Source organism: Callithrix jacchus, chromosome 4 (genome assembly GCF_049354715.1).
Source record: "Callithrix jacchus isolate 240 chromosome 4, calJac240_pri, whole genome shotgun sequence".
NCBI classification, from domain to species: Eukaryota; Metazoa; Chordata; class Mammalia; order Primates; family Cebidae; genus Callithrix; species Callithrix jacchus.
In genome coordinates, this window is record NC_133505.1 from 24028228 (window position 1) to 24100316 (window position 72089).

General features: G+C 41.2%; 1 long non-coding RNA gene across 1 annotated transcript; it reads left to right on the top strand.

The window, feature by feature from the left end:
• The first annotated feature begins 806 nt into the window (after window positions 1-806).
• Window positions 807-58692, top strand: LOC118152799 (uncharacterized). The gene is made up of 3 exons (XR_004741644.3): window positions 807-2092; window positions 53462-53615; window positions 56023-58692. It is a non-coding gene; the product is annotated as an uncharacterized LOC118152799 (long non-coding RNA).
• The last annotated feature ends 13397 nt before the right edge of the window (window positions 58693-72089 follow it).

Consider the following 72089-nt stretch of genomic DNA (forward strand, 5'->3'; position numbering starts at 1 on the left):
CCAAACGTCTGCTACTTTAGAGTGGGGCCCAGATCAGGAGAAGGCTCTGCAACAGGCACAGGCTGCTGTACAAGCTGCTCTTACACTTGGGTGATTAGTCCCAGCAGATCCAATAGTGCTTGAGGTGCCAATGGCAGACAGGGTTGCTCTTTGGTGCCTTTGGTAGGCCCCTATGGATGAATCACAGGGCAGGCCTTTAAGATTTTGGAGCAAGGCCCTTCCGCCATCTGCAGATAACTACTGTCCTTTTGAAAGTCAGTTCTTGGCCTGCCACTGGGTCATAAAAGAAACTAAACACAGCCACGGGCCACAAAATTACCATGAGACATGAACTGCCCATCCTGAATTGGATGTTATCTAACCCAGCAAGCCACAGAGTTGGGTGTATACAGCAGGACTCCATCTTCAAATGGAAGTAGTGTATACATGACCAGGCCAAGTAGGTCCTGAAGGCCAAATAAGTTACCTGAGGAAGTGGCCCAGTGCCCATTTTTTCTTCTTCTTTCTCTCTCTCGGCTTCAGAGGGAGTACCCTACAATGAAATGCCACAGGGAGAGAAGACTAGGACCTAATTTAAAGGTGATTCTGGGGCCGGGTGCGGTGGCTCAAGCCTGTAATCTCAGCACTTTGGGAGGCCAAGGCGGGTGGATCACGAGGTCAAGAGATCGAGACCATCCTGGTCAAAATGGTGAAACCCCATCTCTACTAAAGATACAAAAAATCAGCTGGGCATGGTGGCAGGTGCCTGTAATCCCAGCTACTCAGGAGGCTGAGGCAGGAGAATTGCCTGAACCCAGGAAGTAGAGGTTGCGGTGAGCCGGGATCGCGCCATTGCACTCCAGCCTGGGTAACAAGAGTGAAACTCCACCTCAAAAAAAAAAATAAATAAATAAAATAATAAAATAAAGGTGATTCTGCATGATATGCAGGCACCACCAAAACGTGGATAGACGCAGCATTACAACCTCTTTCTGGGACATCCCTGAAGGAAGGGAAGTCTTCCTCATGTGCAGCACTTCTTAGTGCACCTGGTTGCCTACTTTGTTTGGAGGGTAATCACCAGATGTGCTACTGTTTCATGGGCTGGATGGTCAGGGACTTAGAAGGAACATAATTACAAAATGGATGACAAAGAGATTTGGGGAACAGGTATGTGGATATACTTCTCTGAATGGACAAAGAATATGAAGAGATATGTGTCCCATGTGAGTGCTCACCAAAGAGTGACTTCAGCAAAGACTTTAATAATAAAGTGGATTATCTTACTTGTTCTGTGATGCTAGTCAGCCTCTTTCCCCAGCCACCCCTGTCATTGCCGCAGAGGGCTCATGAGCAAAGTGTCCATGGTGACATGAATGAAGATTCAGGGCTCAGCAACAGGGGGACTTCTCACAAAGGCTGACCTGGCTGTGGCCACCTGTGAGTGCCCAATCTGAGACCAACACTGAGCCCCTATCTCTCACCATTCCCCAGGGCTATCAGCCAGTGATCTGATTCCACCATCGTGGTATTCCACAAAGCATTGCTTCTGACCAAGGAACTCACTTTTCAGTCAAAGAAGTGTGGCAGTCAGCCCATGCTCATGGATTTTACTGGTCCTACCACATTCCCCATCACCCTGAAGCAGCTGGCTTGATAGAACCGTGAAATGAATGGCTTTTGAAGATGTAGCTGCAGCACTAGCTAGGTGAGAATACCTTGTAGTGCTGAAGCAAGGCTCCCCAGAAGGCTGTGTATGCTCTGAATCAGCATCCAATATATGGTAGTACTATTTGTCCCATATCTATGACTCACCAGTCTAAGAATCAGGGATGGAAATGGGAGTGACACTACTCACCATTACTCCTAGTGACCCCCTAGCAAAACTTTTTCTTTCCATCTGTTGTCCTAAGGGTCTTAATTCCAGAGGCATGACTGTTTCCACCAGGGCACACAACAATGATTCCAGTGAACCTGAAATTAAGACTGCCAAGCAACCACTTTGGGCAATTCATGCGTCTGAGTCAACAGGCTAAGAAGGCTGGTGCAGTGTTGGCTGGGGTGATCGATCTGGACCACCAAAAGAAAATTGGACTATCACTCCACAACAGAGGTAAGAAAGAGTATGTCTTGAATATAGGAGATTCCTTAGGAGATCTCTTAGGATTACAATGCACTGTGATTAAGGTCAGTGGATAACTACAGCAACACAATCCAGGAACAACTAAGAATGGCCTAGACCTTTCTGAAATGAAGCTTTGGGTCACCCTGCCAGATAAATAGCCATCACCAGCTGAGGTGCTTCCTAAAGGGAAAGGGAATATAGAATGGATAGTGGAAGAGGGTAGCTATCAATACCAGCTATAATGACGTGACCAGTTATGGAATTGAAACCAATAATTGTCATCAGTATCTCCTCCCCATTTTGCTAAGAATGTGTTCTGCTTATATACATGTATTAAACAAGTGTCTTTGTTTTCTTTCCACTTTATCATGTGACATAAGATATATTAGCTTTATGTAAGTAATTACTGTTAACTTTATTGTTATTAATATTTTATTTTTATTTATGGGATGGAGTCCACTCTGTCGCGTAGGCCAGAGTGCAGTGGCATGATCTCAGCTCTGCAAACTCTGGGTTCAGGTAATTCTCCTGCCTCAGCCTCCTGATAGCTGGGATTACAGGTGCTTGCCACCTGCCACCTAATTTTTTTTTATTTTTAGTAGAGACAGGGTTTCACCATGTTGGCCAGGTTGGTCTCGAATTTCTGACGTCAGGTGATCCACCTGCCTTGGCCTCCCAAAGTGCTGGGATTACAGGGGTGAGCCACTGCAGCCAGTCAAGCATTAACTTGACATCATAGCATTTAATTTATGGGCTATCAGGAGAAGAGAAAACACCACTCAAGGACTTTACTTCCTTTTCTGGGGAAGGAATTAGTGAATCTCAGCTGTACACAGGAGAATTAGGTGGAACTATGACTTTGTTGTTATCTTTTTCTGGAGATTATGGTCTGAAGAAAGGTATCTGGGTTGAAAAGGGATGGACTTGTGATGGTTAATTTTAGGTGTCGACTTGACTGAACAAGGGATACATGGGTAGCTGGTAAAGCATTATTTCTGGGTGTGTCTGTGAGAGTGTTGTGGAAGAGAATGGCATTTAAATCAGTGGACTAAGTAAGGAAGATCTGCCACTCAATGGGGGCAGGCACATTTCAGTCAGCAGAGGGCCCAGAAAGAACAAAAAGGCAGAGGAAAGATGAACTCTCTCTTTTTCTTCTGGAGTGGGGACACCCTATTCCTGCCCTTGGACAGCAGAACTCCAGGTTCTCTGGTCTTTGGACTCTGGAGCTTGCATCAGTAGCCTCCTGGTTCGCAGAACTACAACCCAGGACTGAGAGTTATCCCACAAGTTTCCCTGGTTCTGAGGCCTTCAGACTTGGACCTGGTCATGCTACCAGCTTTCCTGGTTCTTCAGATTGCAGACATCCTGTCATAGGATTTTTCAGCTTCCATAATCACACTAGCCATTCCCCCTAATAAATATCCTTTCATCTTTCTCTCTCTCTCCCACTCTTCTTCCTATTGGCTCTGTGTCTCTGACTAACAAACCATATCATCTAGCAATTGCCCTCCTTAGTATTTACCCAAATTAGTTGAAAACTTGTGTCTACAGTATAACCTGCACATGGATGTTGTACTAGTTAGTTCTTGCACTGCTATAAAGAACTACCTGAGACTGGGTAATTTATAAAGAAAAGAGGTTTAGTCGGCTTACAGTTCTGTGGACTGTACAGGCTTCTGCTTCTGGGGAGGCCTTAGGAAACTTACAAGCATGGTGAGACATGAAGGGGAAGCAAGCACGTCTTACATGGTGAGAGGAGGAGGAAGACAGAAAGGGGGAAGCTGCCATACACTTTTAAAAAGCCAGATCTCATGAGAGCTCTATCACAAAACAGCACTAGGGAGATGGTGCTAAATCATTAGAAATTACCCCGATGATCGAATCACTTCCCCGGAGGCCCACCTCCAACACTAGGGATTACAATTCAACATAAGATTTGGGTAGGGACACAAATCCAGACCATATCAGATGTTTACAGAAAGTTTATTGATAATTGCCAAAACTTGGAAGCATCCAAGATGTCCTACATTAGATGAATGGATAAATAAACTGTGTTGCATCCAGACAATGGGATATAATTCAGGGCTAAAAAGAAATGAGTTATTCATCCACAAAAAGACTTTGAAGAATCTTAAATGCATATTACCAGTGAAAAAAGCCAATCTAAAAAAGCTGCATACTATATGATTCCAAGTGTATGGCTTTCTGGAAAAGACAATAGTATGAAGCTATTAAATAGGTCAGTGATACCCAGGGGTTAAGAGGGAGGAAGGGAGGAACAAGCAGAGCACAGAGTATCATACAGAATGTATGATACTATAATGATGGATATACGTCAGCCCACATTCGTCCATTACACATTTGTTGAACGCACAACTCCAAGAGTTAGCCCAAAGGTAAACTATGGACTCTGGGTAATAGTGATGTGTCAATGTAGGTTCATCAGTTTTAACAAGTGTGCCATCCTGGTGGGGATTCTTGGTAATGGGGAAGGCTGTGCACGTGTGAGGGAAGGGGGCATATGGAAAATCTTTGTACCTTCCACTTAATTTTTCTGTGAAGCTAAAGCTGCTCTAAAAAATAAAGTCTATTTTATAAAAAGCCAAATAAAATATTTGAAAATTTTAAAAAAGGTGGTGAATTTTCATCTGTGACTTCTAAGGAGGAAAAAATCCCAAGCTTAGTGAAAGCAAATTCTTAACAATGAGCCTTGTTTTTTTAAAATCGCTTAATTCCATCTGTTGGTCTTAGGATGTACTCTGCCACTAACTTAATCAGGCCTTAACCTTCTGAAACACATTTATACAGGTATCTGTGGTTCAGGTCTCTTCCTCTAATAGGCTGGATTAGAATCCTCTTAGAATGTTCTTTCTAAGAAATAGATCTAATTTTTAAGCGATATTCCACGTTTTAAAATCCCTCAGAGACATCATAATTAGCTTAATTTAGGTTACAGATGGTTACATAAAGCAATAGTTATAGATATATGCATATGAAAAGGTTAGTATGCACACATATGAAACCCTGCTCTGTCAGCTGAGAGACCTCAAAGAAGGGCTGTGGTTATACCCCAGTGACAATGAGCACACCTACTGCCCAAATTTTGTTTTCTAGTACTAATAGTCTTCAATAAAAGACACTAGGGCTCCTTAGGGAAATGATAATTCTAGGACTGGGACAGGAAATATACAAGATGAGCTTGAAGTATCTTGCAGTTCTTGAAAGTAAGGGAAGTGTTTTTTAATATCACAAGGGGTGAGGTGAGTGGGAGGAGGGTGTCAAAGAGACACAGGAGTGAATTAAAAGAGCTCCCAGTGACCAAAATTTTATTTTGAGCAACGAAATAAGGTAGAGTGGATTATAAACTAAGGTATAAAGTAAATATTCATGAGTGTATGCGTGTATAAATAAGTTATTTACTGAATAAACAAGTGGAGGAAAACAGACACATGTCTTATGCGGAATTAATTTAGGTGGATACTCTCCCTTCAAGAAAGGTAAGCATAGCTCCTCACTCTTTTTTTATTTTATTTTATTTTTTTTATTGCATTTTAGGTTTTGGGGTACATGTGAAGAACATGCAAGATTGTTGCATAGGTACACACGTGGCAGTGTGATTTGCTGCCTTCCTCCCCTTCACCTATATCTGGCATTTCTCCCCATGCTATCTCTCCCCAACTCCCCATCCCCTGCTGTTCCTCCCTTATTTCCCCCAGCAGACCCCTGTGTGTGGTGCTCCCCTCCCTGTGTCCAAGTGCCCTCATTGTTCAACATGGTTCATTTTCTGTTCTTGTCAGTTTGCTGTGGCTCCCTACTCTTTAAGGGTGCGCTGCACATGGCAATTCCTTCCAAAGAGCATGGTGTGCATTGGAGAAGCCTGACAAACACTACCTTGTCAGATGATGAAGGTCAATGTCAGCAGTGAAAAGTCACATTGATAGCATATATCCTTATTATACTATGATGACAATGGCACTTTGCCTCTGCGGTCTTCCTCCCCCAAATCCACAATCCCAGCCTAATCACAAGATAGATGTCAGACAAATCACTTGATCAGTGCCTCTCAAAACTGTCAAGGTCATCGAAAAGCAAGGAAAGTCTGAAAAACTGTCGCAGCTAAGAGGAACCTAAGGAGACGAGAGGACTAAGTGTAATGGAATATCCTCGATGGGATCTTTGTACAGAAAAGGACTTCAGGTAAAAACTAAGTACGGTCTTCAGTTCATAATAAGCTATCAATATTGGTTCATTAATTGTAACAAATGCATTATACTAATGTAGGATAATAATAAGGGAGGGTCTGGTGCAGTTTCTTGCATCTGTAATCCCAACACTTTCAGGGCCAAGGTGAGAAGAATGTTTGAGCTCAGTTCAAGACTGCACTGAGTCATAATTGTGCCACTGTGCTCCAGCCTGGATGACAGAGGTAGACCCTGTCTTAAAACAAATAATCATAAATATGTAAATATAGGGGAAAATGAATGTGTAGCATGTATAGGAGCTCTCTGAACTATTTTCTCATTTTTTCTGTAAATATGAAACTATTTTAAAATTTAAAAAAAGTTTATTCAAAAACATCTCTCCAGAGACTGTGAAGTCCCTGGAGTCCATAGTGGTGGTGGTGGGTGGAACATCCCTATGCATTTCTAAGCAGTTTAAATGGTTGTGAGTGTAAGGCATTGTGAATGAATGGTGCACCTCCAGATGGAACAAAATGCTACACATATGTGTGCACAGGTGTACAGGGTTCTGTGTGTCCAGCAGTAGCTTCCATGCAGGAAAATGAGCAGGTTAATCAAAGTCAGAATATTCTCTCTGCCTAATGAATTAAAAGAGAATGTGTTTTAGAAACATGTAGTGTGCACTCACTCACACACAAACACACACACACATTAAAAATGACTCTGGGGCAGCCTCATCCCTAGAGCTTTTCCTTTAAACTGCCTTGTCACCATCACAGATGGGTGATCACACCAGCCTTTTTTTTCTCTACCAGAAAGTGACACTCCCTGGCGCCCACCCTTGGTCCCTCCCTGCCACACCACACCCCACTCTGCTTTATTCTTATTTTCAAGGCTTTCTGGCATCACCTCAAAATAAACTAAAATCTCTTCAAGTTGGATCTTTGAATAATTCCAGAGGGGAGAGGTTCTTTGTAAATTCTGTTTGCTTAGGGATTCCATACAGTGTTTGCAAATTCTACAGTGTGGGAAGCCTCCAGACATATTTAAATCCCTTTTCCAATTACCCAGCACCATCAAAGATGTCACTGACTTGAAGCAAAAATCCAAAAGGATTGTTTTCTCCACAGCGTGTGTAAAACTCCAGAATTTTTAAAAAACATGTTGTTTGCAGGGTAGCATCACCTGGACACCAAGATGCATAGCTTCTGGCAGTCTGTCTTGTCCTATTGGCTACTGAAAATCAGAGCTGGAGAGGCTGAACCCTGCCTCTTGCAAGTGGTCCAGTTTCCCAGCATGTAGAAGATTTAGAACAAATTGGAAAAGAACATTTTAGAGCTGTGCCACCCACATTCAGTTTGGGTGCCCCCAGGAGCCACAGCTTAGCAAGAGCTACAAGGAGTCCATAACAGTTGTCCTTCCCACCTCCTGAAAAGCTCCTCAGTGTTGGAAATCTTCAAATCTGATTATCCTGTGACCAGGTTTTTTTCCTATTCAAGAAGAGCAAGGTGACAAATTTCTAAACGTTAGGCCTGGGCGGCTTTGCTATCTTATTCCATAGCCCTTGGACTTTTGGGTTCTCACTTCGGAATGAAAATCTTGTGTTGCAGAAGTTCATAGTCAAAAAGGTATTCTATTGTCTCTTTGAGCTGTCTAGCTTCTAAGAGGATGAAGCCCTAAATAGTTCTCCCCAGGAAATCCCACTTTCCCCTAGGGCAGAAATGATGGTCCCATGCCCTAACATGAAGTCTCTTTAGGAAAGAAATCCAGTCACTCCATGCGATCTCCAGTGTATGTGCATTGATGTCCCTGCATCCCTGGTACAAGAGCTACTCTCTTGGAACCTTCCTTCACTGAAGACTTCTCAGCCTGCCCTGGAGGCATTCTCTGCTAAAGCAGGTGGCACTGCTGCTGACAGGGAGCCCATGGATTTTGGTGGCATGGTCCTCTCTGGGGTTACTTGGGCTGGTTTTTAGGACTCTATGATCAGGAGATCTAGAGCTTCTTCCTACTATGTTATCATCCATTTCCTGATTTGGAATTGTATGCATAATGCCTTCCATGAACATGGTTTCCTCTGAACGAGCTGGAGAAACCATCTACTACAAGGACCTCATTCTTCTGGAAGACATGTTTGCAATTCAAGTGTTTCTCCTCCTCCTGCTCACCTTGGCATGGTACAGACTCTTTGGCCTTGTATGCCTCTGTCCATTGAACAAGAATCAGTCCTTATCCCTAGGGTTCTTACTCTACCCTGGATGGCCTTGGTTTTAAAATTGAAAACCCTCATTTGGGGCACTTTTCAGTCCTGCACAGCTGGTCACTCTATTTGAGTGACCCCCTCAGATTCCCTCCTATGTTTGGTAGCTGGTTCAATTTCCTAATTAAGATGTGCCAAGAGATGGCCCCAGCATCCAGAAGTTGCCAAAATGCCTTTTGTTTTATGGATAAATCCCACTTGCTCATGAGTAGAGGCAGAAAAATGAACTGGAACCCCAATGATGTGCACACAGAACTCCCAGGTCCCTGGAACCATTTATCAGTAAGGCTGCATTTCCTGAATGTTTCTTCGTGTGCAGACACAATTAATGGACCACATGCAGCCTTGCTAGGTTGAAAGGCTTCAGAGCCAGCTGCTCAGGATGCCTAGCTCAGCTTTCTAAGTGAATGGGATTGAGAGATTTGCAAATGTAGCTAAGCCTATGCAGTTTTGTCCACTAGGCTCCGAAAAACAAAACAACAACATCCAGTGCTCCAAGAGTAGAAACCATCTCGTGCCACCACTCTTGTATTCCAGTCTATGAGTTAGATGGACCCTAGGATTTCTGAGAAAGGAGGGCTTCCGCCAGGTTTAAGAGACCAAGGAAGGCTTCTGGAAAGCTAGAAATTGAGCTGTGCTTTGAAAAGTGGTCTTTTGTAAAGTGTCTGTTCATGTCCTGCATGTTCCTCACTTGTACCCCAAAACCTAAAATTCAATAAAAAAAAAAGAAAAGTGATCTTTGAGGAAGAATGGAAAGGGACTCTCAGGGTCATGTCTGAAGATAGAACCACACCATCGGTTCAGGACTGCATGTATACTCACGCACTTGGCTAACTTCCTCTTCCCCAATATAGCATTCCAGCTATTGGAGATGCTCTTCCTTTTCCAGAAACAGAATTCCACCATTCTGTTTCTGGGAATGGAAGAGCATCTCCAATAGTATTGATGCCAAAAATTTAGTTGACTATACTATTTAAGCCTTCTAAGAAAATGAGCAATAGTAAGGGCCTTAGTAACCCACTTTAGCAATAAAACGTCCTTCCAGTGAGTATATTCCTTTTCTTACTTTTCTTCCATTGTTAGTGGTTTTACTTCATGGTGATTATCATGCCTGTTGCTTTGCTTTTATTAATTAAACTGTGGAAGAAATCATGTCAGAGATATATTTTTCCCTAGTGTCTGAATCATATCCTGGGAACAAGTTTATATGTGTGAGTGTGAGTGTGCAGGGGGAGGGAATGTGGATGAAATGATGAGAAATTGGGGAAACAGTTGGAGAATAATGAGTGAAATGACTTCAAGTATGTCTGTACTCTAATTTTCTCTTAGTAAATAAGATAGGCTCAGTCAAATGTGTGACTTATGTTTTCTCTGAGCTGTGCCTTCTTTCTGCAGCTTTTTCCTTCTTCTCTCTTCTAGACTCAGATTACCGTATTTCCCTGCCCTTCTCTCACATTAAAAAAATGTGTTTAAAATCTTTGTTCACTCTAGGAGGTAGATAATAGCTGGAGAGTCAAATGAGGACCACCTGGAACGCTCTTTTCTAATTATATTATTCTCAGCCTATAAGCATGGTGGCTACAATGATGGAATATTGCTTATAGGATTGTTGATAGGGAAGGGTTTCTAAGCAGAGGTCTTTTGAGGATCCTCCAGACCAGTTACAGAATATCAGATTCCACCTAAAGATTAGGCCAGCTTTGAAAGAGAGGGATTTAATCAAAGAACATAGGGAAAGTTTCTACTTGAATATTGGAAAAACTGATGTTTCTGAATTAGATGAATATCTCCTCCAATTTTGTTTGCTGACTAACTACACCTCTTTAAAAGTCTGAATCTCATTCTAAAACTGTAATAGATTTGGACTCAGCCAACAGATGATCTATTCCAATCAGTCAATCTGTTAATGTTCTTTGAGTGTCTACATATGAAAGGCATTTCACTGCTTACTCAGTTTACAAAAAATGCGTAGATACCTTCCTTACAGGTTCTTTTTAATAATTAGAGGTAGTCTATGTAGACCTTTAGTATTTAGTACAAAATAAGCACTCAATCAGTGGTTGCTGTTGCTGTTGTTTATTGCCCTGGTTTCAGCTCAAACACTTCCTGATGCTTGATTTTGGACAAGTTAATCCCCTTCTCTGGGCCTCAGTTTTCTCCTTGGGGAAGTGGAGATAATATGGAAGCTTCTGTTTTATAAACCTGCTATGAGTCTTAGATAAGTTATAAAATTGCTTTGAAAACTATGAGACATAGAGCAAAATACAGAGAATGATCCTTCTTCTTCTTCCTTTCGTTTGGAACTGAGCTCTCATCCTCATCAGAAGAAGTCATGAATTCTTATTATACCTGCTGTTGTCTGCCGCAGGCTTGGGAAGAGGTCTTAGGCCCCATCTATTGTACTGTTCACTGCCAGAGGCATAAGGCTTGTTCTTTGGATGTATAGGATATTAGAAAGCAGTGTTGAAATTAGTCTGAATGATCACCTGCTGATTGCACCATCCATTTGTTCACTTATTCGGCATTTATTTCTTGATAGACTTCCATGAGAGAGAGAGACTATTTTCCTGACCTACTGATATTTCTGGAAACCTAACCAAGAGAATCTTCTCTTTAAATCTGTATTGCAGAGCAAAGTAGGCTGATACACATGGCTAAGAGGTACCTGGGAGCTCCCGAATTAATCCAGGCCTCTGACCTCAGACTGTAGGTGCTGCCTTCGAAGGACTGTGTGGCTGGGATGCTGGAGATTCACAGAAAACCTCTGAAAGAGGCTTGGAAGGGTCAATGGTTTGTTGAGCTCCTGAGTCTGTGATAGCGGTTATGGAACGCTGTTTAGAAGGTGTTGCATAATGAGCCTTTGGTTCACTAAGAGGCATACATTTTTATAATCTACCTAAGGGAATTGAACTCCCTTATTAAAACAAAATGCAGACTGTCCAAAGTTTTAGTCATCATAGGAGACTGCCCAGGTAAGACAAGGTATTGGGGCTAAGTGCATCTGCCTGTATTTCTCCTAGATTTTCTCTGTCCCATGGGTTTTCTCTTTTTAAATTACTGTGGCCACCATTGCACTGACTTCCTTTCTAAAACTCTGTCCCAAAAGTAAACAAAAGCTCACTTTTCTGAGTTCTTGAATTTTGAGGAATAGAATATTCTAGAGGGCATTACTTAATGCTGTAGAGGATAAAAGGAAAGAAAGCAAAGACAATGTAAAATACAGAGCAGAGGTTTCCTATGCCCAGCCAATGCCATTTCCTGTTCATTCTCCTTGTGAGTCAAGAGGCATAGGGTCTTAACTCCAAGAATGGAACCACATTTTGCCTGAGCTTCCAGCTTCCCAATCCTTTACATTTTCTGCAGTTTCTTGTTCCTATAGATCATGTCTTAGACACTTTGTACATTTTGAGCCCAAGCCAAAGTCAGTAAACAGCCTTGGAAGGCCCTCGTAGCTGTGATTTCTAGTCTGCAAAATTCTTCCCAAGTGAATTGCACCATGCATAATAACACATATGTTGCGTGACCTTGTGCTTCACACACGGCAGCCTTGTCTCCATTGCCTGCCCTTCCATTAAAAAAAAGAAAAAGCAAATTCAGTGATGGCAGCACTTGTGCAAGGATGACAATGACCAGCATGGTGGCCATGAAAACCTACCACTCAGATCTGCTGAAGAAGCAAAAGCCACTGTCCTCTGGATCTACCTCGCCCTCACTGGAAGCCATGCTACCAGTGGGCTGTGCTCAGTGAGACCAAGCTTGGCAATGGACCTAAGACGGGCCCAATCTGGTGGGACACAGGACTCCTCCTACCAGGTGACTATGACTAGGGTACTCACCAACAGTCTCACTGAACCTTGTCTAGAACTGGGCTGTGGTCCAAGTCTCCTCTTATCCAATTCTCCTCCCTTTCCTTTTTCCTACCACAGTTGTCAGATCTTCCTTACGGTCTGAAGATGCTTCCTAACTCTGGATGCCTCCCCCATAAATCTCTTGTATATCTAATCCCATTCTGGCATTTGCATCTCAGCAGACACAAACTAACATAGCCAGTAATCAAAAAGATGTTTTGTTTCCAACTGGAGCTGTATTTGCCAGCGTAACCCACGTGAATTTGGAGGTTCATGTGTTTCAGGCCTGCAGATATCTGCTAGCCCTCTGGCTGCCCTGGTGGCTCAGAACACTAGGTGAGCTGGTGAAGTCAGAGCAGAGTGGAATCTAGTTTCTTCTCACTGAGATGTTTCCTCTATTTTCTGTGGCAGCTGCATCAGAGAAGGGGATATTGTCATTTAGCTCCTTCTAGATCAGAAGCCTGACCCTTCAGGGGTACAGCCAAAGAATCTCACCTGAGCCTGTTTGTGTTATGTGATCCAAATCATCTTGTTATTCTTTTTTTTTGAGATGGAGTTTCGCTTTTGTTACCCAGGCTGGAGTGCAATGGTGCGATCTCAGCTCACTGCAACCTCCACCTCCTGGGTTCAGGCAATTCTCCTGCCTCAGCCTGCTGAGTAGCTGGGATTACAGGCATGCACCACCATGCCCAGCTAATTTTTTGTATTTTTAGTAGAGACGGGGTTTCACCATGTTGACCAGGATGGTCTTGATCTCTTGACCTCATGATCCACCAGCCTCGGCCTCCCACATCTTGTTATTCTTTACAACCTAACTGGTCAGGAGCTTCTGACGGTTGTAAAAGAAACAAAAACAAAACGAATTCACCACAAACGTCTTGTTTGGGAAACCTTGAAAAAGGTGGAACTGTGGTCATTGGCCCAGTAAAGAATAAACTGGTTGTTTGGGAAAGCAAAATAAAATTCCATCTGTGTCCACAGCTGTGCTGGATTCTCCACACAGGCAAAGCCTAAGCCTGAAGCCCATCAACACACGGGCGCCAAGTAATTGTGAAGGGTTCTGTTCCCATAGCCTATTCAGAATTTTGCAATCAAAATGATAAAAAAAAGTCTTTAAATTTTTCATATGCACACTTTCTGCTCTATAATTTAGATGTTTTATTTTGTGATGTGTCTTCTTCTGGTCTCCAGGCATGGCCTCGGGACAACCAGCTCTGCATAGCTTGAAAACTCACAAAAGGGTCTTGATCAGTTATGTGTTGGTAAATGTTTAACTACTTCATCTCTGAGCAAAGTATTTACTGCGTTTGCTGTCTTTCATGGGTGTACCTACTTCCTACGTGGCCAATTTCAGGCTGCCAGTGTGGTGTCACTGAATTTTGAAAAGAGAAGCACACTGTTGGCTCCCATGAGCAGTGGGGAGCAGGGCCCAGCACTCCTCTGGTTTATTTCCCCCTTGCTTCTTGCTTTCAACCCCACACAGCAGGCAAGACATCTCTGGGGAAAAGAAGATCACCTTTGCAAAGTTTATCTCAGAGACCCCTTGTCAAATTAATGTCACTGCGTATGTACACCTAAAGCTCTGATTTCTTTGGGATTTTAGTAAATGATATGCTTTCTTTCCTCGTGTAAGACATCTATAGACATCCCAAGAAAACCATTATAGGAATAATGAGAAATTAACAAGAGAAATAATGCTTTTCTCGTTCTCAAAATTCCAATCTTGCTCCTCTGCCATGAGGAGCTGTTTCAAGGTCCAAGGCATTTGGGACAATCAAGTTTAGAGATTAGTTTTGTGGTTAACTCACCAGCCCAATAATAGCAAATAGATTTGAGAAGATTCTTGCTGGGGCTGTGAACCACTTTGAGGATCTAATAAACGCTATCATTCTTGCTACAGAAAAATGCCTTAGCACTTAAAAGCATGCCTACAATTTCATGGAGGGCATGGATTCCTCCTCCTCCCCACCTCAGGTCATTCATAAACTCTAAATCAAAAACACCTACTTTAATGCGACTCTGCAGAAACTGTTATTTATATCTAAAAGGCTCCAAATCTAGGCTAGTGGAACCCAAGAGAATTTTGTATAGGAAATGCACTTGCCTGTATATGATATTATTCTTTCGAAGATGTATTCTGACCAAGAACGTCGGATTCTAAAAAGAGGATTTTTAAAAAATATAAAATCCTAATATTAGACTTGGCAGAGGCATTTCTGCATGCAGAGGTCTCTGACTTCCCTCAGGATCCTGTGTTAACTGCCCAGGTAATTAGCATGAACCGAGGTTACAATATTCTGGAGCTGCGTATTTCACAAGGGCAAGTGCTGATTAATGAGCCAACGTAAGTGGAAGTGTCAGGAGTGGCAGTGGGCGAGGGAGAGAAGCTGGGAGCTGGGCTGGGAGATGAAGACTTTGGGTGAAAAGGGCTATAAAGTACATAGTGGTCTCATTAAAAATGCATGCTGTTGAGCAAGAAACCTTTAAATGGCCTCTTTTTGTTTTTTGCCCCCTCCTAAAAGATGTCCTAATCCAGCCAGCCTCTGATGAATGTCGGAGGCCACATTTTCTTTTTTCTTCCAAACATCCCTTCTATTTCTTTTAAGTTCTGCTGAAACCGTCACTAACCATGGGTCGGACAGGGGTGCCAATGCTGCCGGTACCACCTTTTCAGACACGAATTTCCTAATCTGTAAATTAGGCCACAGAGAAAGAAAATCCACTCTGGAAGCTGCTTCGACGTGCCCAGTTTTCTTCAGTACTGTGGGACAAACTCCATCGCACTGACCTTTGGGGATCTGTATGCATGTTTTTCATTGGCCATTGCTGGAATTTGGTTTTCACCTGGATTTTAAATTTTCATTTATTTATTTTGTTGGTTTTGTAATGTGTGGCCAGAGGGCTTTGACCTTAAAATTTTTATGAGAGCTTCCCAAAGAGCCTAACAACAAGGGAAGTCTTGTCCCTGTTGATTCAATCTGAATCAAATGCCTTCTAGATCCAAGGCACAGGGCTCAGCGCCGGGATAAAGTGCCCAGTGAATGAAGACCCTGTTCTTGCCCTCAGGAGCAGTGCAGAGACATCCATTCATAGAGAAATCCCACAGATGAATTACACAAATGAACACAAAACCAGATCTGAAATGCCCAGTGCACAGGAGAGGGGCCGGTTGCTATGAGAACTTGCAATACAGCAGCTAACCCAGTGAGGGTCCCAGGGTGCTTCTCAGAGAAGGTGATGATGAGATGTAGTTCTCACCTGAAGGAAAGTAGCAGGGAGCTGCGGTGGGCAGGGCTGCAGAGCAGAGGAGGGGGTTTGTGCTAAAGCAAACAGCAACAGTGCTGGGGAGGCGTGAAAGCGTCCAGGATTGGGAAAAGAATACGAATGCTCAAAATATGGCAAAAAATAAGGAGCAACAGAGCAATGGAAATGATAAACATAGAATTGGGAGTTGGAGGTGTTGGTGGTGGTGAGGAATGACGGAGGGGGTGCAATCTGGGAGGGGAACACAGAGGCTTCAGCCATATTGTAGTAATTGTGTGTGTGTGTGTGCGTGTGTGTGTGTGTGTGTGTGTCTCATTCTGTCACCCAGGCAACCAGGCTGAAGTGGCACAATCTTGGCTCTCTGCAACTTCTGCTTCCTGGGTTCAAGTGATTCTCCTGTCTCAGCCTTCTGAGTAGCTGGGACTACAGGTGCATGCCACCACACCTGGCTAATTTTTGTATTTGTAGTAGAGATGGGTTTCACCATGTTGGCCAGGATGGTCTCGATAACCTGACCTCATGATCTGCCCGCCTCAGCCTTCTAAAGTGTTGGGATTACAGGTGTGAGCCACAGTGCCTGGCAGTAATTGTTTTTTTTTAAGCAGGGGAGTGTAGTAGGCATACTCTTTATATGTTGTCTATCTAGATTATTTAATATTAACTTTTTTTATTTTTTAAAAAAAGGTCAGTGAGTCCTAAGAGAAAAGGAGAGTGAGTAGCAGAGAAATGAAGCTGAAGGGCTAGAATAGGTATCAATTAGAATATATAGTCATACATTACTTAATGACAGGGATATGTTCTGAGAAATCCATCATTATGTGATTCCATTATTGTGCGAACATCACAGAGTGCATTTACATACACCTAGATGGTGTAGTCTACTACACACCTAGGCTGTATGGTAGAGCCCAGTGCTCCTCGGCTACAAACCTGTATAGCAGGTGACTGTACTGAAAACTGTAGGCATTTGTAACACAATTGTAAGTAATTGTATCTCTAAACATATCTAAACATAGAAAGAGTACAATAAAAATATGGTATTATAATCTTATGGATCCACCGTCATGCATGTAGCCTGTTACTGTTTGAAATACCGTGATGCAGCACTGTGGCTCACACCTGTAATCCCAGCACTTCGGGAGGCCAAGGCAGGCAGATCACCTGGGATCAGGAGTTTGAGACCAGCCCGGCCAACATGGTGAAACCCCATCTCTACTAAAAATACAAAAAATTAGCTGGGCATGGTGGCAGGCGCCTGTAGTCCCAGCTACTTGGGAGGGTGAGGCAGGAGAATCGCTTGAACCTGGGAGGCGAGGCTTGCAGGGAGCCAACATCACGCCACTGTACTGCAGCCTGGGCAATAAGAGCAAAACTTCGTCAAAAAGAAAAGAAAAGAGAAAGAAATACCATGATGCAGCACGTGAGTGTATATATTCCTGCCTAACTAAACTAAAATTGTGTGATGGCTTTTTTCACGTATAGTTGAAGAGGCTTAATTATTGTTTATATAATAGTTTTAAACAAGAGCTTTTAACATGCGACTATCCTATCAAAGAGGGGTTGTGGTGTTATTTAATTGTTCAGCATAGACTGTCAGTCCTGGATTTGCAAGGCGAGTGGGACAATAAAAATGGTTCTGCCACCCTGAGAAACCATCTTAATCATCATTACAATTGCTCTGTGATTTTTCATTTTTTTCCAAAACATGGAAAACTCTCTTACTATGGGTTATAGATATACAGAAAACCAAATAACATAGTAAAACTCATATTTCTTTAGTACACTCTAATTTAAATCATTAGGAACGCTGAGAGTTCAGCAGTTTTATTTTTTGTAAAAAACTTTTCAAGAGTAGTTTGAAGAGTGCTTGCCTTCTTTTTGTCATAGAACTTGCTCTATGGAGCCAACATCTTTTCTATGCCTTGGCAGAATGTCACACTCCTTTCTAAGTTTGGATCAGCTTCCAACATGTTATCCTTTGAATCTTCAATGTCACGAAACATCTTTCAATTCTTTCAATATGATTTTTTTTTTTTTTTGCTGATGTCTCTTTCTCTCTGACATCTTAACTTTTATCCTTTTCCTTGCTCCTGCCTTCCTTACTTTTGTGTATAAATTCACCTTCCTTAAGATCCTTTGGCTGCTATCTAGAGTCTTTCCAATAGAGGCAGGGTTCGCATCCCCACAGTCAGATATTTTTCCTCTAACTCAATTTACTTTCAATGTGAATTTCACATTTTGTTTTTTTTTTGTGCTAGACTGTTATATTTATTAACTAATGCCCTCTTTTGAGTATGTCAGGTATGCTTACCACTGGAAGCCAAGGAGGCAACACAGCCACATGCTTTTCTGTCTGTGCCTGAACGATAACAGTTACACGGTGACCAGTCACTGGGGGAATGTGAAGGAAGTGACACGGTTGGTCTCTGATCATGATGTGCATCTGTTATTGTGTGGCAATCTGTGGACTGAAGATCTAACAAGCCAAGTTTGTACTTTATGCAGTTACTCAGAGTTAATGTACTGTGATAACTGAAATTGAAACTAGGCTGTTAGGGGGACTGGTGGTAACTGTAGTAACTGAAATTCACACATGAGATAACTATGCAAAGTATGAACGGTTTGTATCTATGCATGAGCTAGAAAGAATCATTCAGTTTGGAGAGAGCAGAGTAGAACAGAGCAAAGGTCTGAGGAAATGAAATGCAAGATGGTTTAGGTGAGAAGGATGGAAAAACTGGAATGTGAGGTTCCTGATAGTGTAATGCAACACTAGAAACAGTAAACAGTACAGCTCCATGTCTGGAGAACTTAGATAGTGGAGGATGAGAAGCAGAGATAAACATTTGCCTGTTGAAGGAAGAGGACTCTCAAGGAAAAAGCAGATGATACCCAAGACCAGAAGTTCTTGTTTTAATATTTTGCTAGATGGGCCAAGTGGCCATCAATGCTTACATGAGGAATATCTGATTCATTTTGTGTTTTTCTCCCTTTCTACCCTACCCCCCACACACAATGAATGTTTTCTCCTATGATGCAAAAGAAGGAAGTATTATAAAAAGCTTAACATCTTCAAACAAGTGTGTTTGAATGCCCACTGTTAGGTATTTGTGCATATTTCAACGTGAAGTTTATATGTGCAACTTGCCTACTGCAATGCAAGCTTGCCAAACAGAGTCATTCCTACAGTGCTGCCACGAGCTTGAGATTCACTGCAGGAGAGTAGTGGCAAGTACCTGGATGAGAGTCAGTGAACAGGTTTGGAAGATGTTAGAGAGAATTGAGAGTCGCTATGAAGTACTTTGTCCTGCCAATGAAATGAGCTCTAAAGTAATCCTCTTTCTAAGTTGATGGGGAACTTTGGTGACCAGTCAAGATCTCTTAGCACCTCCTCTCACTTTGGAAAGAGCTTTGCCTGGAGAGATCTTTGTATGTTTCTCTAACTGTTCACAACAAACGATGATACAATGTTTTAGGAACAGATAAAACAGTGTCATGAGAAATCAGAATGGAGCCAAAGCCAGAAACCTAAGCATATTCAGGACATAGGAAAATAAGTTCTTGGATACAGGTGAAAGATACTGGTCTTTCAAACATGCTATCTTCAGCATTTCTTGGAAATGGCTGTTGCTTAGATACAAAGTCGCCATAATATTTTGGCATGAAGAAAGTCTCTGCAGATCTCATGTTGGTATCCTTTATGGGGTTGCTGATTAATTTGGAGAAATGTCATTTAGTTTGGGTGAGGTACAAAACATGATTTGTAATTTTGTTATTTTGGCTCCTCAAATCTGCAGCCCAATTGCACAATAAATTCAGCAAAATTGGGTATATTTTTAGTCTTAAAAATAAAACAGATTCAGCTCTTACTTCATTCCTGGGCAGGCCTTGAGAATAAATGAAACTGTTTCCAGAGTTTTGAGAATGGAACTTCTTTTCATGAACCCATCGCTTTTGAAGTAATTTTAGAATTTTTAACTTTGGATATTTCTGCTACTCTTAGGTTCCAGTGTATTTATTTTTAGTTTTGAGAAAAGTAAAATTAAGTCATGAAATTTGAGTCCATCTATAGACAGAATAAAAAATCACCCCTGTAATATGGGGATTATACCTTTCAGTTATCACTTGGAAGATTTTCTCCTCTATTCATATATTTACGATGGTAAGATTGAGCCTTTTGTTAAGAAAATGTTCCCCACTATTGGAGAAGTCAAAAATAGAGCAAGTCCTTAAAGCAAACAGAAAAGAAGATATTGACAACATTATCTTTGGTTTTTGTTGGTGACTTTATGGTGATTTTAATTTAGAGTTGGTTTCTGAAAAACTATGGTGATGGAAATGACAGGAATGTATCTTCTGTAGAGAAATATGTATTTCAATCTTTATCCTTCTTAACATTCATCAAAAAAGAGTAGATCGTTCTTATTATTATCACCATTATTGCTATTTTACTGATAAGATCAATACTGAAACTTGAGACATAAAAATATACTTTTCAGTGGGATTTGTCTGCTTTCAGTAATGATGAGCAAGACAATTTGAATAAACTCTATTGTTGAGAACAAGTAAAAAAAAGTTAGATGAAATAGGAATAATAATAATTTTAAAAACCATTAAAACTTTTAAAACTTTTGCTGTGGCTGGGCATGGTGACTCACGCCTGTAATCCCAGCACTTTAGAAGGCCGAGGTGGGCAGAGCACCTGAGATTGGGAGTTTGAGACCAGCCTGGCCAACATGGAGAAACCCCATCTCTACTAAAAATACAAAATTAGCTGGGTGTGGTGGTGCACATCTGTAATCTCAGCAATTCGGGAGGCTGAGGCAGGAGAATCACTTGAACCCAGGAGATGGAGGTTGCAGTGAGCTGAGACTGCACCATTGCACTTTAGCCTGGGCAACAAGGGCAACACTCTGTCTCAAAAAAACCCAAAAAGGAAATAAACAAACAATTTTGCTGATCCAGAGAAAACGGTAGAAAAACAATGAGATTTTGGCAGAATCCCAGGACAAGGGTAACAAAAGTCACAGTCCACCCAATGTGAAAAATCTGATCCACCCCCACTCATATTTAAAGGTAGGACCCCAGTCTTAGGATGAGGGTAAACCACAAGTAAACCAACACTCAGGCTGACTCAGAGATCAGCTTCTCTTCTCCTGACATCTGAGGAACCTCAAAATTCAACTTGGATTAAGGTGGCCTTGCACTAATGGGCCCCCACACAACCAGTAGAAGCAAATAAACATTCTCTTTGAAGGAAGGTAAACCATCTTAGGACTCAGATTATGTCAACAACTTAAAAAATAAATACTATGGTCAAAGATAGGAGGATATCTAAAGAAATAATGTGGCATGATCAATTATCAGCAGAAACAACAGAAAACAGAGCCCACGGTGACTCCTGCCTGATGTTAGAATTATTAGACACATTATAAAGTAACTAGGCTTAATACATTTGAAGAAGTAAAAACTGAGCTTAAAATATATAAGCATCAAAAGAAAACTGTAAAAAGTGACATTATTGAAATGAATAAGATCTGAAATTACAGAATTTTAGGCTGTTCAATTAGACTATAAACCATTTTATTAAAAAACTGAAGCATATATACTCTTTTTGAGCACATACAGAACATTGACAAAATTTGTTTACGTATATTGGGCCATAAAGTCTCAAAATATTGTACAGTCACTTGGATTATATCCTAAAAATTATGTTAGAAGGCAATTTCAAAGAAAGAAAGAAAGACTAGGAAATCTCTCTCTCTGTTTTAAAATAAAGAAATGTATTTCCACATGACCAATGAGTCAAAGAAGAAGGCATAATAGATACTGGAAAATATTTTAAACAGAATGTTAATAAAAATACTGCATAATCAAACTCATGGGATGCAGTTAAGGGCAGGATTAGAGAAAAACTTATATCCTCAAGGTGAATATGTAAGATAAAAGACAGTCACAAAAGTAATGAACTAAGCATCTTTCCAGGAAATTAGAAAAAGAACAGCAAAATAAACCCAAAGAAGCAAAAGAAAATATATTTGATACTGATTTTTTTGTAGATTCCCCTCAGCAAATTACAAAAGTTATATCTTATTCTGCTTTACGATAGTACTTCACCATGAATGGATGTTGAAATGCATCAAACATTTTTCTGCATCTATTAACATTGTTTATAAGGACCTTTTCCTTTGATATGTGACTGTGGCTCATCACAGCAACAGATTTTTTTTTTCTTTACTGTTGAAACAACCCTGCATTCCTTGGATGAGTTCAATTTGGTCATCGTTTCTTCCTTTTGAAAATGGCTAGATTACATTTGCCAATGTTTTATTTATACTTTTTCATTTATGTTTATAGATATGCTCAGTCTGTTATATTTTTCCTCTTGTTTTACCATCCACATTGAATTTTGGCATCAAGGTGTTGCTAGAATCATAAGATGAATTGAGGACGCTGTCACTCTTTTCCTTTTCTAAAGAGTTTGATAAAACGATAAGCATTTTTTCCTTGAATATTTTGTCTAGTGAAGGAAGTTAAATGGCCTTCCTTGGATTATTATTGTGGTGAGAGTGTGGATTACTAATTCAAGTTCATTGATGGTTACATTACTGTTTATTCCTCTTATTTCTTCTTAAATCAATTTTAAAAGTACTTTCTAGAAATTTGTCTCTTTCATCTAAATTGTTAAATGTATTGACAGAAGGTTGCTGACAATATTCTTTATGTTTAATATCTATGGGATATCAAATGATGTTTATTTATTCATTTTTATATTATCTCACTTAATCTTTACAAATAAAGCTATGATAAATACTATTACTTCCAGTCTGTAGTTGAGGGAACTGAGTGAGGTAGAGAAAGTTAAGCCATCTCTCTACTAAATGAGTAGATCACAGATTTGAATCCAGGCAGTTAGTCTTCCTTTCCTTGACTCTTAACTAACCATTATGTTATACTTTTCCCATCATAGTAATGATGACAATGATACTTCAAAGACCAAGTAATCTACAGTTTTGGTAACACATGGGCTTTATATAATTTTATATATTTTTGTTACTGTTTTACAAAATGTTCACTAAACTAGTTGGACCTGCTTCTAAAGAGTCAACATTTAATCCATCCCTGGATGGGCAAGTTTTTTTTTTTTCTCACTAATTGCTTTAATCCAAGCTTGTAACAAGGCAGCCTTTGTTTACAAAAGGACTTTATAAAACCCAGACTCACTCTTGGAATTAACAAGTAATACATCTCGACTGCTAAGACTCCAGGCCAAGCCACCAGAATTTCTTGTCTAAGATACTTACAGTTGGTCTCCCTTTGATCAATTTTCTACAGAAAAGTCATCATTTTGTTTTAAAAACATACATTAGACTATGCTATATAATTTCCTTTATTATATACCTTCATTTGGGGATAATATTTTCAGATTTACTATGATGCTTTCTTTTTTCTTTTATTAGCAAGGAAACAACCTTGCTGTGGCCTGCTGCAGACACCCAACCCTTGAGGAGTTATTAGGACTTATCACAGAAGAAACCAGCTGGGCTGAGGAAGTGAGACAAGGAAGGGAAGGAGGCCGTTGCAGGCTTCATTAATGAGCTGTTACTGTGTGGGCAGCTGGGGCTCCATCCCACTGGAGGGCTTTCTTCTGGGACACTACATGTAATCTGCTTCAGAGTTGTCCTACTCGAGTGGGGTTGGATTGGTTATTTATTCACCCACTCTTAACTGACATACTGAGATCTTCTTGTGAGAGAATGAACTTCCTGGCACTTCAGTCCTGTCGTGCACATAGACCAAGCATTCCTCTGTGATTAGAGAATGCTCTCTACAAGAAGGTCACAAGTGCTTGCAGCAAAAAGCCATCTGCCTGTAAAGGAACAGCGGATATCAAGAAACTATGGGTGAAGCATCAACACTTGCATTGCTGTTGTCAAATTCTGTCCCATCTCAAGTTCACTCTGTCTGATAACTGATTCTTCACAGTGGAGTTCAGCCACAATTTCTTCAAAACACAACACCACAAACTTCAGAAGGAGGATTAATGGGACAAGCTACAGACCCTGCTGCTTCAATTGATCCCAAGGACATAATAGACATTTACTGCCCTCTTCTACTGTCCCCTCTAGATGCCCCCCATGCTCATTCAGCACTTCTACTTATGTTTCTTGTGCAATTAGTGGCCCAGACATTGATACTGGAGCTTCTGAGCCACTGGTTACTGTGCCCTGGTCATGCCATGACTGCCGACTGCCCATTCATGGTTATTAGTGGACACAGAAGCAAAAAAGCTGTCCCTGAGTCCTTGATTCACTCCTCTGTGCCACCTTTAACCAGCAGCAATCATGGATCCTAATGATGATCAAGGTGGATTATGCCCATAGATCCTAATGATAATCAAGGTCGATTATGGCCATAGATCCTAATAATAAGGTCAATTATGCCCACCAACATGACCATTCATTTCTCTGCCTGTGTGTATATTGGTATGAGAGCCCAAAATGACTGGATGACACTCACTAATTTGGGGTTAAAGGGTTTAATGGAATTTTTAATGTGAAGTCTTAGTCTTTGGAATCAGAACCTTTTCCAAGATGATTCTAAAATCACAGGGATAGAAAAGACAAATTTCTCCAAGTGTACCATTGAGAGTGATTCCAGGAAAGGCCATCCAACCTCTTGGTTCCTGGACCCATGTAGTCTAGCAAGCTTTCATGAATAATGCATCATCAATTGGTCATACAATACTTCAAAACTTATATTGTATCTCAAATGAGCATTTATCATTCCAATAATCTGGAGTGTCTCAGCTATTCCAAGCTCATGCCCAAGCTGTTCCTTGGGAGGCCATCCAAATTTCTGTCAGCCTGGTGGTTTCTGAGTGATGTGGTGTAGAGTAAGGATGGTCAATGTCATGGTCACGTGCCCATCATCACATCTAGTTTGCTGCCTTTGAGTGACTGAGTGGTTGAGCTGCTGGCATTGACATTGACTCATACTTTATGCTCATTCCCACAGGATTTTCTAATATGTTGCTCGCCAAACTTCTGTGTCTCTGTTCTTTATTCTTGTTCTTCTTGATCTCTAACCCAGCCAAGTTATTTATCAATGTTCAAGAGACGTTTCCTTGGACCACTTCTTCCACACAAATGTGATGGTCAGAATATCCCTGTCCACTGAGAGGATTTCCCCTCTTCACTGTATATCAGGGAAACTCTTGAGTAAAGCTGTAGTTTGTAAGCAGTCCACCTTTTAAACCCACATAGCTGTGAAGTGAGGGAAAGACCCTAGTACAGTGGAGATCACATATCTCCACATGCATGGGTTTTCAGCCTAACTGTACTTTCCAGACCTGCTCAATCCCAAACATACAATTTTCGTTGAATGACAGATTGCTGCTGAGCCTTGCAAAGCCTATAGCTTGTTGGCAGTAATGATACCCTATTCATGATGTACAGCATCTGTCACACAATCTAATCTTCCATAGTAGGCACTCAATCTCTATTAAGCATATACCAGTAACAGTTCAGGAGCTACTTTTTGAATAGCAAATCATTCTCCGATGCAGACGGCATTATCTTGCTCCAGAAACCTGGGGCTCTGACTGAGCCTCTACTCTAAGATTTGCCTGAGGCTCCACATGGTGTCCTTTTCAACTATTTGTAGCACTATTGGATCTGCCGGATCATATCGCCCAGGTAGTAGGGATGCTTATACTGCAGAGCTCTTTCTTGCTCTGGGCCCACTCAAAGCTTACAGCTGTCTGCATCATCCAATAAATGGGTTAGAGGAGGAGTTCCAAGTATAATCTATAATATCTCCAAATTCCAAAAATGTTTACCAAACATTGTGCCTCCTTCTTAGTGGTAGGAGGTGCAATGTACAATAGCTTGTCTTTACCTTAAAGGGGATGTCCTGGCATGCCCCAGACCTCACAGTTCCTAGAAACTTTACTAAATCTTTGTGTGTGTTTTTTAATCTACTTCCTGCTGGCATGCATGTGTCTTTCCAGAGCATAGGAAAGAATGACCATGTCCTGGTCCACAGGTCTGAGGAACGTGATTATCAATATACTTGACCAGCATGATTTTCTGTAGACTGCCCAGATGATTAAAGTACCTTGGGACCATATTGTGACAGAGATCAGAAGAGGTAGAGATGGTAACTATATGAAATTATCTGTCCTAGGTTATCGTGAACTGCCTTTGATCCCTCTTCTCAATGGGCATAGGAAAGAATGCATTTGCTAAATCAGTATCCACATACCAAGTGAAAGAGCCTATTTGATATAGTTCTAAATCTAGTAGAGATTTCACATCCAGCACAACAACTGTAATTGGGACTATCATCTGGCTAAGTTTGTGCTATCCCCTCATCAGCTACCATGATCCATCTGGTTTTTTTCAAGAACCATATGGTTGAATTATATGGAGATAGGATGAGAACCACCATGTCTGCATGTTTTAAATCTTTGAGAGTGGTGCTATTCTCAGGTATAATCCCTCTGATGCACCATCACTTTGGATTCATTATCTTTGGTGAGGGAGAGAGACAGTTTCAGGGACTCCCACTTGGCCTTGCCTACCTTTATGACTCTTACTTCATAGGTCAGGAAACCAATCTGAAGATACGGCCAGATGCTGTGTATATCTGTCTCTATTATGCAATCTAGGACCAAGGAAATAGACTCAGGGTGGACTCACGTGACATGGACTTTGACCAGGACTCCATTTATCTCCTGACATCTGTAAATCTCAGCTCTAACAAGGTGTCATGATGGTATTAGGGGCTTAATGTCATCCTAAGAGTATCCATATCCTTAATCAAAAGCTGTTAAAAGATCTAGACATGTTCCTTTCCACAGTTTATATTTACTCTGAAAAACAGCTATCAATTCTTTGGGGAAAAAGGTGGAGCAAGAGCTATGGATAATCCTTCTGTTATGTTGCAGGATGTTACCTCCAGGACACCCCCCCGCCAACAACTCCTCAAATCTATGGGTCTCAGTCTATCACCCTCAGTATGTACCCCCAGCAGGAACACTGACTTTCTCTGGAAAGAAAAATACTATTCACCAAAAGAGCTATAGGGTCTAGAAAATATGGAACGGCAAGAAACTTCTAGTTCCTGGTAACATCTTTCTTCCCAGAGAAGGGTCAATACTTCTCACTTGTGACATGCAGAAACTTGAGCCTGGTCACTGGTCTAGAATCAAAGAGGGGAAGTGGGGCAATATCCTCAGGAGGAAAAGTATTATATTGTAAGACATTTGTAAGGATAAGCATGTCCATAGTCTCCAGATAATGAGAGGTTACTCCCCTCTAACAAGAAGGAGGAAGTAGGCTTTTATGCAAAGTCAAGTAAATCTGGCATATTTAAGGTTCTCAAGTGTATCTACCCAAAGCTCCCCATTCCAGGTCTCAATGTCCCACCTCTTCTATATCATACCTCACACTTTAGTGTAGGCGATTTATATCTCTACCGCTGTTATAACCAAATACTGTGTCTGATTATTCATTACAGTTTGTCTTCAGGCTACAGGAGATGTGGGTCCTTCATGTAGACTTCTGTCTTTCACACTACAGCTTGGAGTGATAGCTGTCATTTTATTCCTTCAGGGCTTCTGTGATCATTAACAAAGATAAGCAATGCAATTATCCTTATAATGATAATAATAATAATTTTTTGAGACAGAGTCTTGTTCTGTTGTCTAGGCTGGAGTGCAGTGGCGCAATCCCGGCTCACTGCAACCTCCACCTCTCAGGTTCAAGTGATTCTCATGCCTCAGTCTCACGAGTAGCTGGGATTACAGGCATGCACCATCATGCCTGGCTAATTTTTGTAATTTTAATAAGAGACAGGATTTAGCTATATTGTCTAGGCTGGTCTTGAACTCCTGGCCTCAACTGATTGGCCCACCTCAGCCTCCCAAAATGCTGGGATTACAGTTGTGAGCCACCGTGCCCAGCCATCCTTATAATTATCATTGCCTACATAAACCTCAAGAGCTAGAACTATTACAGAAGGCGATGTATCCCCTTTAATCTCTGCCCCGTCTCAATCCACCAAAGGTAGGAGTCTCACTATTTGTGATACTGTATGCCATCAGAAATGGGGAACTTGCTGCCATCTGTTTGGTAAGCAAATGAATTCCAGAATCTCATTATGAAGATCTTCTTAGGACCACTTCTGAGACCATCTGTTTTAGATAAATGTAACAATTAACTTTTGCTGCATTATGAATCATCCCAATACTTAGTGGCTTTGAAAAGTAACTTTTTTTTTTTTAGCTCTCGAGATTATATAGGTTGACAATTTAGGCAGGGCTTACTGGGCTGGTTCTTCTGTTTTTGGCTGCGTTATCTATATGTCTATGGTTGGCAATGAGTCAGTTGCAGATTAGCTTTGCTGATCTTGGCTAAGTCTTCTCACAGTCAGGAACCTAAATGACTTGCACCGGCCCACATATTATCTCATTATTCTGCAGATTAGTCTAGGCTTTTTAACATACAGAGGCCGAGTCCCAAGAGAGCAAGCAGAATCATGTAGCAATCATTTAGGCCTCAGCTCATATCACTGGCCACTCTCACTTCTATTGCTTTCTCTAAAGTAAAACAACTCACAAGATCAGCCCAGATTCCAGGAGTGGAGAAATGATGTTCATCTCTTTATGGGAGGAGCTGCAAATTCACATTGCAAATGCAGTGAGGGGAAAATTGCAGCCACTTTTGCCACCAGTTTATCAGAGTTGTGTCCCCCCAGAAGCAGAACCAGATGAAGAATTGATTGTAAGTAGTTAATATGAGAGGTGACTCTAAGGCCACCAGTAAAGGTTCAGGTTTGTAAGACAGGGCATGGAGGGGAGGGGAGTCTGCACAGGACGTGTTCATAAAAAGATTATCACTGTGGGAAAGTGAACCCAATGCCAGTGGAGGCCTCTGGGAACCTATACAGAACGTGTGTGAGAACTGCCCATAGGAGGGAAAGGAAACTGAGGTATTGATACGCCAATTCCTCCCTGTCATCAGTTGAGGGCTGCCCCTGCAGGCTTTGACTCCCCAGGACTTCCAGCCTATCCCTAGCTGTCCATGCTTGCTTTGTGAGTCCCAGATTGCTACAGTATGGACCTCTGCGTGTAAGGCAGTGGTGAGTGCCAGGGGCTAGGGACTGAGCACTAATGACAAGGTGAGAACAGAAAAATGACCACAGGATTTGGCCACTTTATGGTCAGTGAGGAACTTGGCCAGAGCAGTTTCATTAGAGTGGTGGAAACAGGTATGCTTAAAGCAGGTTCAAGAAAGAAAGGGAGGAGAGGTGGAAAAATAAGAAAGAAAAATCTTGTTAGTGGACTTCTGCAGGGAAGGAGAGTAGAGAAATGAAATGGGGTGGAATCTGGAAGGGGAGGGAAGGCAAAAGGAGGATACTCTTTAAAAATTGAGAGATACTATAGGCAAATTGCATATAGATAGGAATGATTCGGCAGAGACGGAAAATGTACTGCTACAAGAGGAGAACGGGCAACTCAGGGAGTGTTGCCCCTGGGGTGTGGGCAGGTGGTAGTTTAGGCAGAGCATGCAGAAGTCCTTCATGTTACTAAATATCACATCCTCAAGGAGGCCTTTCTTCATATGCAATATAAGGTAGCTCTTGTTCACGTTACCCTGTCCCATGTTGCTCTTTGTGCTTATCTCTATCTGAAATTATGTCGTTCATTTATTTTTTTTATTGGCTTACTATACTATGAGCCCCACAAGAGCAAGGATCTTATTCAAATGCTTAGTCACATCTCCATCCCCATTGCTTAGACCTAGACTGGATATTTTGGACATAAATATTTGTTGCATGAATTAATGAACTGATGAATGAATGAAAGAAAATAGCTTACTGGTGTCTTCTTTATATGGTGGGACAGTTTTTCTCTAACAGGATCAATTCTATCAGCTTTGGCCCCTGACTAAGTGTAGGAGATGTCAGTCACGCTGCACACCTGAATGGCGATGGATCACATCTTTATGCACACTGCAGGGTCAACCACTTCCTTTAATTAGGAAACTTCACTTTTCAAATTGGGATCTTGGCAAAGCAGTTTCAGTGGAGTGATGGTGGCAGAAGCCTGTTTGAAGTGGGAGAAAAAAATGATCAGAAGTCCTTTGCCAGTGAATAGAGCAGGTCACTCCACTAATCCCACCCAGTTTGCCTTCCCTCTAAAATTCACCTGTTTCTCCATCTAATCCCTAACTCTCCCCAGCATTGTCTTCAACAAGTATCTCAAATTCTGGCCTAAAGTGAAAATCAATCCATTAATGATTGATTGATTGCCTTGGGTTCTTTTTTTTCTGGTTACTATGTTTATTAGCCTTCCTGAGCAGCAGCAATTTCAGTGCTTGTCTCTGAAGGGTAGTGGTACAAAAGGGAGAACCAGTCTCTCCAGCTACGTGCCTGTGAACTTTCTGTGGGCGTGTGACATTACAAAAATAGAAGTGGTCGAGCAGTACCCTCGGTTACTTAGGATTGCAACAGAGTGAAACGTAAAATTTGCTTTTGCAGCTGTTCTTTTCAAAATGCTTCCCATTTGAATCATGAATGTTTTTCACTGTTTTTTCTTTCTTTTTAAAATCCATATTGGTGACTGAATAACAAGGTCAATTTTGTTAACTCTGGTGGAATTGGCTGCAAGGTTGGCCAGTCCTTACCACGGTGTGAGCTGGTGCCCATCCTCCTGTTGAGAGTCTGCTCAATTACAAGGGCTAAAATGAATAGAATGTTGGGATGATTGACACTTAGTTGTGGACATTATTTTGATTTTCAAGTCCAACATTTTCCGATTTAATTTATGTTCAAAACAGTTTACTGGTGGTTCCATGGAATTTAGCTTCTGATTATGGTTACGAATCAGTATTTGCTATCAGTTCAAGATTTGGCACAGTGTTGTTTTTTGATTTGATTAGGGTTTATAGTTCAAATCTAAGCATTAGTATTGAAATGGAGTTTGCCTAGCTAACGTAATAACCAAATAGCTACTAGCTACATATAAAAGCTTGATCTAATGTTTATTCCATTCTGGAGATTAATGCTATTCATTCTTGATCATATAGATGTGGATTATAAATATCAAATCCCCCCTTTTCAGATTGTTGGCAGTAAATTATATTATAAAAGCAAAGTTCACAGAAGATGAGTTACCAGATATACATAAAGTCCTGGTTTCCAGTGTACATATTTGGAGCGTTCATTATGGTTCACAAGTGCTTGAATATTGCTTGGTCTAAATAAAAGATAAAGGAGGTATCCTTGTATGAGTAGAGAATATGACCTCGAATTCAAGGTCCAATCCCCTCACTGATTAGCTCTGTGCTCTTGGACAAGTAATATTCTTGTCATAAAACAAGGCATAATCTAAATAGATGACCTTTATACTTTTCAGGATTATTGTGAATTGATGGTAGAAACCGTCCTATTCAATTTGGAGCCAATTGTTACAAAGTTATATAGTTGTTTAATAAAAATATATTATGTTAAATGAACCTGAAGACACAATGAAAACTGTAAAGCAATATACACATATAAATGGAATTGTAAAACATGTTTAATTGTCTAAGTTGTTTCTATTTTTTCCTTCTCCTGTTTATCTGCTTTTTCCTTTCCTACTCTGACCACTTTTACTCTTTCTCCTCCTCTTCTCCCCCCTCTTCTTCTTGTTACAATAGAGAATGAAAGAAAGAGTATTTTTTCCAGAGAAGCCTAAGGGTTTGCCCCCTGGTATCCAGTGCAAGTGTAATTCATGGCAAATGCAACTCATCCTCCTGGCTTTCTTAATTGCTTACTCATTCACCCAATCATTTTCACTCACCAAACATTTTTGAGCATCTCTGGGGTACAGGTCTTGCTCTCTGGTTGATGTTAAGAGATCAAGATCTGGCCCACATCTGCAAACAGATTTGTTTTGGAGACAGGTCAGGAGAGCTGCTTACCCTTGGTCATGCACCATAGCCTAGCTATTTAATCACAGACAGAAAAAAGTGAAATAGAAATTACTTTCCCTGACCCACATGTCCACAGTATTAGGAAACCAGGGGAAGAGAGTGTATTTTTCTCTTTCTGTGGCAATGGGCCCAATCAGAAAGGCAGGAGATATGCATAGAAAATCTAGATAGCAGAATGCTGACCTCCTGCAGGGGACATGTGACTATGGAGGGAAAGAATGAATATTTGAGTGGGGGGTGGGAAGAATAAATATTTCAGATTGTTTTGTTGATAAGACACTGAGATGTCAGTGAATATATACTGAAACATTATTGGTTTGCTGACGGTAGAGTTTTGACTTTTTTTTTTTTTAAAATATCTCCATCCACAAACACACAAATCCACAAATGCTTAGAACAGGGAGGGATGTGCCAGGGAATGCCACCAAAAGGAAGGAAGAGATGACTTCCTAATGATGAAAATAATAACAATGATGAAAAAAGGAACTGGTAGATATGGTAGATATTGGATAATTCCTGTGCACCAGGGACTGTCCTAACTGCTTAATATGTATTATCTTCATTAATTCTTAGAACAAGTATGTGAGGAGCACAAAGCTTATAAAGATGAGAAAAATGAGGCAACGAAGTTAAGGAAATTGCCCAAGATCACATGGCTTATGAACTGAGATTTGAGCATGTCTATTGGACTCCAAAGCCTGGACATTTAATAACTACATTATATTACATCCAGGGAGGTCTTAGACACTCCAGCTGGTCAAAAATGGATTCTTTTGGTTACCATGTTACCTATATACTTACAGATTTGGTTCTGCCATGTGACTGCATCTCTAAACACAAAACCCAAACATGTAATAAAGGAGTACTGTAACAACGAAGTATGTGAGGGAAGCCAGTGGTGCCTGCAATTCCTTCCCTGCATCTTGTAATATAGTAGACATTGCCAGGACAGCGGGTACCATGAGGATGTGCAATTCCACTGAGAAAATAGAGTTATTGTGGTCATACTGTGTTGACAGGCCGCTCAGAGAAAGCAGAGAAGGCACATTTTACAGATGAGTGAGAATTTCATTCATTCATTCATTTGTTCAAGAAATATTTATCGAGGGCCTACCATGTGAAAAGTATCTTTCACCTAGCTGTGAAAGATATGGTCTCAACCATGACGGGACTTGCAGAGGAAAACAGATCAGAAAATCCGTGCCACACCTGTGCTTGAATGGAGGCATGCTCTGGGTGTCATTAGCAAGCCAAAAGGAGCATCAGACACTGGCTTGAATCTAGGAGAAAGGAGAGGGAAAAATAAGTAGGAGTTACTCGGAAAAACTCAAGGGATGTCTGCAGGAAGCCCCGTGGATGTCTTGCATGGGCAATAGGAGTTTGCCAGTTTTGATAACCTCTCAGTCATTGGGTGATTTGCAGAACTGAAACAGGATGCTGCAAAGGTGTGAGCTTCAGTCTGCACAGGGCTTAGCTGAGATCCTCACATTGGGGTAAGACTTGTGGTGGCTTACACACTCTTTTTGCACTATCATCTTATGCGATCCTCTTTGAGACAAATATCATCTTCAGTTTACTGATGAGGATGTTGCGTGATTTGCCCACGTTCCCACGGTTCTGATAGGTGGGTCTACAATTCAAACCCTCATCCTTCACTCCAAGGACCCTTCTCTGTACCACATGACCTACCTCCAACTGGAGCAAAAGTTTGTCAAGAAGCTCAAGGCTTCTGTAGAGTTCCCTGAGGAAAACGTATGCTATACTGGGTCTGGGTGGCTGCTAGGCCATCAGGAGCTGGGAAAGTTGGTGGGAGGCAAGCGTGGAGGACTTGGTGAGGAGGACAGCAGTGGAAGGAACAGGAAGGCAGGGATGGATTCAGCATCTAAGAGGTCAGAGGGTCAGGTTAAAAGTACAGTGACAGGGTTGTGTGGCTTTCATCCTCATTGGAAAAGTTTCAGTTTGTTGCTTCTGTTGGCCCCACAGGTGTTGACAAATCCTCCAGGGCTTATCAACTGTCCCACTGCTCCCAACAGCTAGGTTGGAGTCTCTTCTGACCAACCAAAATGAGCCTGAGCTATAAACAGCTAAACTATCTCTGACGGTGCCAAGGTACTGATGTGAGTCTTGTCCATACCGTCGTGAACACAGTACACATTTACAGTATTTCAGTCGCCTGTGGTCTTCACTTCTCAAGTTCCCCAAGTGCAGTAGCTGCTATGTGTGGGCATTGCTGAATTTTATCCCTGATTAAAACAGGACTAGAGAAGCTCAGCCTCATGTATTAATTCTTCTGAATTTCAAAAACACGTATTGGTGAATTCTGGGTGTCGAGGACATCAGGAGAGTTGCGTCGAATACAGATCCTGGATTAGACGGTAGACAGTCTATGCCAAGGGGAATGATTTGCAAACAACTGGCCTTCGGGTGTTGCGATTATTCTTAAGCAGTTGAAAAATTTGGAAATTTGTGGAAACAAAATACACCAGGAGTAGATCATTGTCTTATATATAGCCTGACACAGATGCAGTATCACTGAGCTGAGTGATAATTGAGGGTGCACTGGCAAGGGCTTACAGTCTGATTATTTTAACATTATCATACTATATATATATATATAGTATGATATATATATATACACACATACACATATACATACATTAAATATCTCTCTCTTTAAGATCCTCAAAAGACTTTGAAAAAATGCCTTTAGGAATTGAAGAATGAAGCTATGAGGGTGTCACTATGAAAACATATTTGGTCTTTTAGGTGGGAAATACCCTTTGAAGTTATTCTGCCAAGAGAGGCCACCCAGCTAACAGTGTGTGGGGCCGGAGGACCTTGATGACTAAAATGAAACCTAAACTCTTTCTGGAACCTTATGGAATCTGGGTTCTAGAGAGTGATATCATGTCCTTGCTTGGAAGGAAGGCAGAATGGCATGACCAGCCAAGGAGAGTCTTCAGATGGAACTCACTCTGCAGGGAGGGGGCGCCAAGGACTCCCCACTCTAAGAAAAATGTTTGTGCTCCTCTGGCTTCTTTATCCAGGGCTCAGCAACAAATCCCAGACCTGGTTTCCTCTCTGTTTTGTGAGATGATGCTTGTTTTACATTCTCTGAAGCCTCAGTATATCTGTTTCTCTCACGGACAGCACGTTTTCTCTGCAGTGAAGTAGGAGCCAGCCTCCCTGGAGCCCTCACTCTCCAAGTATGGGAGGGGCCATGGAGACATGGTGGCAGGGAGTGGCATCTGCCCTTTTGGGAGCTGCAAAAGCTGCCTCCCCCTCAAACTGGCTCCAGTGAGATATTTTATGATGATGCTGTGAAGGGATGATTTGCAAAGCTCTCAGAGGTGCTGAGGAGCTGAGGAAAGCTGGCAGAAGCTAAGAAGAGATCTGAGGGCTGCCTGAAAGGGTTTGGAGGGTTGTCGGGTGGAAGGAGGAGGAGGGCAGGAATTGAGGATTCCTGGATGGTTGAACAGGGAGAGGGCCTCAAGGTCACCTAGCTTAGCTGCCTTATTTGACAGATGAAATTACAAGGGGCATTTGCCTGGAATCAAAGTATGGAAATGATAGAAAAACTAATTTCACTTAATATTCTTTCAATTAGGCTGTTATCATAAAAAGGAATGGGCACCCTATAGAACAAAGAACTCCTCTTCATTGCCAAGATATAAATAGGAGTTCATTATCATCCACAGAAGGGTCTGCAACAACATTGTCCAATAGAAATATCATATAAGCTGGGTATATAATTTTAAAATCTCCACAAGTCACATTTAAAAAGTAAAAAGAAACAGGTGAAATTAACTTTAATAATGTATTTTATTTAACTCAATACACCCAAAATATGATTGTCTCAACATTTAACCAATATTCAATATAAAATTATTAATAAAATATTTTATATCCTAGGACTGAAATCCAGTGCTGCTTTATACTTAGAGCACATCTCAGTTCAGACTAGTCACATTTCAAGTGCTTAATAGCTTTCTCTGCCAGAAAAGAGAAATAGGATTAGATTTCTGATGTTGTGTTATTCCCTGAAAATAGATTTATCTCTATTCATTCAACGAATGTATATTAAGCGTCTCCTCTATTTAGGCAACAAGCTAAAGTCTCCAACAAGGATAGCTAAACAGGGGTTTAAGAATGTCTTAATGGCCGGGCGCTGTGGCTCATGCCTGCAATCCCAGCACTTTGGGAGGCCGAGGTGGGCAGATCATGAGGTCAGGAGTTCGAGACCAGCCTGACCAATATGGTGAAACCCCATCTCTACTGAAAATACAAAAATTAGCCAGGCTTGGTGGTGTGCGCCTGTAATTCCAGCAACTTGAGAGGCTGAGGCAGGAGAATCACTTGAACCCAAGAGGTGGAGGTTGCAGTGAGCTGAGATCACGTCACTGTATTCCAGCCTGGGCAACGGAGTAAAACTCTGTCTCAAAAAAAAAAAAAAAAAAAATACTGGAGGAAGCATGCCCACATCGAATAGAACTATCTTGCATTCTTTCATTTCTTTGTTGTTGATGAGGAAAAGGTGATAATTATGAATTTACTTATTAATTAGACATAGAAATTTATATTGGACCAAAATGGGCCTCTCCCTCACTTGTGATGGCTGCTACCCCAGGCACATGCCTCTGTGATCAGCTTTTGTCAGTCTCATTTTGACCAATCACAAACTCTACTCTGCATGCCTTCTTCAGAACCTTGAGTGTTTGCTGATGTGCTGACATTGAGAAATAGATGGCTGCAGAAATGTGTGTATTAGTACTGAAGCAGGGAAATGAGAGGGAAGGCCTATCTTGTGGGTACCAGGAGGATTTGAGCTTAGCAATTCTGCAAATAACAGACAATATAATTTCCAGTTGAAAACAATTCAGCAGGGATTTGTAAAATAAGGGTCTAGCAAGAAGCATGGACTCAGGACTCCATAGAGAAGTGAGGGTTGAAATCATGGGAGTGAATGAGATATCAGAGAGAAGACAGGGAGAGAGATGCTCAGACGGGCCAGTGCTCAGCCATGGGGAACACACTACCTTTACGGAGAGAAAGAACCTTCAATTCAACTCCACATATCATTATTTGAGTGCTTATGATGTGCCAGGTGCATTGTTAGATATAGGAATTAGGGGTGCAAAAGACAGTCATACTTCCTGCCCTCATCGAACATATAGTCAAAACTTACTGAAAAATTCAGGACATCTGAGACATGGAGAGAATCTACTCATTTCCACCTTAACATTACAGTGCAGTGGTAGCCCAGCTCCGGGATGGCCCCTCCAGGGTGGACAACAGTGTTTCCTATTCTGGGGAGGTACTAAATCAAAATGCCTTGTGACAACCCCTGGAGACGTGAGGACTGACACCATGCGCTCCCCCTGCCCTTAATTAACTGCATCCACACACAGCACAACGTGGATATCCATCTCCTTGTTATGAGCCATTCCCCTCCTGGAGCAGTCTGTGTCAATGCCCATCTTAAAGTACGCACTCCAGAAGAGTTCAACAAGCTCTGACTCTGGTCTGGCCATCACAGAAAGAAAGATGACTGCCTGGTATTGCTCACATAGCATGTGCCTCCATACACTCCACCAGGTGCTATATGGCCATTAAATCGATCATTATCTCTTTAATCAATGAGAAGAGTTGGACTCCTTTGTTTTACAGTCCAAATTCCTCTTAACATGTCCCAACTTCATTGATATAATTTTCCTTATTAAACTTACAACATCTTACATTGTTCTCTTTTATTTTATTGTGATAAGAACACTTAACATAAAATCTACCCTCTTACATTTTTACGTGTATAACATGTTATTTTGTTGGCTATAGGTACAATGCTGTACTGTAAGTTTTCTAGAACTTATTCATCTTGCTTGACTGAAATTTTATGCCAATTGATTAGTAACTCTACTTCTGCTTTCCCTTGGCCCCTGGCAACCACCATTTCACTCTTCGATTCTGTGACCATTATTTTTTGAGATGAAGTTTTGCTCTTGTTGCCCAGGCTAGAGTGCAGTAGCATGATCTCAGCTCACTGCAACCTCTGCTTCTCAGTTTGAAGCAATTCTCCTGCCTCAGCCTCCCAAGTAGCCGGGAATACAGGCGCCACCATGCCCAGCTTATTTTTTGTACGTTACGAGACGGAGTTCACCATTTTGGCCAGGCTGGTCTTGAACCCCTGACCTCGTGATCTGCCATCCTCAGCCTCCCAAAGTGCTGGGATTATGGGCATGAGTCACCATGCCCAACCTCTGTGACCAGTTTTAAATATCTCACGTAAGTGAGATCATGCAGTATTTGTCATTCTGTGTTTGACTTATTTCACTTAGCAAAATACCCTCAAGTTTCATCCATGTTACACATTTCAGAATTTCCTTCTTTTGAAAAGCAATAGTATTCTATTGTATGTAAATATCACACTTTCTTTATCTATTCTTCTCTTGGTAGACATTTAGGTTGTTTCCACATCTTGGCTATTGTGAATAGTGCTGCAATGCTATTATCTCTTCAAGATCCTGAGTTCCATTTTTTTTTAGATAAATACCCAGAAGTGGGATTGCTGGATCATATGGTGGCTCTATTTTTAATTTTTTGAGGAACCTTCATACTGTTTTCTATAGCAGCTGCACCATTTTGCATTCTCGCTAGCAGTGTGCAAGGATTCCAATTTTTTCACATCCTCGCCAACACTTGTCTTTTGTCTCTTCAACAAATGGTGTTGGGAAAACTGAACATCCATATTTGAAAGAATGAAATTGGACCCTTATGCCATACACAAAAATCAACTCAAAATGGATCAATGACTTAAATGTATGACCCCAAACTGTAAAGCTCCAAGGAAAAAAAAAAGCAGAAGAAAAGCTTTATGACATTGATCTTGGCATTGATTTCATGGATATAACACCAAAACCACAGGCAACAGAAACAAAAATAAGTAAGTGGGACTACATCAAACTAAAAACTTTTGCACAGCAAAGAAAACAGTCAACAGAGTGAAAAGGCAACCTACAAAATGTAAGAAAATATTTGCAAGTCACATGTCTGAAAAGCAGTTAATATTCAAAATACATAAGGAACTCCTACAACACAATGGTAAAAAAAGAAAAATGAACAATTTGATTAAAAAGCGGGCCAAGGGCTTGAATAGGCATTTCTCCAAAGAAGACATAGGAATACCAACAGCTATATGGCTATATGATTATATGGCTCATGCCTATAATCCCAGCACTTTGGGGGCCAAAGCTGGTGGATCACCTGAGGTCAGGAGTTTGAGACTAGCCTGGCCAAATTTGCAAAACTCCATCTCTACTAAAAATACAAAATGTAGCTGGATGTGGTGGCAGACGCCTATAATCCCAGCTCCTCAGGAGGCTGAGGCAGGAGAATTGCTTAAACCTGGGAAGCAGAGGTTGTAGTGAGCTAAGAGATTGTGCCACTGCACTCTAGCCTAGGCAACAGAGCAAGACTCTGCCTCAAAAAAACCAAAAAAAACAACCAAAAAACCTTAATTCACTAATCAACTAATCATCAGAGAAATGTCAATCAAAACCATAAGATATCACCTCATGCCTCTCAGAGTGGCTATTATCAAAAAAACAAAAGACATGTTATATTGCTTGTAACCTAGTTCTTTATTCCCCTGTCCTCAATCTGGATATTGTTTTAGAGACACCAAAGATGAAGATTTTGCATTGATCCATTGTTCCAATCTACTGATTTCTTTTTTTTTTTTTTTTTTTAATTTTTTATTGGATTATAGGTTTTGGGGTACATGAGCAGAGCATGCAAGACAGTTGCGTAGGTACACACATGGCAGTGTGCTTTGCTTTTCTTCTCCCCTTCACCCAGATTTGGCATTTCTCCCCAGGCTATCCCTCCCCACCTCCCCCTCCCACTGGCCCTCCCCTTTTCCCCCCAATAGACCCCAGTGTTTAGTACTGATTTCTTATTGTGTAAGTTATCACTGTAGGTAACTTTCTCAGCTTCACAGTATCCAAAAATGCAAATATCATGCTATCAAGGTCTTTTTCTGAGACACTCTCAAATTTCAATAGGAAAGCCTCTTCAATGCTTTCTAACATTCTAACAGGACACTTCTAACAGGCCCAGAAACAAAGCAGTGAATACTGGAAATAAATTTTCAAGAACGATTAAGGGGGGTTGCAGTGCTAAACAGGTCTAATGAACAGTGAGCTTCCTGGGAAAGTCACAGAAAGAGTCATTTCACCAAGAAAGGTGGAGGAGAAGCCAGACTGTAAAAATGAAGGTAACCTTGATGCCCCGAAGTATTTCCTAAATGTAAACTCATTCTGTTCACACTGACTTCCTGCCATAGACGGTATAGGCTCCAGAAATAATCTAATTCTTTAAGTGCTAGGAATTCTTTCAATTTCTACTAAATTCAAAGTGTTCGGAGGGGACAAAGATGGTGTTATTTTTCATTATGGATTTTATTCTTGTTCCAATGAAGCCACTCAGAAAAGATGTGAATGAGATAGTGGGGGCCAGGTAGACTCAATCCTCTTCACGCTAGGTGGGTATTCTAGAACAGGCTTTGCTCTTTAAAAAACCAACAAACAGAAAACAAAAAAACCCAAACAAACAAAGAACAACAACAACAACCCAGCTCTTTTTCAGGAACTAAAAACAGACTCTGTTCTTCTTAAAAGAAGAAAAAGCATTTTCAGAATCTAATTTCTTATTTGCTTGCTTGCTACTACTATTCAGCTTACTCATAGTTTTTATCCACGGAGAGAAAGCAGCAAAACAAAGGACAGGAAATTTCACCACGCTGCAGGAACTGTTGAAATGATTGTTCTGGCAAGAAGCTACGAATTCATGCTAACCACAATTCCCGTCCTGGATCCTCATTTCTTTTGTAGAGTGATTGGCCAGAAAAGAATTGGACCTAACATATCGTCCTGTATCAACAATAATGAAACTGAACAGGTTGATTATTAAAATAACATGTTAGACTATCTAGTAGACAACATCTTCTGTGTAAGAACTGTGCATGTTTTAGCTCATTTAATCTTCCTAACCTCGAGAGCTCCATATGTGATTATCCTTATTTTCAGATGAGAAAATGAGGGGCAGAGATAGAAAGTGATAGAGCTGCACAGTGGACACCAGAGCCCCAGCTCTGAAATATAATGCTACAGTGTCTGTACGTCACACGACAATATAAGCGACTGTGTCCCACAGGTGCATTCACAAATGTCACCCCCATCTAAGCGCAGGGAGCCCACCTTCCAGAAGCATCTAGGGAATGCATGAAGAATAAATGAATGAATCAATGTCAGGAATGGGGAAGCTGATGGAGAAGCAGGGTAACCTTGGAAATTCCATAAATGCTGTTAATTCACACTAGCAAATTATATCCGTGAAATAATAAGGAAGGAAATCAGTTAAAAACCTGGCAGGTATTCTATGATTATAAATCATCATGATAAGAGTCATGTAACAGTAATGAACATTAGACATATTCTGCTACCAGTGATCTGTTGTTATCAGACGAAATCCAAGTGTTTGGTATAAGGGTCATAGGACCAAGAAGCAGTGCATTTCATAGTCAAAGGTCAGAAACGAAAATGTGGGATCAGTGCTGTTTAATAGAACTTTCTGTGAAGATGAAAATGTTCTACATCTGCTTGTTCAACATGGTAGCTGCTAGCCACATGTGGCCGTTGACTACTTGAAATGTGGCCAGTATGACTGAAGAATCGAATTTCAATTTTAAGTAATTTTAATTCAAATTTAAATTACCACACGAGGCTAATTGTGACTGTATTGGACAGAGCAGAGATTGAGAATGCACTGATCTTTTTTTCCAGAATCATGTTATCCATAAAAAAAGCAAAAACTTGATGATTAATTCAGCATCAAATCTGAGTTTGACAGCCCTAGGATTTCTTATTCTAACTAATAGGGGTCAGGCTGTCTACTCATAAATGCCTCACCCAAACCTGAACAGAAAGGGGGAAAGCAATGATTCCAAGCTGCTGAAACATTATTTGAAATCAGCAAAAAGGGGACTGAGACCCTGAGCTGGCTGGCTAGGGGAAGCATCCTGAAGGCCCAGTGGCCGATGATCACCCGAAATTCAGCGGGCAGTTGGTATCATTTCACTGCGAACAACCCACAGCTGAAAAGAAATGAGCTTGCAAGTTCTGGTGCTCAGCCAGCAGGTCAGACCGCAAGTGATAAAAGAAGCCGTCACTCCCACTGGCTGTGGGGTGAAGAATGTCAGAAATGCAGTTTGTGAGAGAAAAAGCAAGAGGTGCAGGGCTACCTCTGTCTCCTTCTTCATAGTCCTCAGGGTTGCATCTGGGTTGCCCTGTGCACCTGAGGGGTGCATAATGCCTTTTCCTCCCAGAGAGTGAAGGCCAAAGAGGCCCTGGGCAGCAACAACCAATTATACTGAGTCTCCCTCAGCTGACACAGGCCTTGTTCTCTTTCACTGTTTCTTCTCTCCCTCCCTCTCTGTGTCTCTCTGCCCAAGTTCAGAGCTAGTGCCTGCACAGGGACAACAGATCTCGAGTAAGCCCATCCCTTGCGGGCACCAACAGGAGAATACAGGTGACTGTGTCCCACAGGTGCATCCACAAATGCCACCACCTATATTCTCGAGGCAGGGTGCGAATGATGAGAAAACTCAAAGAGGCTTCAGGCTGGCCTTCCTGCTGCAATGACAGATCCCAGAATTGGGGGACAGCCAATGGACTGATCCATGCCACACTATCCAAAGGAAATAGAGCCCAGAAAAGATGCCTGGGAAACAGAGAATTTGTATTTGGGTGAGAATGTATATATTTCTTCACCAAAGACCAGGGCTTAGCATACTTGAAACAGAAAGGTATCCATTTCCTTATGGAGTTTTAGTGCCACCTAAAATTTGACAGATATTGACCCACACCTAATCCTGTAAGAAAACCATTGCAGCTCTTCAGCTGCAAACAGAGAGAACTCAGATTAAATGTTGTTAGAGGCACGGTTGCATTTATGATCTTTTCCCAGGGCACAGGGCTGCTTGGCAATCTACTGCTCCAGGAACATGAAGTTGACAAGTATAAACCAAACCCATTTGACACATATAAATCCATGATATGCATTCTTCACATTCAAATACAAATCTGAAGGTTTAAGGCCTTTTTCTCAGAAGGAGCCAAAAGCAGACGGTCAAAGTCTGATTTCTGGGTTCAAAATCCTCTGAGAAGGCTGAGAGGCATTGTGTGATTTCAGGAGCAGCAGGAAAAGGCACCCACTGTGAAAATACCTCCCAGCCATGGACTGAGATTCCTTTCTTCTTCGTGACACTGCCTGGAAGGCACCAGGCTTTCCTTTGGGAGATATCATTCTCTCTTCCTTCTCCGTGACTCAGAACCTATGGAGCCCGACAGAGTGCAGGGGCATTTGCATTCAGGAGGAGGAGGGGGTGCAATTTGGGAGCATGTGGGCCTAGGACCCAAGGATTGCAGAGAGAACATGACAGGCGGTGGAAAGACATCAGGGACAAATTATCCTACTCAAAAGCTTGCTTAGGCCAGCCTGTTGTTTAAAATAAGGCTCTTGGTGATGCCCAAGCTCTGGACCCACATTTCCAGCTTCTTTTGTGATCACTCCATATGCACATCTTACAAGCGTGGTCATGTTCTAAACTGAATTGGCCTCCTCCACTTCACTCTATGTCAGTGAATGCTGCCCCCGCCCACTCCATTGCGGGTCCTCGAGAACCTCAGGATTGCCTCCAGCTCCTCCCTCACCTGCACCTCTATATCAAATTAGTCAGCAAATCCTGGTCATTCTACCCCCACAGTGTCTCTTGAATTTATCTCCTACTCCATTTCCTATTTGCATTTCTATTGCTACTATCCTAATTCAGATCATCATTTGCCTATACTAAAGCAATGGTTACGCTTGGGTTTCCATGCTGCTAATGCGTGCTATGAAATGGAGACAAAGGACGAGCCTGCTAAAAAATAATCACTCTAATAATGTTTCTCCCTGTTCAAAACGTCTGATGTCTTCCTCTTGCATACAGAGCAAAACACAAACTCCTTGGCCTAGATTTTAAGATTCTCTCTGTCACAGGTTGAATTCTATCTGAGTCTTGCCCTCCCACCCCCAGATTCCTTTGTTGCAGGCCTAACCCTAATGCCTCAGAATGCAACCATATTTGAAGAGAGGACTTTTAGAGAGGTGGTTAAGTACACTGAGGCCATTAGGGTGGACCCTGATCCAATGTCACTGGTATCTTTATAAGAAGAGGAAACTTGGACATGCAGAGAGATGTGTGCACACAGAGGAGTGACCATGTGAGGACGTGGTGCTGACAGCCTTGTGCAAGCCAAGGGATAGGCCTCAGGAGAAAGCAACCCTGCTGACACCTTGACTCTGGACTTCCGGCCTGCAGAACTGTGAGGAAATAAATGTGGTATTTAAGCCGCCCGGGCTGTGGTTTTTATTATGGCAGCCCTAGAAAACTAGTAAACTCACCAGTTAGCCCCCATCTGCATGTTCTAACTGATCTTCAGGGACTTTCTCTCACTGCCCATACACGCTAGGCCCTAGCGTCGGTGGTTCTTATGTTATCTATAGTCTTGAACCTTCTGTCTTTGTGGTGATGATGCCTCTGCATAGATTGCTTTTTCCACACTGTCTGCCTGTGGATCCAGCTCACACCCCACATCCTCTAACCACACGGAATGGGCCACGGCAGGTGAACGCACCTCTCCTCGCTCTTTGTTTGTACTGCCTACCCCCAGTGTATTCTCCCTCTACTTCTCCTTCTCACTCTTGTTGGAAGGATGAGCAGCAAAGTGTCTAGGTGAAAAAAGTGCATTTCTCAGCCTCTCTCTAGGCCCAGAGGTCATGGAGCACTGTTCTGGCCAGTGAGATGTTAATGGAAGTGGGTGGGTGGGATTCAAGGAGAAAGTCTCTAAAATGGACTGCAGATGCAGCTGGCATTAGTCTGCCTTTTGCTCTTTTTTTCTTTCCTTTATTTTTTCTTTAATCTCCCTAATAGACACAGTGGCCAGAGTAGCCACTTTGAAACCACAAGGGACCATCAAGATTGTTGCAGATCTTAAATGTTCTCACCACATAAAAACAAGTGTGGAGGTGATGGAGATGTTGATCACCTGGATTTCATCATTTCACTACGTATGCATATGTGGAGATACCACAATGTCAATCTACACCATTTTTATTTGTCAATTACATCTTAATCAGGCTTGGGGAAAACAGTTGTTGCAAAACCTTGACCCAAACATCTCTGAAGCCTTGAAGCAACACCAGCAACCATGAACTTCTGGAATTCTAGTTGTAGAAGAAAAATAAAGTCCTTACTTGTTTAGGTCATTTTTCCCTAGGACTCCTTTTATTTGTAACAAAAATATAGTTCTTCACAGATACGACTTGCATAGCATTTAGTTTCTTGAGCAAAACACCATCTGGCTTACAGTCGAGCTGCTTATATGTGTCCATCATCCTTCACTTGTAAGTTCTCCAGGGGCAGGAGGCCCCAGCTTTATTTATCTTGTGTCTTGCATCAGTCCCAGTGCATGATGAGTGCTTGGCAAATACTTGTAGAACTTTCTGTATCTTCATGAATCTTAGCTAAGGGGAGAAGTCCAAGTTAGCCGTGCCTTCTCCAGCATGAGCCTTGTTCTACTGCAAATTTCAAGAAAGTAAAGACATGCCATGTGGTTGTAGTTAAAGGACAGCTCTAGGTGACATTGATATGGATTATCTTGGTATCTGAAGGAAGTTATTCCAACTGCACCATTTGGATCCAAGTCTGGGTCTTCTAGACAAACCTTCCATTTCTGCCATGTTGCACACACAGTTGGGATCAGAGCATCAGTGCGGATCTTCCTTGGAATACACAAAATACCAGATTGCACAGCTTAAATAACATAAATGTATTTCTCATAGTTTTGGAAGCTTGGAGACCAAGGTCAAGGTGTTGGCTGGGTGGGTTTTTTCCAAGGCCTCTCTCCTTGACTTGCAGATGGTGTCCTCTCTCTGTGTCCTAAAATGTCCTTCTCTCTCTTCATAGGCACCCCTGACTTCTCTTCCTCCTCTTAAAAAGACATCAGTCATATTCCATTAGAGTCCTACTCTAATGGCCTCGTTTTAACTTAATCACCCATTTAAGGCCCTATCTCCAAATAAAGTCACATTCTGAGGTACTGGGGGTTGGAACTTCAACAAGCAAGTGTTTTGGGGAATGAGGGACACAATTTCGCTCATACTTTTATATGTGGTTACATTAGAGTAAGTGTGTATGCACATGCATGTGTGTACCAATTAATGTAGAATGTGTTTCAAACTGAAGGGACATTGAAGAATATCTCATTCCAAACTCCCATTGTAGAGTTGAAGAGATGAGACCCAGCAGTGATTTAGTGACCAAGCTGGGCCTGGAACTGATGCACTTCCCCCATGCAACTCTCCATTAAGAAGTAAAGGTGAGAACATAGGTCCAGAACATTCTTCTGAAATGAGGAGGACACAGTAGATCATTAATCTCCATTCGATTAATGATCTGTTCACAGCAGTATCTCATGCACTGTTTTCTAAGGAACGTTAGTCTGGCAGACTTTTGATTTACATTTTATGTTATAAGTTTTTTCTGCAGTCTCATGAGTTTGGGAGATTGAAAGAAAGGACGAAAAGAAAAAGAAGGAAGGAAGGAAGGAAAGAGGGATGGGAGGAGAGGGAGGAAGGAAAATAAAACTGTGACCCATTCTTACTTAAACTTGGTTTAAACTACAGAAAAGCATATGCCATGGATAAGATACTCTCTTTTTGGTGGGGTGGCCCCTGGAATGAAATAGCTGTGTGGGTGGCATTTACACCTGTGATTCCTGTTTTATAAGGGAAATAGATTTGCATGTTAGTGAGAAGCAGTGGAAAATGAGCAGCTTTTACTTCGTGTTGAGATATCACCTTGAAGTCACGAAGGATAGTGGCTAATAAAGCTTCAAGTGGGAGAGACTGTGCCCGGGCCAGCGTCTCATGATGAGCTGGGCTGGGAAGTGTGTCTGCAGGAAGAATCGTCTCTGGACCTGTGATGACTTATTAAGCCTGAGGTCACGCAACAGGGACTGCCTTAACTGTGAAGCACAAATGAAGTTGTTTGGGTTCCTCTGCCTGTGAGTCAGTGGCGTTCCATGTACAACGTGGCTCTTGTTGGTCATTTACAGAGGGAGGAAGTGAGATCAGCAACATTTATTCATGCCTCATTACTTCGGCCTTGCAGAAAGCCATAATCCCAGGTTTATGACTGCCCTGAAGCCATCAGATTTTTTTAAAATCTGGTTTTCAAAATCTATTTTCAAAAATCTATTTGCTCACCCCACCTACATTTGGCAGAATGAAAGTTACAGAGTATAACAAGAATAAATACTCTGACATTTTTCACTAAGAATACTAAAATAAACATATTGCATACTGACTGAGTTTATATGTGGATTTTAAATATTTTAATGTTCAAACCTAAAACATCTGATTTTTAATGGTTATAATTGGAAATAGCCTTGTGCATGAAAGTCTCTTTTTTTCTGTTTTTACATGAGAAAACATCTTAGAGAAAATTGAGTCAATGAAGTGTGTGGATGAATATTGAATATTTTTATGAGGTTATTTCTTTATTCATATAGAAAATGTGTATGAAGAATCTGCTAGGTACTATTGTGTTAGAGGAAGGATGACTAACTGTCTTGGCTTCCGGGAGATTGAAGAGTTAGTGTTAAAACCAGGTTGAGTTGGTCACCCTGGTTAGACTTGGAGAGTCAATGATAAATAAAATATGATCAAATAGTAGTATGGTAGTGCACTGGGGAGAAGTACTTTCTGTTTGCTTATAGGAACACAAGGAAGGCCACCAATTTAACAAATTCCAATATTTTTTTACTTCATTTTAAAGACTCTTGAGGCCAGGAACAGTGGCTCACTCCTGCAGTCCCAACACTTTGGAAGACCGAGACGGGTGGACCACCTGAGGTTAGGAGTCCAAGACCAGCCTGGCCAACATGGTGAAACCCTGTCTCTACTAAAAACAGAAAAATTAGCCAGGTGTGGTGGCAGGCATCTATAATCCCAGCTACTTGGAAGGCTGAGGCAGGAGAATTGCTTGAACCCGGGAGGCAGAGGTTGCAGTAAGCCGAGATCACACCACTGCACTTCAGCTTGGGCAAAAAGAGCAAAACTCCATCTCAATAAATAAATAAATAAATAACCCTTGGGTGTTTTTGTTTTGCTTTGCTTTGTCAAAGGTTGTACTCCAGAACAGAACCAGTATAACAGTTTAGGTGTGATTGGGGGAAAACAAAGAAAGAGGCAGGTAAGAGAAAAAAGAGAGAAAGAGAGAGAGGAAAAGGAAGGGAGGAAGGATGACAGGGAAGGAGGAAGGAAAGGCGAAAGGAGAGAAAGAGGGAAGGAGGGAGGGAAAAAGAGAGACATGCCAAGCTTTGGCAGGCAGAGTCTAAGAGACACAGCCTAGGATTTTACTCCATATACCTGCTCTTAGGAAAAACCAGCATTTTCACTGAAGTTCTGCAAAGGGCAATTCAGTCTTTCTAAACTCCAAAAATCTGTGATGTGGTAGAAAGGAAGCCAGAGTGTAATTTGCCTGATCTTCAGCTATTTCCATTCCACAAGGGCCCAGGTCTTCTTGCCTGTTTTGTTCAGCATCTAGAATAACTCCTGGCATATTACAGGAGTTCAGTAAATGTTAGTTAAGTAAATGAGTAAATAAGAATGAATCCTGGCCGGGTTCTGTGGCTCACACCTGTAATCTGAGAACTTTGGGAGGCCAAGGCAAGTGGATCACTTGAGGTTAGGAGTTCGAGACCAGCCTGGCCAACATGGTGAAACCCCGTCTCTACTAAAAATACAAAAATTAGCTGGGCATGGTGATGCACGCCTATGATCCCAGCTACTCCAGGGGCTGAGGCAGGAGAATTGCTTAAGCCCAGGAGGTAGAGGTTGCAGGGAGCTGAGATTGTACTACTGCACTCCGAACTGGATGACAGAGTGAGAGACTCTGTCTTGAAAAAAACAAACAAAAAAGAATGAATCCTGTTATTGTATAATTCATGCCTATTGCATGTTAAAAACCTTAAACTTCACAGAATTTCTCATTTATTAAATTAGCTACTCCTTACTTGCCCAAGTTAAACAATGTATTTGTTTGAGTTGTACACATTACAAAGTGTTGCATCTGACTTTCTCAGAAATATGCAGGCTTATGACTTAATCTGAGTGATCACCTGACAGTGGATGCAGTCTTTAGAACAATGATGTTTATGGTTTTAGTAAAAGGCAAAAGATTTATACCATCTGAAGAGGAACCAGAGTATATGCTCATGATTTTAGTATACTCCGTGTCAACATTTGGGTCTGCAAAGGAGAGATTGTTTACTTTCTCAGACACATAAATCTATTTTGGGTGCTTGCTTGTCCACAGAAACCGTAGTTACATGCTTTGCAGTTCAGAGCCTGCTGAAGTGATGCACTATGCAAAGGTGACGTCCTATATAGATTCTGTTTGGGAACTGAAGGGGAGAAATGGCACCACTCTGTGGATCACAGTTGTGACATAGTGTTTGGCACCCCTTCTACCAACTCAGTCTACTCCACTTCCATCTTCGTCTTCACTCCTGGCTGCACAGTGCTTCCAGGCGTTCTGGCTCCTTCTCCCAAGAGAGTGTCTTCAAGATGTGTTGGGGGGGGGCGCGGGGGGGGGGCCTGCAAAAGTATTTTTTGAGGATTTATCTTTTGTATTTTGTTTGTTTGTTTCAATTTCATTTAGTTCTGCTCTGGTCTTGGTTATTTTTTTTTCTGGGTTTGGGTCTGGTTTGTTCTTATTTCTCTAGTTCCTTGAGGCGTGACCTTAGATGATCTCTTTGTGCTCTTTCAGGCTTTTTGATGTAGAATTTGATGCTGGGAAGTTTCTTCTTAACACTGCTTTTGCTGTATTCCAGAGGCTTTGGTAGGTTGTGTCATTATTATTGGTCAGTTCAAAGAATTTTGACATTTCCATCTTGATTTCATTGTTGACCCAGTGATTATTCAGAAGCAGCTTATTTTGTTTCCATGTACTTGCATGGTTTTGAGGGTTCCTTTTGGAGTTGATTTTCAATTTCATTCCCCTGTGGTCTGAGAGAGTATTTGACATAATTTCAGTTTTCTTAAATTTGTTGAGACTTGTTTTGTGGTTTATCATATGGTCTATTTTGGAGAATTTCCTTGTGCTAATGAATAGAATGTACATGCTGCAGTTGTTGAATAGAATGTTCTATAGATATCTGTTATTTGTTTTAGGATATAGTTTAAGTCCATTGTTTCTTTGTTGACTTTCTGTCTTGATGACCTGTCTAGTGCTGTCAGTGGAGTAATCAAGGTCCCCCACTATTATTGTGTTGCTGTCTATCTCATTCCTTGGATCTAGTAGTGATTATTTTTTATAAATTAAGAGCTCCAGTGTTAGCTGCATATATATTTAGGACTGTGATACTTTCCTGTTGGACTAGTCCCTTTATCATTATATAATGTCCCTCTTTGTCGTTTTTAACTGCTGTTGTTTTGTCTGATGTAAGAGTAGCTACTCCTGCTCATTTTTGGTGTCCATTTGCATAGAATATCTTTTCCTACCCCTTTGCCTTAAGTTTATGTGAGTCCTTACATGTCTGGTGACTCTCAAAGACAGCAGATACTTGGCTGGCAAATTATTATTCATTCTGCTTTTCTGTATCTTTTAAGTGGGGCATTTAGGTCATTAATGTTCAGCACTAGCATTGAGATACGAGGTACTATTCTGTTCATCATGCCAGTGGTTGCCTGAATACCTTGCTTTCTTTTTCCGTTGTGTTATTGTTTTATAGGTCCCATTATATTATGTTTTAAGGAGATTCTATTTCAAGGATTTGTTTCAGGATTTAGAGCTCCTTTTAGCAGTTGTTCTAATGGTGGCTTCCTAGTGGTGAATTCTCTCAGCGTTTGATTGTCTGAAAAAGACTGTATCTTTCCTTTATTTATGAAGCTTAGTTTCACTGAATACAAAATTCTTGGCTGATAATTGTTTTGTTTAAGGAGGCTAGATAGGGACCCCATAGCTTCTAGCTTGTAGAATTTTTGCAAAGAAATCTGCCATTAATCTGATAGGTTTTCCTTTATAGGTTACTGATGCTTTTGCCTCACAGCTTTTAAGATTCTTTCCTTCATCTTGACTTTAGATAACCCGAGGACTATGTGCCATAATGATGATCTTTTCGTGATGAATTTCTTGGGTATTCTTTGAGCTTTTTCTATTTGGATGTCTAGATGTCTAGCAAGGCTGGGGAAATTTTCTTCAATTATTCTCTCAAATATGTTTTACAAACTTTTAGATTTTTCCTCTTCCTCAAGAACACCAACTATTCTTAGATGTGGCCATTTTACAAAATTCCAAACTTCCTGGATGCTTTGTTCATTTCTTACAATTCTTTTTTCTTTGTCTTTGTTGAATTGAGTAAATTCAAAAGGCTTTTCTTCAAGCTCTGAATTTCTTTCTCCTACTTGTTCAATTCTATAGCTGAGACTTTCCAGTGCCTTTTGCATTTCTGCTAGTGTATCCTTCATTTCCAAAAATTGTGATTGATTTTTATTTATGCTATATATTTTACTGGAGATTTTTCCATTCACATCCTGTATCATTTTTTTTTAATTTCTTCAAGTTGAAATTAAAGAAATGTACCTCTCTGGTACCTCCTTAACATATACCTATTGAATTGGACTGTCTGGCAGCAGACCCCAGGAACATGCTTATTTTTTTCTTTTTCAGTATTGTTTTTTATTGTGGTAAATGTCCTAACATTTATCACATCTTGATCATTTTTAAGTGTACAGTTCAGAGGCATTAAGCAGGTTCACATGGTGGTGCAGCCATCACTGCATCTCCAGGACTTTTCCATTTTCCCAAACGGAAATGCTATGCCCATTAAACAGCAACCCTGCATTCCTCTCTCCCCAGGCCCTGGCACCCACCATTCTACTTTTTGTCTTTATGAATTTGACTACTCAGTACTTCCTGTAGGCATTTGTCCTTTTGTGGTTGGCTTATTTCACTGAGCATCATGTCCTCAAGTTTTAGCCATGTTGTAGTATCTGACAAGATATCCTTCCTTTTTAAGATGGAATAATATTCCATTTTATGGATAGACCACATTTTGCTTATCCATTCATCTATCAATTGATATTTGGGTTGTTTTTACCTTCTGATGATTGTGAATAATGCTGCTATGTATATGGTCGTATAAATATCCAAACCCGGTTTTTAAATAGCCTACCCAGGTAATTTCTATGCCCTTTAATGTTTAAGAATCATTGTCTTTGGGAAACTAGAGCGCTAACATCACCATTTATATTCTTTGGTGTAGAAAGACATGAACTCTCCAGAGGCATTTCTAACTATAGGAAGGCATATCTGTGATCTCAGTTAATTACAGGCAATACTGAATAGACAGGGAGATGTCTTGGAAAGTTCAGGGGACTTTCTCCTTGCCCTGATATCATGTTGTCCAAAAGGCATGTCTAAGAACAAACCATTTAAGCCAGTTGCTGATATATGGAACGTGTTGCATCAGAAGGGATGTGATGTTCTGAGAGGTTTCTTGACATTCTCTGTTCCTCATACTTCTACATGGGACACTTTCCCTCCACCTCACCTTGATTGAACCACTCACCTTTAAATTTTGACTTGGATGTTTTTTCCCTGTGAAGGTTTCTCTTCAGCGAGGGCAATTACCAAGATGGGATTAGCAGCCTTCCCTGGGGGTTCCTGCCCACTTTTTACTGTGTATTGTTATTACTGAGTTACCTGCCTTTGGTCCTCACCAGACTGTAAGATCCTTGAGGATGGGACTCATGCTTTCCCATAGCCCAGCCCTCCTGTAGCAGCTTCCCAAGATCTGTAAGCCCAGAGGTGTAAGTGGGATGGTCAATGGAATGTGAGGATGGGGTGAAGCGCAGGAAACATCATTCTCAGCAGGGCATGGAAGTGGGACAAGGGAAATCTAGGTACCTACTTTTGAAAAATGGTGTGTAAGCATCTGTGTGCCAGGTGTGGTAAACATTTCTCCATGGTATCTGAGAAGTCATCATCACCAACACTGAAAATAGAATTTGTTAAGTCAAAAGAAAAAAATAATTGCTATTTATTTGACAGCACAATTAAAATCATCTATGAGAATTGATTATTCTGAAATTCTATGCAGTATCATTATTTATATAAAATTCTTTTTAAATGTTGTTGTAAATTTGGAGTAATTACAGCAGGATACCCTGTGCATGTTTCACTGTTTGCTCCTGGAGAGCGTCTAATTGCAACTCAGAAAAATAGACTCTGCTAAGGACAATCGATGTGTTATGATCAGGCCTTAGTCTGAAAGCATTTATATCCAACTGAGATAGAATCGGAGAAGATTTTTGCAAATAACTGACCTGTGTTTTAGAGGATAAGAAGAGGTAATTTCAAGCCCAAGGATAGTATCTGAAATCTCTGGTTCCCACAGAGTAATGAGACCTGGTTCTGTAAGTCTGAAGTGAAAATCCATTCATTACTTGATAGTCACATCTTATATCCCGAAATGTCCTGAATAAATACCCTGCGTGTCAGTTCTATCTATGTCACCACATTTGTGCACTCAACAATCTTCCTTCCTCCCTCTTCTCTTCCTCCCTCCCTCCCTTTCTTTCTTTCTTTCTTCTTTTTTATCTCTCTTTCTATCTCCCTTTCTGTCTCTTTCTTTGTCTCTCTCTTTCCTTTTTTTCAGGACATTACCTGTTGATTCTTGGGCAAGGTCAAGAATTTGGTGGACATACTTAAAGAAGAAAGGAATCTTCAGCTAAAATGTCTATGATCCGTTCAGATTTGGAGGGCATGGATCTTCTGACAGCAGGGGCCATTCTAGGATTTTTTGGTTGAAGGTGAATGAGAATTTTGTACATGGAAGGGGATGGATGACTCTAAGGGCAGAGAAAGGAAAATCAAGTGAGCTGAAGAAGGAAGCACAGTGATAGAGACCAACCGACTTCCCTCATGACATTCAGCAATGTGTTGGCTTGTGTAAGGCTATGGAGCTCATTAGAGGATTTGAAGATGTTCGACCTTACAACCTACTCAGTGATTGTGTGTTCTAGATACAGCACAGCTTCTCCAAGGACTAGAGGGGATACAAAAGTGGAGCTAAGGAGAAGGAGGTAAAAAATTGATAGAGGGTTATTTTGCCTAAATCAGGATGACATCAAAGGAGCTTGGATTACACCTGTAATATTGGGTTGGTGCAAAAGTAATTGCCGTTTTTGCCATTTCTTTCAATTTGCCAAACATTCTATTGACTATTCCAGAACTACAGCTGTACCTACTTACTGGGGTGGTGAAAAAGTAATTTCAGTTTTAACCCACTAAATCTAGGTCTAACCCGTTTAGATTCAGTGGGCTTTCTTCAAATAGACTGTGCTGATCAGGTAGATGATAATAGAATTTGTTTTCCTTTCCTTTCCTTTTCTTTTTTTTTTTTTTTGCTGTTCATAAGACTTAGATAAGGTAGTCAGGGAGTAGTCAGTAGGGTTTCTAATGACAGATATGCCACTTAACTGTGTTACCTAAAAGAAGGCACCACATTTCTTTGGCTTCAGTGCCTCCATCTGTAAAATGGATGATTGCGTGAATGATCACTGAGCCCTCTAGAGCTCCTAATTCAAACAAGCGATGTAGTTCAGTTACTATGCATTTTGTAAGGTGGTGGTTCTCAACCAGAGGTGATTTCACTCCTAGGAGACAGTTGGCAATCCTTGGAGACATTACTGGGGGTGAGGTGGGGAGGTGGAGGTTGTACAGGCATCTGGCAGATGCAGGCCAGGGGTGCTGCTAAACATTCCTTCAATGCACAAGACAGCCACCCTGCCCCATTGAAAATTTGTTCAGCTCCAAATATCAATAGTGCCAAGGCTGGCTGAGACACCCTGCTTAAGTGGGAGAAGCTGACACTCAAAAGAGGACATGACCCTGTCTTTTTCTCTAAGTGTGACTGGGAGAGTTATGGCAGGTTCTATGCCATGAGATATGGAAGAGTAACACCATTTTAGAAATCACATGTCTATATGATGTTGATATGCTTTTTCCCTTTGTTGAGTGTAGAATATCATTTCTCAATAAGTTTCATTTAAGATGTTAAAATAAACTCTAATTGAATATGCCATCTGGGAACATTGAACTGCACAGAGACAGCAGTGGGCTCAATTCACATTATTCTCCACACCCCCGCTGGGTAGGCCTGAGTGTGAAGGGACTACTCAACTGCTGTCATACCATGCATTTTAAACACTTTTCCATGGAAAGCTCAGAGTTCTACATCAAACATGGTAACACATGTCATCTGCTTACCTCAATGTTGTCAATTGTGTTTTAAGGGAAACTGAGGCACAAATGATCTTGTGGTGGATCTGGGAATACGACTTGGCTCTGCTGGTTCTTTCCTCTAGGTTCAATCCATTAGCAGATTTTTCCCATCCCAGTGTTTCTACCACATACACATACATGTACTCTGTGTGAACTGTGCCTCTGCAAGAGAGGCTGCTATATAAATCTCACTTGTGAGGATTAAGTGAGATGATGTATAAAAAATGTGGATGTCCAGGACATGCTGTGTTCTTTGAAAGCACCAAGCTAACATTGAACAACAGCAGTGGGTAGATCTTGAGATTAAATGTCACCTCCATGCTGTTCCTTCTTCTCAGTCTGCTTTTTAATTCAAGCGGGTGGTGATTGAAAATTAAGGAGGATTTTTTCTGTCCCAATCTGGATGTGTTTCATGTTGAGAACAGAGGAAAACAAGACAAGCGGGCCAAACTGCCTTGTTTCAATGCTCCAGTGACCACGAGGACTAATTGCTGTGCTAACAAGAATGAGAGTTTATTTAGGCTTAGCGGATCAATGGACACATTCAATTTTCTACATGCACAGCTCAGTCCTATGCCTCTGCATGTGCATTCCCAAGACGCACTGATCTACAGTAACCTCCAGATGGCTGCAAGTCCCCAGTCCTCAGTGTGGGATAACCTCCAGCAGGAGAGAGCTCCATAGGCCAGCTACAGCCACTGCTGTCTTTTTCTATTCACCTCTAGCCTCTCTTCTATGTCCCTGAAACCTACAGAGTTTTAAACACTTTTCCATTCAAAATAGATGTAGAATAAATCCTGAGAGGCTGTATGAACATCTAGTTCTGTTCTTGTTGGATGACTAAAGGAAACAAGAAGTTGAAGGGTGGCTAGAAGGTAACATAAAAGAAAGCAACTAGCATGCAATTTACAGATCTTTTCTTTTCCTTTATAGAGATGAACTTCGATTTGGTTCCAGATGGGTGGTCCAGCTACTCTTCTGGCAACAGTTTTCAGGGCAAGGCTTTTGCTACTGGAATGATTTAAGGAAGATCCCTCAATGTTTCAGAGTAAAGATATTTCTAAAGAAGTACCTGTGTCATTGTCCATCTTGAAGATTGACTTTTATGGTTGCTCAAATACTGATATCAGCTCAATGTCAATATATACTCTTACATATGAAATCCACCTAAGATGCTAGTGCAAGTTAAAGTTAAGAACTTTAACTTAAAGGAGATGACCCTAACAGCCTTCTTAGTGTACCAGGGAGACCAGATGGAGTTTAAACTATGTTGACCCTGCACTCAGACATGCCAAGTGTATCTGGGAGATCAGTAGATTGTGTTCAATAAGAATCTACTTAAATAATGGAGCTATTAATTTGAATTACTTTGGTTGTAAATTTTTTAAAAAGTCTAACTTAAAATTTTTAAAGGGGGTTGGGAGAGAATGTGATGACTGTTACAGTTAATGTGAGCTTTAGTTTGACTGGATACAAGTACTAAAACAATGTTATTAGATAATAAATCTAATTAAATCTAATCTAAATTTCCATCTCACCTCTGCTTAACTCTCTGTTGGCTTTATTCTTGGACTCCAAGTTAATGGCAAAATAAGCATCCATCATATTCTCCATTCTACCAGCTTCAGGTCTAGTGGAAAGAAATGAGAAATAAGCTCATTTTTAAATTGAGTGATTGAGCAATAGAGCTGGGCTTGGATTTCATTGATGTGGTTCTCATATCTATTACTACACTCCCCTGAAACTGTTCTACCCAAAGTCACCAAAGATTAGGGTGACCATGCACCTCAGTTTGCCTGAGATGGTCCCAGTGTGTATGTGTTACCTGAGCACAACTATGGATAACACCCTGCTGTAGTCCTCCTTGAAGATGGCTCTCAATTAATTATCCTAGCCTCCAATTGCTCACATTCTTCTGGGACCCCTTCCAGACTGAGTAGGGCTGACATGAGTAACCACTTCAGCCTTGCTCTCTCAGTTGCCTGACCTGGGGGAAGACGTTGCCATGTTGTTAGAATACTCAAGCTGTCTGTGGGAGGCCCATGTGGGGAGGCACTGAAGCCCTTGCCAACAGCTAGCACTAACTTTCAACCATGCGACTGAGTCGCCTTGGAAACAGATCTCACAGCCCCAGTGAAGCCTTTAGATGACTGCAGTCCCAGCCAATATATGACTGCCATCTCATGAGAGGTGCTGAGCCAGAATGGTTCTGCAAGGCCACTTCCAAATTCTATACCCACCTACACTGTAGGAGATAATAAATGTTTGCTGTGTTAACACAGCGCTGAGCTTTGGGGGTAATTTTTTATACAGAAATAGATTAGTAATACATATCCTCTTTTACTCTTAAAAGTGTCCCAGTTTAGAAAATAAACTAATTGTTCACCTATCAATAACCTCCACATTGACAATGCTAGTCTTCAATTCTTAGTCGACCCCTACATTCAATTTCCTCTATGTGTCAAAAGCATTAGGCACAGTTGACCACTCTTTCCTCTTTGACACACTTTATTCATTGTGCTTTCAGGTTAGTACTCTCACAGGCTACTCCTACTAGGGTTCTTCTTTTTTTTTTTTTAAACACGCTCTCCTTTAGCTCTTGATGCTTCAAGTCTCCAGGATCCTTCAGAAGAAGTCCTCAGAATTTCTCTCTTATCTATTTAATATTAATGCTTAGTGCCTCACTGATTTCACTTAGTCCAATGAACTTATAAGATGAACACTCCCAATGTCAAATCCCTGGTCCAGATGTCTTCCTGTGATCCAAACCTGCGTGATCAGCTGCCTACTCAGTATCTCCACGGGATGTTTAATATGCATCTGAAATCAACATGTCCATAACTGAAGTTCTGATCTTGCTCCATAAGCCTTCTTCCCCTTAGACTTTCACATTCTGATTAAAGATAGCTAGCATTATTTCTAGAGTTTTTCAGGCTAAAACTCCTGGAATCATCCTTAACTGCTTTTTCCTCCCACCTCATGTCCAACACCAAGCAAATTCTGAGTCCAAGCATGCTCTCCAACCCCACTACTACTGCTAACTTTACCCAGGTTACCGTCACCTTTCGCCTACCCCCAAATATCTCCCTCTCGGCACCCTTCAATCTATTTGCGACACCCCAGCCAGTCTGTAATAATTCTACAACTGAGATCAGATTATGCTGTCCTTCTGTGCAAACTCTTACAATGGTTTCTTACCTAATTCAGAAGAAAGCACCAAGCCCTTCTCAAGGTCTGCAAGACCCTATGAAATCCACCTCCTTCATTGCCTGACCTCATTTCCTCCGCGTTCATGTTGATCGCACACATTCACTTTCTAGGGGTGGCCTGAAGAAGTCAGGTGCAATCCTACGACAGGGCATTTGCACTGTAGGTCCCTCCGCTGGGGTACTTTTCCCCCGGATATCCATCTGGCCACCTCACTTTATTCAGTCTCAGCTCAAAGGCCCCCTTGTCAGAGTGGCCCCTACCTATCACTATATAAAAGCAATCTCTACCATCACTTTCTGTCTGCTTATTGTACTTTGTTTTTGTTTTTCTTCTTAATAATGGTCACCACTAGCTGATGGGAGCTCATTTTATATATATATATATATAATATATACACATGATACATATATATATATATATATATATATATATCTTTCTCCAATTTTTTCCCTCTAGAATGTGAACTTATTTTTTGAGATGGAATCTTGCTCTATCACCCAGGCTGGAGTGTAGTGGTGCCATCTCGGCTCACTGCAACTTCTACCTCCTGGGTTCAAGCAATTCTCCTGCCTCAGCCTCCCGACTAGCTAGGATTACACGTGCCTGCCACTGCACCCGAGTAATTTTTTGTATTTTTAGTAAAGACAGAGTTTCACCATCTTGGCCAGGCTTGTCTTGAACTCCTGACCTCATGATCCACCCTCCTCGGCCTCCCAAAGATCTGGGATTACAGGTGTGAGCCACTGTGCCTGGCCTCAAATGTGAACTTCTTGAGAGAAGGACTGTTGCTCATTGCGAAGGCTGTTGACAAAAGTCTTCATGGGCCACAGAGAGGATAAGATGCCACCAACATGGGTGCTGGCATCTTCTGCCACCATGAGAAATGCCTCCAATGGCTTTGACTTCCTCAGCTAATGGCAGCCGGAGCGTGGTCCTCCATATTTTCAGCCCATTTCCTAGTTCCCATTTAAAACAAGTGCAGCTTTAATTTACAGTGCTCATTTAATTTACATAAACATGCTCTTCGAGGCTGAAGCAAATATGACTGATTTTCAATGTGAAAATAAAATATAAAAACCTTCATAGAGTTATTTCTAAACATAACTCTAATGTTTGTACTCCTAATGTAACACAAATGTATATGATGTTTTATTAAGATTAGAGGCAAGAGTATTCTCAGGAAATAGATTAACAGGTGCACAACCAGCCTTGGAGCAGTTTGATGGGCACCATCAGAGGAGCAGTGTGACTGCTGGGCACTGACCGCAGCAGAGCTGGTTGGATACAGCTAAGGGTAGGGGCCATCCCCAAGGAAAATGGGACAAGGAAAGAAGAGCAGTGGATGCTCTTAGAGCCAATAGCACTGGCACTCGGAAGACAAATGACACAAGCTCTGGGAGAGCCCAGAACCCTTCACTGCATTATCAGCTCCTCACAGAAGGGCGTATGACTATTCTGCCCACAGCTGTATTCCTCATCCCATGACTGGCACCTATTAGTGGTGGCTCATAGATGCTCGTTGAGTGTATCAGTGGCTCTGCATGAAGAGTTTGAGGAAGGCCAGAAATTTAACAGAGAATGGAGGAATGGAGACCCATGAGTATTGACCTGTGATTGTGGAAATACTATTTTTATCATCAGATAGATTTGGTCAGGGGCCTACAGGTAGACTAGGAAGATACTTACAAACTATTCTCTTTTTAAAAATCTCTCCCTTTGTGGAGCCATTAATCATAGAATTCACAACCTGATGCTCCACTTTGTGGGTCTGCCTTCACAACTAGGATTTCTAGCTCATTGCTCAAGTTGTTCTTAACCTCTAAATTATGTTTTGTACCTTTCTCTGCTGCTGCCATCCCTGGGTGTTGCTGGCAGTAGAAACAAGATTGCCCTACTGCCTTTCTTAAAATGATGTGAAATTTTCTGTTGCTTACTGGGTTAGTAGTTGACTCATGCTGCAGGAAATCTGGGAATTGAAGATATGACAGATAATTAAGCCCCAATTCTCTCAAACAAATTTCTTCCCCTTCTTCATTATTCCTTCCTTAACTGTTTATTGTCAATGACATGCCAAGCAATATGTAAAACATTAGGATTGTAGTAATAAAAGGGCCTTTGCACTGTAGGTCCCTCCGCTGGGGTACTTTTCCCCCAGATATCCATCTGGCCACCTCACTTTATTCAGTCTTTTTTGTTTTGTTTTTAAAATATTTTTGAGGAGTAAAAACACAAGGCTGAACCATGATGCTGGAAGAAACAAATTGGGGTTTAGCTTAGACTCTGAAATTTTTCTCTGCTATTAGCCTGTGTGTGTCTGAGGGTGGATATTGTTATGCAAGGAAGAGATGTGACTATATGGGAAATGAGATCCTTAAAGGGGTTGCCAGCCAGATGTTACATCAAAGAGATTATGATTCAGGCAACCAAGTCGCTGTACTTTTGAAGGCCTGTCCAAGTTGTGGTGCCTTTGAGGTTTTGCCTGTTACTATTCGACACTTGGTATGTGTTATTCCATGCAAATGTTATGCAATGATTCAGAAGTGAATACCAGGTTGAAAGACGTTACAACAGTCCCTTGTTCCACTGAACTCTACCTTTGTGAGCAGAGGTTACCAAAAAGACCACACGGCATGACCAGCAGCCCACACACCAGACTGGGCTAAGTTCTGCTGCTATTTCCAGAGCTTGCTGCTATTCAAAGCACTCCTTGGGTCCAGCCAGATTGCCATACTTTCATGATATATTTCCCATGGCTGCTTCATTTATTCTTCTTTTCTTTTAGTGCTTAGAGTAGGTTATTGCTTGAGGTGACATATCTGGCATCCTAGTGAAATACTTTTCAGTCCACATTTTCCACTCAAAATCACAGTAGGCATGATGAACAACCAGCATCCTCAGACAGCTTTCCATAACAACATAATAATGAGCCAGTTTTAACCATTCATATTAGATATGGCTAGAGTGACTATTTTCTGAACCAAAATTACGCTGAGCATTTGTCAAATATCAGATGAACTTAAAGCCCTAGGGGTATCTAAGAAAGTCCAAAGGGGGTGTCATTGTTCTAGATTTAGTTCAAAAGATGCTAGACAACAGTGTACATGTTCAGCCTTTGTAGACATAGAGAGTGAACATCACCCTAGCTGTTATAGGTTTCATTCTCTGCTGAAAGCCTCAGAGCCTCACCGTTGGAGTTTCCCCCCACACAACAGAGTTCCTACTCCTTGGTCAGTCAGTGATGCCTCTTGGGTAAACACATTACTTTCATCAGCGTAACTTAACTATAAAATATTTTTAGAGGATCAGATTGTGATCCTCTAAATCACAATGACTGTGATAAGTCTCTCCTTAAATGGATCTTAACACAGTAGAAAGGAAATGTTAGCAGACATTTCAGACTAATGGTGTTTTCTTTTCTTTCAAATGGGTTATTCAGAGTTGAATAGCAATTACTTAAAGCTAGTAACATAGGAACACTTTCTGTAATAATGTTTATGTTTTTTCATTCTACAGCATTTAGCACGTGACAAAGGAATGAGAGAAAAGACTAATCAAATTTGGAGTCATGCAATTAATGAAATCCATAGGTTTGAAGAATCACTTTATATAACTCCCATGGTTTTTGTATTTCCTAGAACATCTTAGATTGAGGTCATTGTGCGTCATTAAGCAGGACTCTGTTAATAACGCACGATGACTTCAATTCAACATGTTTTCAGTGAATGGCTGACCTTCATGCTTGTACCATCCAGACTAGGCTTACAAACATTTTTCTAAATTGCTGGTCTATTTGCAGATACATTATCAGTGTCATGCAAAAAATAAGAGTATGCTTCATTTAGGATTCTCTTTCTTATAAAGTCCCATCACTGCTGCATGAAAAGACAGATATGGCAAGGAATAGGCAAAGTTGTATATAGTGACACACATTGGACAAAAAATACAAACTTCAGCCACATGATTCTTTCACTGAAAAACATAATGTGGCTCTCCTTTATATCTTTTTTAATGATTTGCATAGCTTTCTATTGTATGTATGTGCTATAATTTATTGTAATGACCTCCCACTAATTGACATTTGTCATTTATAAACCATGGTAGAATTAACATCCAGGGAAATATATCTTTCTGTACTTGACAAATATTCTAGAGAATAAGTTCCTAGAAGGGAAATTTCTAGTTCAAAGGAAATGTACACTTAAGCTTTGATTGGTATTGCTAAAAAATTATTTGTTTCAAATTCTTGCCAACTCTGGGAATTGACGTTTTCAGTTTTTGCCAATTTGATGTGTAAAAACCATATTGTTGTTTTGATTTGCATTTATTTGATTAATAAAGAGTCTATCTTTTCATGTATCTACTAGCCATTTGTATTTCTTCATTTGAAAACTGCCTATTCTTGAGCTTTGTTCATCGTTGTGTTGGATTGTCCTTTTCCTCATTGAGTTATACAAGCTCCTTGTGTATTACAGGAAAAAAACCCCTCCATTTTATTACAAATGTTGCAACAATTTTCATACTGATTATATATTAATTATAGTGAAGTATTTTTCTACTGTACACTATTATTAAAGTTGCCCTCACTTTCATTCTCTGGCAAGTCCTGTAAATTTTATGAGCAATTTTATTAAAGACATTTGTTTTAATGTCATTATCAAAAAAGAGTGAGAAACACTGTCTAAATATAGAAAAAATGAAGAAATGTAAAGAACGTTTTTACTAAGCATACAAGGTTTAATGTCTATAAAGATAAAGCCTTCTATTTTTCCAGAAGATTCTTAAAGTCAGAAATTCTTGGAGACCAAAAGTCTTGCATCGCTCATGGAGATGCTTCAGGCATGAGAGAGACCTATCTGTGTCCTCTTAAACAACACCATTATCAACTCCAGCAGGAGTGGGGGTATTGTAGACAGAACACTGGTCATTTAGACATTCTGGTTCATTCATCATCAACTGGTAAACGCCCTGGTTTGCCAGAGTGTCCACTTCCTTGTCTCTGAAGTGCATCAATTATACCTGACCTGAATGTAGGGTCACAGTGGTTATTAAATGAGGTAAGCTATGTAGGATGTCTATACATAGTAGATGCTCCGTAAATGCTCCTATTCCCAATCTTGCAAGTTAGCTCGTGAAAAAATTGTACCTATAGCTACTCAACTGTGGCAGACACATTTAAAATGTAAAATCATCACGTCAGTAAATATAAAGGTTCCGCTCTTTCTTGAAATACTCAATTGCTGAAGTTTCTCACAAGTAAATCAAGACACTCTTGATTTTCTAGAATGAGGTGGAAACTATATTCTCTTCAAGATAGTTCATAGTCCCTGTACATTTTAACTATCTAATGTTAATGCTGAAAATGAAGTTTACTAGGAAAGCAGATGCTGCATGACAAATATTAGGGTCCATAAGCCATGTGAGTAAACTTTCTTAATTTAGCTGGTTATAGTCCAAGAGGTGGATCAGGTATATGAATTGGTATATGACTGATTCCTTATACAACTATTTTGGCAGGGAAGGTCTCAAAATACTTTTAGACAATAATCCTCTTGGGAAGAAAAGTATGTCACCTGTGACTGGTCATGTTGCTAGTACACACTGTTGATATAATGTGATGAAAAGGCACTGCAGCTCTGTGGTCTTTCTCCCCCCAAAACCATCACCCCCATCTACTCAGGAGGAAAACTTTAGACAAATCCCAACTGAGGGGCACTCTACACAATATCTGACCAGTGTTTCTTGAAACTGTCAGGGTCATGAAAACTAGGAAAGTCTAAGAAACTGTCCCCAGAGGAGATACAATGGCTAAATGTAATGTGGAAGCTTGGATGGGGTTCTGGGACTAGAAAATGACAATAGGCAGAAACTAAGAAAGTCTCAATAAAGTACAACTTCGGTTAGTACTAACACATTACTATTGGTTTGCTAATTATAACAAAAGTACTAGACTGGTGTAAGATGTTAATAATAAGGAAACTGGGTGTATGGGCATATGGGAACTCTCTGTTCTGCCTTCACAATTTTCCTATAAATCAAAAATTCCTGAAATGAAAAGTTTATTTAAAAAAATGGCTTCTTGCCTCACCATCCATTCCACTCTCATTCAGTATATCAAAAAAGCAAAGAATAAAATTTCCCCAATCCTCCTGGAAAAACAGTAAGCTTTCAAGGAGGTTAAAGTCTCGGTGTCACATATCAGCATTTCATTTCCTCCAAACGTGGCTCCATTATTGGTCTCTTCTCGCCTGGGTTGCCCACTGTTTGAGGGGGTCTGTGCCAATCTGGGGCACTAGTGGACACTCAGTAACTAATTAAGAATTGGTAGAGTGATGCGATAATTAGGGCTTTGGTAAGTAAATTCTGAATTCTGGCCAAACCAGAGTCCCTGTCACTAAGTGGCTCTATTCAATAAAAAGCCAGTCTGCAGACCAGCTGTGGGGCTACTCCCAAGGTTGGCTTGCATGTGTGTGCACAGCCACTCTCCTCACATCCAGTTCTCACATGGCAGCACATCAGTACTTGACAGGGTACAAGATTGAAAAATGAGAATTGATCTTTGCACAGTGTCCATGGCAGTCTCCGTCTCCTGGCCTGTAAATTGTGGTTGGGTACTACAAGGTCTTAAATACAGCCAGTTCAGGCAGAAATCACTGATTCGACATTTAAAAAGCAAACAAACAAAAACGCATCATTTATTAGCCAATTAGGGTGTTAGGAATTTCCCAGCATTTTATTTAAATTAATGAACCAAAGCATTTTATCAGACTGAGTAATTGACTAACGCAAATTTGCATGTTCAAATGGATGCATATTCCAAGTCAATTTGGCATGTTCTCCATCTATACACTCCAGAGTGCTGTACTATTTGCAGAGCATGTGGAATACAGAGAAATCTCAAGTTCATTTCTCACGTGTGTGCTGATGTGTGCATGTGTTGGTGTAATGTTGGTTACTAATAAATTTGAACCAGAGGAAGGAGTGAAATATCTTATATTTAGCAGCCTTTCCAAATCGATTTTAAATGAAATTGTTGCTTAGTGTTTTCTTTATGTCAATAATAAAAAATGATGGGGGTGACGAATGAGTTTTGACTTTCCAGGTCCCAAGGATGGTAACAGAAGGCACTCAGCAGGTCTTCCCACTCCTGTTGTTAATTAAAGTATTTTCACATTCTCCAGGGTGTAATGCACTCTGGGTACTGAGCCCTAGAGAGACTTCTGCAGTCTAATAATCACACGTTCGAATAAGTGCAGTAGGGGTCCACCGGGGAACAGATCACTTCTCCCCCTCATTAATGTCCAAGCAACGTTCTGCAAACATCTGAAATGCACTAGCTCAATTTCTTACGAATAATAAACATTAGTGAGGCTCCTAGTTCAAGGAAGGCAGACATCCACCTGCTCAGCTGAGACCAGCACAGCGCAGGGAGTAACATTTGCAGCTCAAAGCTTGCTTTACTGCATTTACCAAGTGGTAAATTGGTTCTTGCCAAAGCAGATTTCCTGGGATTTGTTACACCCTTTCTCTGTATTGCAGTATAATTCTCATTTGTTGGCACTGTTAATGTGTTTGTCTGTGTATGAAATATGAAGAGTTTTACAAAGCTGATTCTGAGTTGTCAGAAGGTATATCTGCACACCCCCAAATCATCTTGAGGACCTCATAACCTCAGAAAAGCAGGACACATTTTCAATATTCAACATCCTTCCAAACTGCTGCTAAACTAAATTGAATGTAAGTCTCCTGAATACTTCAAATTTTAGTTGAAAGAAAGTTGGGATAATTTTACTTCAGAGAAGTATGTAAGTCCACAAATCAGGGTAGGAGCTAGTTTATGGAAATAACGCTAGGATTTTGACACTTGTGAGTGTTTGTAGAAGATCTAGGCTTGTATCTCAGTTGTAATAACACAAACACAACAGAGCTGAGAATAACAGGTTATGTTTTATCGTATATTATATTTCACAAAGGGCTGTGTGTGTGTATCACATTTAATCCTCACAACAGCCTATATAAAATATAAGGTTATTTAAAAAAATAACACAATTGAAGTTGAGAGAGGTTAAAGGATTATCCCAGACCACACAGCACATGGCAGAGTTTGTCCTTAAACCCAGGTTTTCTGACTCCAAGGATGTTCCCTGTTAACCCAGTGCTTTATATTGGATGACAATTTACATATTTCAGCCTTTTGCCTCAGGGAATATTGACCCTCCATCTTTGTTTTATAAAGAAATCTGTATTATATCTGTGGCACAGAGAGACTTAAACATTCTTTGATGTGTATTTGGTTTACTCCGAAGTAGCCTGGCTGCTCTAAGCTAAAAAGGAAGTTAGCAGAATATCAAAATCTGCTGTCATTCATTTAGCAGTAAGCTTGAATTGAATTAACTAGCAATGGCTGAAGTGGTCATAGAGATGACATTCCTTAATACGTGAAAGACCATCAGCTCAGGATCAAGCAGATAGATATGGAGTAGGAAAAGGTCCTGCTCCCTTTCCTCCCTTTCTTCCTTCAAAAACAGGTGTAGCTGGGAAATGCGATCCTAACAATTTATGGAATCTTTTGTACTCTATAAAGCAGTTTTGTGGTTGGTGGTATTATTTGAGTCTCTCAAAAGCCATCATCAGTAGGTAGATATCATCATAATTCATGGGCAAAGCGAAACCACTTGAAAAAGTCTTGCTTCCTTTCTCCCTTCCCTACAAGTCTACTGACTTGTTTGAGGGCAAATGCCTAGTGTTCAAGGCATGCTTTGAAATCAGCACTTCTGTTCCAGTCTCTCCAATTTTCTACAAACATTTCCTTCTTTATTAACACTACCTTCTCACTCATGGCTGGGCAGAGCTGCCTAAAATATACGCATATCTTGATTGCACAAAAACATGAGTTTATAATGCTTATCAGGGAAACACAGGTGCAAAGAATATTGTACTCATCTGTCAGTAGAGCAAAGTGGCCTCCATGTACCTGTGCCGTCCCTGCCTTCTTGCTATACCAGATGCCCAGTTAAATTTGATTTTTCTTTTAGTATAAATATGTTCCATGGCATATGTGTGACATACACACATGGGACAACGATTTATTGCTTGTCTGAGACGTAAAGCATTGGGTTCCATAGTGATTGGGTTCCGTAGTTCACAATGGTGAGCACTCTAGACTCTGAAATTTGACTTTAGCTTCCTGTATTTCTATTTGCTAACTTGGGCAGCCCCATGGGGGTCTGGGCTCTGCCTACCTCTCGGCTGCTCTAGACACAAGTGTCATTTCTCTTTACCTCTTTCTGGGAGATCATGGACATCGTCAGGACAACGGCTCTTTTTGAGATATGCCAAGAGACACTGTGGAGGAAAGAATTTATAAACTGTAAAATCCTTCTCAGCACTGCATGCCACTTCATTTCCACGTGGCATTTTTGCTCCATGAGGCTCATCCAGAGAAGGAGGGTGATGAGGGCACTGGCTCTAAACTCATCTTCAATTTCAAAATCTCATTCTCACTCATCTCAAAGTGTTCTTAAGATACTCCACAAGCAAATGCTATTGCTATGAGAAAATAGATCCTTGAATCCTTGACTATCTTTGACTACATTCTATATTCAAACGATGTTAAGTAAGAAGCAGTGTTAATGGAGAACTTAACTTTAGTTGGGTAAAACTTCCTCAAAAAGAGCAAAATAAATTAAAGCAGGTGAAAATAGCCCAAAAGGGCAGTGATGGTTAGTAATAACTAGTTGATAATGGGCTTAACAAGGTGACATCTAGAATTTTATTACAAATAATAATGAGACATTTATATCGATAAGATACACACACACATACACATATACATACACACATATATTTTTTCTTTTCTTTTTTTTTTTTTGAGACAGAGTTTCGCTCTTGTTACCCAGGCTAGAGTGCAATGGCGCGATCTCGGCTCACCGCAACCTCTGCCTCCTGGGTTCAGGCAATTCTCCTGCCTCAGCCTCCTGAGTACCTGGGATCACAGGCACGTGTCACCATGCCCAGCTAATTTTTTGTATTTTTAGTAGAGATGGGGTTTCACCATGTTGACCAGGATGGTGTCGATCTCTTGACCTCATGATCCACCCGCCTCGGCCTCTCAAAGTGCTGGGATTACAGGCATGAGCCACCGCGCCCTGCCAACTTTATCTTTGTGTTATTTGGTAGCATGTTGTTGTTGTTTTTTTTTTTAAATCTGAATTTAGATTATTTCTATTTTCATCTCTTGTAAATAAATGCATAGCTTAAACAATATCTTATGAAAGCAGATTTCTTCTGACTTTTCACACTCTTTAGCATGAAAGTACACCACAATTCACAATTAACATTTCTTTCTTTCTTTCTTTCTTTTTTTTTTTTTGAGATGGAGTTTCGCTCTTGTTACACAGGCTGGAGTGCAATGGCACGATCTCGGCTCACCGCAACCTCCGCCTCCTGGGTTCAGGCAATTCTCCTGCCTCAGTCTCCTGAGTAGCTGGGATTACAGGCACGTGCCACCATGCCCAGCTAATTTTTTGTATTTTTAGTAGAGATGGGGTTTAACCATGTTGACCAGGATGGTCTTGATCTCTTGATCTTGTGATCCACCTGCCTCAGCCTCCCAAAGTGCTGGGATTACAGGCTTGAGCCACCGCACCTGGCCTTACATTTCTTTTCAGTGTTAACAAATTCGTTATCCACAACTCTCTTCATCCAGTCTGAGGCTTTGCAAAGCTGAATGTGAATGGTCAGAGGTGTAGATGCACATCCCTCAAATCCTCTTAGAGAGTTTGTGGCCTGGAAAAATGCCCAGGGAAAATTCTTATGTATTACCAAACTGCCCAATGAAGCCTGACTAAATTCTGCCTTGCAGGTCCCTGCTCAGGTAAGAGTGAGTGTCGACAGGGTGCTGGAGTAGAACATGACTACAAGACTCAGGAGCCAAGGGGTGGTTTAAATCCCACTTCATCACATGCTAGTTGTGCACCCTGGGGCATGTTATCCAACCCTCCCAGGCGCGGTTTCCCCATCTGTACAGTGGAGTTGGGGATGGGAGGCAGCTGTAGCATTGGGTTGTTTTGAAGGTTAAATTAATGAGTTATTTATTAAGGGCTTGGGACAGTGTACATAGAAATTGGTACGTAAGTGTTTGCTAATTAAAGGCATGCATACATGTACATATAAGCACATACCATCTATATGTGTTATATATTAGAATATGTTATAGATAGTATTTATTATACTATAAATATATGTAATACACCTTAATATATTGAACATACTATAGATTACACCTTACATTACGTCTGACATTTTCATTATAGTATATGTTACATGTATACATACATATATATGTACACTATTTTTCTTTTAATGAAGCACAGAACCCAGTGTAACAAGGGAGTCCTGCATTCCTCAGGCATTTCAGCTCAGTGAGCACCTTCAAGGAAGTCCTTCTCAGCACCTGGAGGACAGAGTGAGAGACAAGACAAAGCATGCCTGGAGGTGAAGCCTGGACGCCCCACACTTTGGAAGGATGTGTGCATTCACATCAACAGGGCTCTGTGCCTCCCTCACAGGCTGGTGCACCCCAACAGGTCTCAGGACACCCCACTCAGCATGAACACAGACTGTGTGCTGGTGCTCCTTCTCCTTTCCCGGCAAATGAACAGGTTCCACACTTATGCCAAAGGATCCGCTCGCATCAGGGGCTATAGACAACCCCTCTGATACTGAAAATTCTGTAGACTCCCACAGTTTCCAGCCTGCAGGTCCTTCTGTCACTGACAGGGAGAGACCCCATCCACTGCTCAGACACCTGTGCAGAAATGAATTCACGGGGTCACTTACGTGTGAGAAAGAAGTAGCCATGGACTGCCACTGCTGCCTGAGGTGCACGGTGTGTGTGTGTGTGTGTGCGTGTGCATGCAGTTTGTTCATGGTATGTGTGTGCAGGTGGTGTGTAGTGTGTGTGGTGTAGTGTTTGGTGGATATGTATGTGGTAAGCGTGGTGTGATGTGTGGGTGTGTGCGTATGTGTGGCGTGGTGTATATGTGTGGTGTGTGTAGTGTGTGCATTGTGCATGGTGTGATGTATACATGTGGCGCGTGTGTAGTGTGTGTGTGTAGTGTGTGTGGTGTGCATGTTTTTCCTTTGCAGGTTATTTCTTTGTTTTTTTTTTTTTTTGAGACAGGGTCTCTCTCTGTTGTTGCCCAGGGTGGAGTGCAGTGCTGTGATCTTGGTTCACTGCAACCTCCGCCTCCCGGGTTCAAGCGCTTCTCCCACCTCAGCCTCCCAAGTAGCTGGGACTACAGGTGTCTGCCACCATGCCCGGATAAATTTTTTTTTTGCACATTCTGGTAGAGACAGGGTTTCACCATGTTGGCCAGGCTGTTCTTGAACTCCAGCCTTCACGTGATCCACCTACCTTGGCCTCCCAAAGTGCTGGGATTATAGGCGGCAGCCACCACGCCCAACCTCTGCAGGTTATTTCTGTGCTTTTCTTATCTGTATGCATCTGGCCTTTGCCTAGGTGAGGTTTTAGGTTTTAGAAGCATCTCCCACATTCCTCTCAAACATCTCGTGGAACCAGGAGGCTGCATTTCTCCATCAGTTTTGGGGAGCCCCCAATGGCACAGATAAGTAAGCTTTAAAGTATTCATCAGCCTGTCTGCTGTTTTCCTAATACCTGTGCAGCACAATGACCAAGGGCTTAGTTTAAAAAGCATTCAGAGCCTGGTGTGGTGGCTGACGCCTGTAATTTCAGTGACTCAGGCTGAAGCAGGAAGATTTCTTGAGGCCAGGAGTTACAGACCAGACTGGGTAACAAAGTGATATTCCCATCTCCCAAAAAAAAAAAAACCTTAGGTAGTGCAGGTATGTGCCAGTAGTCCTAGCTCCCCAGCTACTTGGAAGGCTGAGAAGGATGGCTTTACCCCAGGGGATGGAGGCTGCAGTGAACCATGCCCACAGCACTGCACTCCAGCCTGGACGACAAAAAGGCATCCCAATCCCACTGCAAGCACTGGCCAAATATTTTTGTACCCACTGAAAGAACCAGTAGCAGGAAGTTATCTTAAAGGTGAGTGAATGGCTTTCCTTGCAAGTTGGAGAAAACCTCCTGCTACCAATGACGGAAGACCAAGGTTAAAATGGTTTCCTCTCAAATGCTTGGATAATGTCCTTAAACAGAGCTGATGAGAACAGCTTTCAATTTACCCAGTTCATAAAGACTGAGCAATTCCATTATTTAAATTACTCAGGTTAGAAGTGTACTCTCAGCTGGTAGAGTAAAAGTTGCAGGCAATTCTGACTAGCCCATGTATTTAACCAGATATGGATGGATTCTCAAACAGCAAAGTCCACACCTGCTTTATATAATTGGCATGTCTCTCTCTCTTCTCCCCTGCCTCCCCTGGAGTTGAGTTGTGAGCTGTCCTAAGTTGTACTCCTCCTCGTCTTCCTTTTTTTCATGGTGGGAAGCCCCTGCCCCAAACTTACACCCATTCCTCTTTTGAGTGCAGCTTCAGAGATTCTCCTTGTAGGGTTTTCACTTTCTTGTCAGGGACTTGATTAGACCAAAAATATATGCCGACAGCATTTGGGAAAATCCCCTGGGTCACGGCCACCTCTGCACCCATTTTCTTAGGACAGATGGTATTTTGTGACAGCTGCCAGATTTACCACAACCTAAGTTTAGGAAGAGATTCAAGTAAAGGCAGAAAGCTGACTGGGGAGAGGGATAATGTCACAGGCTTCGGTTCCCTTTTAATCTCATTGCAGATTGCTTTGATTTGCTGCCG